At 45.0% G+C, this 72089-nt stretch overlaps 1 protein-coding gene and 1 pseudogene across 2 annotated transcripts in view; one reads left to right on the forward strand and one right to left on the reverse strand.

Annotated features, from left to right (window-relative positions):
• Positions 1-14768, forward strand: part of LOC311136374 (sphingolipid delta(4)-desaturase/C4-monooxygenase DES2-like) — a 25035-nt pseudogene extending 10267 nt beyond the window's left edge. The window contains exons 2-3 of the transcript in view: positions 12391-12480; positions 14688-14768. The product of the transcript in view is annotated as a sphingolipid delta(4)-desaturase/C4-monooxygenase DES2-like (transcript). The remainder of the gene's footprint in view (positions 1-12390; positions 12481-14687) is intronic.
• Positions 14769-20139: 5371 nt separating this feature from the next.
• Positions 20140-45872, reverse strand: LOC311136375 (transcription factor Ovo-like 2; the record flags this gene model as incomplete). Its single annotated transcript, XM_084170476.1, has 3 exons — positions 20140-20465; positions 33741-33930; positions 45810-45872. 3 exons carry the CDS (start codon positions 45870-45872, stop codon positions 20140-20142), a joined length of 579 nt encoding a protein of 192 aa, XP_084026602.1.
• Between the last annotated feature and the right edge of the window lie 26217 nt (positions 45873-72089).

Genomic DNA, 72089 nt, shown 5'->3' on the forward strand with positions numbered 1-72089 from the left:
GAGGCAGCTGTAGCTCGTTGTCTCTGATTGGGGACCATACTTAGGCAGCCTATTGGCACTAGTGGGTTGTGGGATCTTGTTCCGTGTAAGGTATGTTGTTTGTGTCTACCTTGGACTTCACGGTTCGTTTAGTTTGTTGTTTTGTCGTTGTGTTTATTCGTTATAATAAACATGTATGCATATCACGCTGCGCCTTGGTCCGACCTGTCCTTAAACGAGCGTGACACCATGTTATTTTCTACTCCCTATATATAGCCATGTTATTTTCTACTCCCTATATATAGCCATGTTATTTTCTACTCCCTGCATATAGCCATGTTATTTTCTACTCCCTATATATAGCCATGTTATTTTCTACTCCCTGTATATAGCCATGTTATTTTCTACTCCCTGTATATAGCCATGTTATTTTCTACTCCCTGTATATAGCCATGTTATTTTCTACTCCCTGTATATAGCCATGTTATTTTCTACTCCCTGTATATAGCCACTTTTTTGGTTACTTCATGATTCCATATGTGTATTTCATAGTATTGATGTCTTCACTATTATTCTACAATGTAAAAAATAAAGAAAAACCCTGGAATGAGTAGGTGTGTCCAAACTTTTGACTAGTACTGTATCTATTTTAACTTTGCATTGTTGGAAAATAACCCGTAAGTAAGCATTTCACTGTTAGTCAACAGTGGCTTGCGAAAGTATTCACCCCCCTTGGACATTTTCCTATTTTGTTGCCTAACAACCTGGAATTAAAATTAATTTTTTGGGGGGTTGTATCATTAGATTTACACAACATGCCTACCACTTTGAAGATGCAAAATATATTTTTTTGTGAAACAAACAAGAAATAAGACAAAAAAACAGAACTTCTCTTTGGGTATGTCTCTATAAGCTTGGCACATCTAGCCACTGGGATTTTTGCCCATTCTTCAAGGCAAAACTACTCCAGCTCCTTCAAGTTGGATGGGTTCCGCTGGTGTACAGCAATCTTTAAGTCATACCACAGATTCTTAATTGGATTGAAGTCTGGGCTTTGACTAGGCCATTCCAAGACATTTAAATGTTTCCCCTTAAACCGCTCGAGTGTTGCTTTAGCAGTATGCTTAGGGTCATTGTCCTGCTGGAAGGTGAACCTCCGTCCCAGTCTCAAATCTCTGGAAGATTGAAACAGGTTTCCCTCAAGAATTTCCCTGTATTTAGCGCCATCCATCATTACTTCAATTCTGACCAGTTTCCCTGCCGATGAAAAACATTGTGTTCTCTGGGTGATGAGAGGTGTTGGGTTTGCGCCAGATATAGCGTTTTCCTTGATGGCCAGAGTACCTTCTTCCATATGTTTGGGGAGTCTCCCACATGACTTTTGGGGAACACCAAACGTGTTTGCTTATTTGTTTCTTTAAGCAATGGCTTTTTTCTGGCCACTCTTCTGTAAAGCCCAGCTCTGTGGAGTGTACGGCTTAAAGTGGTCCTATGGACAGATACTCCAATCTCCGCTGTGGAGCTTTGCAGCTCCTTCAGGGTTATCTTTGGTCTCTTTGTTGCCTCTCTGATTAATGTCCTCCTTGCCTGGTCCGTGAGTTTTGGTGGGCGGCCCTCTCTTGGCAGGTTTGTTGTGGTGCCATATTCTTTCCATTCTTTTATAATTTACATTTTAGTTATTTAGCAGACGCTCTTATCCAGAGCGACTTACAGTTAGTGAGTATAATAATAATAATGGATTTAATGGTGCTCCGTGGGATGTTCAAAGTTGTGGATATTTTTTTATAACCCAACCCTGATCTGTACTTCTCCACAACTTTGTCCCTGAACTGTTTGGTGAGCTCCTTGGTCTTCATGGTGCCAGTTGCTTGGTTGTGCCCCTGCTTAGTGGTGTTGGAGACTCTGGGGGCTTTCAGAACAGGTGTATATATACTGAGATCATGTGACAAATCATGTGACACTTAGATTGCACACAGGTGGACTTCATTTAACTAATTATGTGACTTCTGAAGGTAATTGGTTGCACCAGATCTTATTTAGGGGCTTCATAGCAAATGGGGTGAATACATATGCACGCACCACTTTTCCGTTATTTATTTTTTGGAATTTTTTGAAACAAGTTATTTTTTTCATTTCACTAATTTGTGTATGTCTATTACATGAAAAACGCAAGGGGGTTCAATACTTTTGCAAGGCACTGTACACCTGTTGTCTACAAACCATGTGACAAATACAATTTGATTTGACAGGGTATAAGGAGGAATAAAGGGTGTATGGTTGCTCCAACCAACAGTGTTGTGACTCTTGCCTTGTCATAAAACCAGCTCACCCAGTAAGCATCAAAGGGGCAGTTCAGCCAAATTACAAAATGTGATATTTGTGTCCTTACGTTGAAAGCAGTCTATGGGGGGGAGAGACTGCAATCCCTGCTTAAGACTTGTTTACCTAGCCACTGCCAGCAACCACTAATACTGTAAAAAATATATATACAGTGCTATGAAAAAGTATTTGCCCCCTTTCTAATTTTTCTACTTTTGCATATTTGTGATACTGAATGTTATCAGATCTTCAACCAAAACCTAATATTAGATAAAGGGAACATAAGTGAACAAATAACACAACAATTACATATTTATTTCAATTCCCCTGTGTGAAAAAGTAATTGCCCCCTTACACTCAGTAACTGGTTGTGCCACTTTTAGCTGCAATGACTCCAACCAAATGCTTCCTGTAGTTGTTGATCAGTCTCTCACGTCGCTGTGGAGGAATTTTGGCCCACTCTTCCATACAGAACTGCTTTAACTCAGTGACGTGTGGGTTTTCAAGCATGAACTGCTTGTTTCAAGTCCTGCCACAACATCTCAATTGGGATTAGGTCTGGACTTTGACTAGGCCATTCCAAAACTTCAAATTTGTTGCTTTTTAGCAATTTTCATGTAGACTTGATTGTGTGTTTTGGATCATTGTCTTGGACGACATGGTTCCAGTAATGTCTGGCGAAAACCAAACTCTGCATTCCACAGTAAGAACATCATACCAAAGGTCAAGCATGGTGGTGGTGGTGTGATGGTTTGGGGATGCTTTGCTGCCTCAGGACCTGGACGACTTGCCTTAATAGAAGGAACCATGAATTCTGCTCTGTATCAGAGAATTCTACAGGAGAATGTCAGACCATCCGTCTGTGAGCTGAAGCGCAGCTCAGAGTTGGGGAACAATGTCAGAGCAAAAAAAGTTTCCTTCCAGGACAACCTTGTACGTGGCTTGATTCATGCATCCTTCACAAAGACACATCTGCCCGATTCCAGCCTTGCTGAAGCACCCCAGATCATCACCGATCCTCCACCAAATTTCACAGTGGGTGCGAGACACTGTGGCTTGTAGGCCTCTCCAGGTCTCCGTCTAACCATTAGACGACCAGGTTTTGGGCAAAGCTGAAAATTGGACTCATCAGAGAAGATTACCTTACTCCAGTCCTCTACGGTCCAATCCTTATGGTCTTTTGCAAACCTCAGCCTGGCTCTTCTTTGCTTCTCATTGATGAAGGGCTTTTTTCTAGCTTTGCACGACTTCAGCCCTGCCCCTAGGAGCCTGTTTCGAACCGTCCTCGCTGTGCACTTCACCCCAGCTGCCGTTTGCCATTCTTTTTGTAGGTCACCTGATGTCATCCTATGATTGTTGAGTGACATTTGAATGAGTTGGCGGTCATCCTGGTCAGTAGAGAGTCGTTTTCGCCCTCTGCCGGTCTGTGGCTTTGTTGTCCCCAATGTCTGCTGCTTGACCTTGTTCTTATGAAACACCGTATTTGAAATTTTAAGTATGGAAGCAACCTGACGCTCACTGTATCCCTCTGCCAGTAAAGCCAGAATTGAACCCTTCTTTTCCTCACTCAAAACTTTCCTTTTCAACTCTTTTGGCATGTTCAATAGTTATGTTTTGATTCATATTACTTTTGAGGTACTATTAGCAGTGGCGGCTCCTGAAAAAATTCTCAGGAGGGGCAATTTTTCTGATGATTTAGGTGACCTACACACATTTTAAAAAAGATATGTCCAGCAACAACATGAAGACAGGGGCAGCATATAAGTCAATACCAGAAGCATTTATTGACTGATCTGGGGAGATGGATTCCAGTTTCTGTGACAGATTATAAATAATCTCTGATGCCTTTGTTATATTAGCTTTTGGTTGAATGTACTGTCGTAGTAAATATATAATGTTATAGCTTGGTCTGACTAAAATCTTGTGCATGACCCATTTTGTGTTGGGCCTTTGTATTCAATACAATGAACAAGAGTCCTATCTTGTCAGCAGGTGGCTAAGGATAACACCCACGCCATAGGTCTCTCAGTTCTTCCAACTCACAAGTTCTTGCCCTGAGGACACACACACACACACCCACACACACACACACATCATCACTGATAAACACACACACACACACACACACACATCATCACTGATAAACACACACACACACACACACACATCATCACTGATAACAAACACACACACACACACACACACACACACACACACACTGATAACAAACACACACACACACACACAAATCCTCTTCTCTTAGGCTGAACATCTGAAGACAGAGAACCCGACTCAGAGCCAATGCAACAGTGACACTAGCCTGGAGGTGACCTCGCCCAACTCATCAGGACCAATCAGAAGATCAGAACTACTAGATTCAACCTACTTCATTTTATTGTATAAAATGTCAGCACACAATGTTTAGGGGCTCTTCTGATAAACTCCCTACGAGTTTGACGAACGGGTCCGTGCACGCGATTCCAGATATCTTTACCTCTGAATAAACTGCCTTATATTATACAATTATCCACCTTGTCCAAAAGTCTCTACTTGGTCTCCGTTCTCCAGTAAACTTGTTTTATCAACAATAGTAAGGTTCAATGACACAGAAAGCAGTTCAATGTCGGGGTACAGAGTCGCTCTCTTACCAGGATCGCGGTCCGCTCTGACCAGGGTGAAGCCGGCCGGCTCCACCTCTCTGTCCGGGACTCTGTCATCCAGCCAAGTCTCCCAGCTGTATTGGGATTCCGCTGCCAGCAGCGTTTTCATTATTTAGTCCGTTCGTAGCGGGTATGTACACGATCAACAAGATCAGTCCAAAACCGAAGATCAGTCCAAAGCAGAATGTTTGCAGAATGTTTGTAAACTAAGTCTACAAATTAAAAACATAAAATAACGCCACACTGCAGGTCGCAACATAGACGCTGCTAGCCGCCATTGTCTTAGTTACGTTCAACGTTACGTCACGTATGACGAAAGCGCGTAAGTGCATGCCCACAGACACCCATAGAGAATGTATTGAAAGCTTTGAAATGTGAAAAAAATAGATTTTACATGACAGGCTATGAGAGACTTCTGGGCGATTTTCAACCTGACTGAAATCGCCCAAAAAACGGGCGGGGCCATTTGAAGCACGACTTTAGCCTGATTTGACATTTAGTGGCTGGCAGATCAGACGTGAACACTGATAACTGCTGTTGCTGTGATATAATTGATTAGAAAAAAAATCCCTTCCTTTTCCCGTTTGGCAGTGCGTCGCCCATATCGCCCTATTGAACAAGCCGTCCCTGACTATTAGCACTGTTTTTGCCATCAAGCTGGTCCTATTGCAAGAGGATAGTGATGACCACAGCAGTGGTTTTTATACTTTTCCTCGTTAAATAAGATTTGGTTCATGTGATCACCTAATCAGTACCTAATTCAGTAGAATGAGGTGTGCCTGTGTTGGAATTCAACAGACACTGGAATGGAATGGCTGTCATACATGTAGAGATGCTGATTTAAGAAAAATGTGCAGTGGTCTCCTAATTTTTTCCACAGCTGTACAGTGGGGAGAACAAGTATTTGATACACTGCCGATTTTGCAGGTTTTCCTACTTACAAAGCATGTAGAGGTCTGTAATTTTTTATCATAGGTACACTTCAACTGTGAGAGACGGAATCTAAAACAAAAATCCAAAAAATCACATTGTATGATTTTTAAGTAATTAATTTGCATTTTATTGCATGACATAAGTATTTGATCACCTACCAAACAGTAAGAATTCCGTCTCTCACAGACCTGTTAGTTTTTCTTTAAAAAGCCCTCCTGTTCTCCACTCATTACCTGTATTAACTGCACACACTCAATCAAACAGACTCCAACCTCTCCACAATGGCCAAGACCAGAGAGCTGTGTAAGGACATCAGGGATAAAATTGTAGACCTGCAAAAGGCTAGGATGGGCTACAGGACAATAGGCAAGCAGCTTGGTGAGAAGGCAACAACTGTTGGCGCAATTATTAGAAAATGGAAGAAGTTCAAGATGACGGTCAATCACCCTTGGTCTGGGGCTCCATGCAAGATCTCACCTCGTGGGGCATCAATGATCATGAGGAAGGTGAGGGATCAGCCCAGAACTACACGGCAGGACCTGGTCAATGACCTGAAGAGAGCTTGGACCCCAGTCTCAAAGAAAACCATTAGTAACACACTACGCCGTCATTGATTAAAATCCTGCAGCGCACGCAAGGTCCCCCTGCTCAAGCCAGCGCATGTCCAGGCCCGTCTGAAGTTTGCCAATGACCATCTGGATGATCCAGAGGAGGAATGGGAGAAGGTCATGTGGTCTGATGAGACAAAAATAGAGCTTTTTGGTCTAAACTCTACTCGCCGTGTTTGGAGGAAGAAGAAGGATGAGTACAACCCCAAGAACACCATCCCAACCGTGAAGCATGGAGGTGGAAACATCATTCTTTGGGGATGCTTTTCTGCAAAGGGGACAGGACGACTGCACCGTATTGAGGGGAGGATGGATGGGGCCATGTATCGCGAGATCTTGGCCAACAACCTCCTTCCCTCAGTAAGAGCATTGAAGATGGGTCGTGGCTGGGTCTTCCTGCATGACAACGATCCGAAACACACAGCCAGGGCAACTAAGGAGTGGCTCCGTAAGAAGCATCTCAAGGTCCTGGAGTGGCCTAGCCAGTCTCCAGACCTGAACCCAATAGAAAATCTTTGGAGGGTGCTGAATTGCTCAGCGACAGCCACGAAACCTGAAGGATCTGGAGAAGGTCTGTATGGAGGAGTGGGCCAAAATCCCTGCTGCAGTGTGTGCAAACCTGGTCAAGACCTACAGGAAACGTATGATCTCTGTAATTGCAAACAAAGGTTTCTGTACCAAATATTAAGTTCTGCTTTTCTGATGTATCAAATACTTATGTCATGCAATAAAATGCAAATTAATTACTTAAAAATCATACAATGTGATTTTCTGGATTTTTTTAGATTCCGTCTCTCACAGTTGAAGTGTACCTATGATAAAAATTACAGACCTCTACATGCTTTGTAAGTAGGAAAACCTGCAAAATCGGCAGTGTATCAAATACTTGTTCTCCCCACTGTATATATATATATATATATATACAGTGAGGGACAAAAGTATTTGATCCACTGCTGATTTTGTATGTTTGCCCACTGACAAAGAAAATGATCAGTCTATAATTTTAATGGTAGGTTTATTTGAACAGTGAGAGACAGAATAACAACAAAAAAATCCAGAAAAACGCATGTCAAAAATGTTATAAATTGATTTGCATTTTAATGAGGGAAATAAGTATTTGACCCCTCTGCAAAACATGACTTAGTACTTGGTGGCAAAACCCTTGTTGGCAATCACAGAGGTAAGACGTTTCTTGTAGTTGGCAACCAGGTTTGCACACATCTCAGGAGGAATTTTGTCCCACTCCTCTTCGCAGATCTTCTCCAAGTCATTAAGGTTTCGAGGCTGACGTTTGGCAACTCGAACTTTCAGCTCCCTCCACAGATTTTCTATGTGATTAAGGTATGGAGACTGGCTAGGCCACTTCAGGACCCTAATGTGCTTCTTCTTGAGCCACTCCTTTGTTGCCTTGGCCGTGTGTTTTCGGTCATTGTCATGCTGGAATACCCATCCACGACCCATTTTCAATGCCCTGGCTGAGGGAAGGAGGTTCTCACCCAAGATTTGACGGTACATGGCCCTGTCCATCGTCCCTTTGATGCGGTGAAGTTGTCCTGTCCCCTTAGTAGATAAACACCCCTAAAGCATAATGTTTACACCTCCATGTTTGACGGTGGGGAAGGTGTTCTTGGGGTCATAGGCAGCATTCCTCCTCCTCCAAACACAGCGAGTTGAGTTGATGCCAAAGAGCTCAATTTTGGTCTCATCTGACCACAACACTTTCACCCAGTACTCCTCTGAATCATTCAGATGTTCATTGGCAAACTTCAGATGGGCATGTACAGTGGGGGAAAAAAGTATTTAGTCAGCCACCAATTGTGCAAGTTCTCCCACTTAAAAAGATGAGATAGGCCTGTAATTTTCATCATAGGTACACGTCAACTATGACAGACAAATTGAGATTTTGTTTCTCCAGAAAATCACATTGTAGGATTTTTTATGAATTTATTTGCAAATTATGGTGGAAAATAAGTATTTGGTCACCTACAAACAAGCAAGATTTCTGGCTCTCACAGACCTGTAACTTCTTCTTTAAGAGGCTCCTCTGTCCTCCACTCGTTACCTGTATTAATGGCACCTGTTTGAACTTGTTATCAGTATAAAAGACACCTGTCCACAACCTCAAACAGTCACACTCCAAACTCCACTATGGCCAAGACCAAAGAGCTGTCAAAGGACACCAGAAACAAAATTGAAGACCTGCACCAGGCTGGGAAGACTGAATCTGCAATAGGTAAGCAGCTTGGTTTGAAGAAATCAACTGTGGGAGCAATTATTAGGAAATTGAAGACATAATTGATAATATCCCTCGATTTGGGGCTCCACGCAAGATCTCACCCCGTGGGGTCAAAATTATCACAAGAACGGTGAGCAAAAATCCCAGAACCACACAGGGGGACCTAGTGAATGACCTGTAGAGAGCTGGGACCTCAGCTGGTAGAGCACGGCGCTTGTAACGCCAAGGTAGTGGGTTCGATCCCCGGGACCACCCATACACAAAAATGTATGCACGCACGACTGTAAGTTGCTTTGGATAAAAGTGTCTGCTAAATGGCATATTATTATTATTATTATTATAAAGTAACAAAGCCTACCATCAGTAACACACTACGCCGCCAGGGACTCAAATCCTGCAGTGCCAGACGTGTCCCCCTGCTTAAGCAAGTACAAGTCCAGGCCCGTCTGAAGTTTGCTAGAGTGCATTTGGATGATCCAGAAGAGGATTGGGAGAATGTCATATGGTCAGATGAAACCGAAATAGAACTTTTTGGTAAAAACTCAACTCGTCGTGTTTGGAGGACAAAGAATGCTGAGTTGCATCCAAAGAACACCATACATACTGTGAAGCATGGGGGTGGAAACATCATGCTTTGTGGCTGTTTTTCTGCAAAGGGACCAGGACGACTGATCTGTGTAAAGGAAAGAATGAATGGGGCCATGTATCGTGAGATTTTGAGTGAAAACCTCCTTCCATCAGCAAGGGCATTGAAGATGAAACGTGGCTGGGTCTTTCAGCATGACAATGATCCCAAACACACCGCCCGGGCAACGAAGGAGTGGCTTCGTAAGAAGCATTTCAAGGTCCTGGAGTGGCCTAGCCAGTCTCCAGATCTCAACCCCATAGAAAATCTTTGGAGGGAGTTGAAAGTCTGTGTTGCCCAGCGACAGCCCCAAAACATCACTGCTCTAGAGGAGATCTGCATGGAGGAATGGGCCAAAATACCAGCAACAGTGTGTGAAAACCTTGTGAAGACTTACAGAAAATGTTTGACCTGTGTCATTGCCAACAAAGGGTATATAACAAAGTATTGAGAAACTTTTGTTATTGACCAAATACTTATTTTCCACCATAATTTGCAAATAAATTCATTAAAAATCCTACAATGTGATTTTCTGGATTTTTTTTCCTCATTTTGTCTGTCATAGTTGACGTTTACCTATGATGAAAATTACAGGCCTCTCTCATCTTTTTAAGTGGGAGAACTTGCACAATTGGTGGCTGACTAAATACTTTTTTTTCCCACTGTATATGTGCTTTCTTGAGCAGGGGGACCTTGCGGGCACTGCAGGATTTCAGTCCTTCACCGCGTAGTGTGTTACCAATTGTTTTCTTGATGACTATGGTCCCAGCTGCCTTGAGATCATTGACAAGATCCTCCCGTGTAGTTCTGGGCTGATTCCTCACTGTTCTCATGATCATTGCAACTCCACGAGGTGAGATCTTGCATGGAGCCCCAGGCCAAGGGAGATTGACAGTTTTTTTGTGTTTCTTCCATTTGCGAATAATCGCACCAACTGTTGTCACCTTCTCACCAAGCTGCTTGGCGATGGTCTTGTAGCCCATTCCAGCCTTGTGTAGGTCTACAATCTTGTCCCTGACATCCTTGGAGAGCTCTTTGGTCTTGGCCATGGTGGAGAGTTTGGAATCTGATTGATTGATTGCTTCTGTGGACAGGTGTATTTTATACAGGTAACAAGCTGAGATTAGGAGCACTCCCTTTAAGAGTGTGCTCCTAATCTCAGCTCGTTACCTGTATAAAAGACACCTGGGAGCCAGAAATCTTTCTGATTAAGAGGGGGTCAAATACTTATTTCCCTCATTAAAATGCAAATCAATTTATAACATTTTTGACATGCATTTTTCTGGATTTTTTGGATTGGATTGTTGTTATTCTGTCTCTCACTGTTCAAATAAACCTACCATTAAAGTTATAGACTGATCATTTCTTTGTCAATGGGCAAACGTACAAAATCAGCAGGGGATCAAATACTTTTTTCCCTCACTGTATATATATATATATATATATATATATATATATATATATATATATATATTTAGTTAGTTAGGGGATTGTATCTCTTCAAGCACAATAAAATGTTACAAAACCATAGTGGTTACAGAACAAGACCAATCCAATGATCCCTCACTGCTAGCCTCTAGATATGAGTTTCAGTCCCTGATTAGAGGGGAGCAATTTTTAAAAATGCAGTGGGAATGGCTTCGAGGTCCAGAGTTGAGTTTGAGGGATTTAGAGTAATGCTGCAGGAATCCCTTGTTTTAGGCTTGTTCAACTCCACCGTATTGCCCATTCTTGTTAGGAGTGTTTTTTGGTTACAGGCATGTCTCTCATGCTTATAGCAAACAGACAGAAAACATATGAACACCGTAGTGTGTAATGTGTTTGTATATGGATATATACTTTAATTTTTTTGTGTGATTTTTTTGCACCAAAGAAAACAAGTGATAGACAACAATACTGATAAAAACAGTGTGCATGTGTGGTTGGAAATACAATGTACTTATGTTTTATGTTGGACCCCAGATGAGCTTGACTTTAGTTACTATGGATGCTGCGATATTAAACATTCTATTTGACAAGTTTTATGTTTCAGACACTCCTCACCTTTCCTCAAACTCTACTGGTATCTAGAACTGTACCTGTCTCTTCCACTGGTCAAGCAACTAATCAGTTAAGTTGTATACTAGTGATTTATACAGATAGCCTTACAAAACATGTACCCCACCCTCTAAAAGCAGGCAACTAGATTTAGCCATGGACCAATTTGTTGTCGGAGTGGATGGTTGGGTGTCCATAACATAATTATAATAATTTGCACACTGCAAACTGACCACAACTAAGCCCAAAAAGAGGTTGTATTTGAAAATAACAATCAGTTCATACCTTGATTACATTGATAAATTTTTGTGGGAATACTTGGGAACCGATTTTTCTAAATTACACTCATTTTTAGCTGAATTCCCAGTGATTTTCTTTTTATAAAACAACTTTGGTTTTGGCCTGCGGTCCGCCTGTTGCCGACCCCTCCTCTAAAGAGTAATCTTAGGTAATCCCTTTTACGTGAGGTCATGAAATAGTGGTCCTCTGTAGCTCAGCTGGTAGAGCACGGCGCTTGTAACGCCTAGGTAGTGGGTTCGATCCCCGGGACCACCCATACACAAAAATGTATGCACGCATGACTGTAAGTCGCTTTGGATAAAAGCGTCTGCTAAATGGCATATTATTATTATTATTATTATTAAATAAAGATAAAAACCTTCTTAAGTGACCGGCTGAAGCTATAGATCAGGGCCTGTATTCATAAAGCATCACAGAGTAGGAGTGCTGATCTCGGATCAGGTCCCCCCTGTCCATGTAATTTTATTCATTATAATTTAAATGGCTAAACTGATAAGTTCTCTTACTGAGATGCTTTGTGAATACAGACCTCGCTGTATATTGTATACTGTGTCTTTATCCTACTAATGGATCCATCAATTATCATCCTCTGTGTGAGTCCTCACTGCTATGCTATTCACTCTCACCCGTTCACATTTAATTAATATTCACTCTCTCTTTTTCTCTCTCTCCTTCCATCCCTCTTTTGTCCAGGTGAAAAAGATGGCTCCAGAGTTCTATGATAATTTACTCCAGCATGACTCATGGTACTCTGGGACCTTAATTGGGGAGGATGGGCTCGTGGTAATGGCTGAAGCGGAATTAGTAGAATGGTATCAAATACATCAAACACATGGTTTCCAGGTGTCTGATGCCATTCCATTCGCGCCGTTCCAGCCATTGTTATGAGCCGTCCTCCCCTCCTCCTGTGTTTTGAATGTAATGTTACCTTAGATGTACCATAAACCAGCTCTCCAGATTTATTTTATAAACTGCGTACAATAAAAGGTACTAGATGACTGTATGATTTATTTAAAAAATAATTATGACAAATATTTTGTCTTTGATAATAAATCTAAAATGTTTTGTTGTGACAGTGTTAGATTGTTTTTTTCTCCAAAGCCCCCAGAAAAGGTATCTATTCCTTTCCTGGGTCATGTTCATTATGCACCAAACGGAAAAAACTGACTGAAATAGGGAGGAACTTCCTGAACTTGTCCAATAAGGGTTTTCTGTTGCAAAACGGTTTTAGAATGTTTCCCTTGTGTGCCCTAATGAACATGACCCATTTATCAAATCCCTTTTTGGATTAATAACTCACTCACTGAAGACTTCTCATTCTTATAGACTCACAATATTGAACTAACTTCTTACAGTAGTAGTAATTCCTATGGATTGTTGGATCGTTCTTATAGAGTACAGATGTTACAAGTAGATGGCAGCAGTTTTAATTCTACATTTTCCCTGATCCTGAGTTACAATAAGTAAATATGTGCCTAAGCTACAATCCAATGTATCTGGTTGTGCCTCAAAGAAATATAGTTGTTGACATACAAAGATAAGCAAATAGTCAACATTTTGAAAGTTTCACCTCACTGAACACTGAGCCCAGGTAACGTTACAGAACATTCAAATAGAAATGTAATGTATAAACCTGACGTGATTCACGATTCTACCTGACAATCATATCTGTTCTACACTGTTCTGTAACGTTGCACCCTTCTGAACAGAGCCCAGGTAACATATTATAGCACACGTCATCCCATCGGAATTATAATTATACTGAACAAAAATATAAACGCAAAATGGAACAATTTCACAGATTTTCCTGAGTTACAATTCATATGAGGAAATCAGTCAATTGAAATAAAATCTTTAGGCTGTAATATATGGATTTCACATGACTGGGAATACAGATATGCATCTGTTGGTCACCGATACCTTTAAAAAAAAATGGGCCTCATAATGGGCCTCAGGATCTTGCCACGGTATTTCTGTGCATTCAAATTGCCATCGATAAAATGCAATTGTGTTCGTTATCTGTAGCTTATGCCTGCCCATATCATAACCCCACTGCCACCATGGGGCACTCTGTTCACAACGTTAACATCAGCAATCCGCTCGCCCACACAACGTGTGGTCTGTGGTTGTGAGGCTGGTTGGATCATGCTGTTTAATCAGCTTCTTGATATGCCACACCTGTCAGGTGGAATGATTATCTTGGCAAATGAGAAATGCTCACTAACATGGATGTAAACAAATTTGTGCACAAAATTTGAGAGATATAAGCTTTTTGTGGGTATGGAAAATTTCTGGGATCTTTTATTTCAGCTCATGAAACAAGGGACCAAAACTTTACATGTTGCGTTTATATTTTTGTTCAGTGTAGAAGTCCTTTATTATCCTAAGCTTGGGAAATTCTTATGGCATTTTAAGCTTCACAACATCTCTTAAAACACAAAATATCATCATGAAACGTCAAACATGCAGTATAAATAAACATCATGCAAATAAATATGAAGCAAGTCAATATAACATGGGGGGATTGTAGCTATGTACAGGTGGGAGGATGGAGGGCAAGGACAGGAGGAAAAAGCCTATGTGCCAGGGATATAGTTCATTTTAAAGCATACATTGATAAAGCATCACTCCACAAAAACATACCTTTAACTCTTTCCACTCACAGCCTCTTTCCTCCCGTGTACGGGTTGAGCATGTCAGATTTTGTCATTGATGAGCCTAAATTGGAACGCAGGTGAACTCATACAAGTACCTGGGGGTCCACATTGACAGTGGGCTGTGCTGGCGCACCCCATGTGGAGAGTGTGTGCTCAGGCATTCCAACAGCACTTACACTTCCTGCGTCGACTCAGGGTCACTATTGAGTCAATCCTACGCTACGGCGTGTTACATGGTTTGGTAACCTGACAGTGCAGCTCAAAGCCCAAATCTTGAGACTGACCAAGACAGCAGGGAAGATTATAGGCATGACACTTCCCTTCTCTCTCCAGGACATTTTTGAGGAGACCATCATCATACAGGCCAGAAAGGTCATATCGGACCCCACACATGCATTGAACACAGAGTTCTAGCTGATGCCATCGAGGAGGCGTTATAGGGTGCATATACAGGCTGAACTGCTTAGCAGCAGGGGAGACATTAAGGCAGACGAGGGAGACGGCAATGACGGACTGGAGCCTGGCCTGTAGGCCTTCATCATGTGGAACTGCAACCTAGTCACAGCCTTACATGACATGAACTTATGAACTATTTGTGTGTGTGGGAAGTGTGTGATGGGGTGTTATTCTCAGTTGATTCTATGTATTTATGTATTTATGTGGAAGCAGCAGCACTCTCTATTGTCAAAGTCAAATTTCCCCTTGGGGACAATAAAGTATATCATATCATCATATCATATGCTCTACATGACGTCAGAGCTCAGGTTCTCCACTTCACAGTCCTGTACGGGTTTTGACTGACAGCCCTTATAAACTAGAGCACTGCACGTGACAAGAAGATGCCCCCATCCCTCCCACTAATTGAGCTACTTTTGGACATTTCTTGTTGTCTGATTGAGGGAAAGGCTGTAAATCGAGAGGAGTCGGTGTGTTCTGAAAGATGAGACGTTGAGGATTTTAATGAATACCAATTTGATGTCATACAAGCAAACCACACACGCATGTGCACTTCAATGTGCACTTCAAATTTCCATATTTGAAAACTCATGTAATTTACAGTATCAATGTTTATGATCGCCAAGTTTGATCCAGAGTTACAAGGGTGGCATGCGCCTATGTCGTATTGTGAAGAACATTAGCCGCAGAACACGCACTTGAATGCACTTATGACGAATCAAAATTACAATCTGTTTTTCTGAAGTGCCTTTTGAAACCCCTAACCCTAACACTGTAAGATCCTATTTTATAACTTTTTTTAAAGCTTTCAAATTATGCTCACCTGACCCAGATTGCGATTGATAATGGAATGTTTTTGGATTGCGTAAACAACAACCGTATTTGTGTGATGTTGGGGACGAAGGGCTGTGTTACAAACAAAAAAACTACAAGTGTGCTTGCTTTAGTTCTTCAAATGCATGCTAGGAGGGCTCAAAAAAGCACCATAGTTGAGCTCCCCAGCTAGCATATTTGGTTCCTTGGAAGTTGTGGAAATGTACATTTTTTAGTTTCCCATTGGTTCTGGGATTGAAGCCATAAGTTTCCTGACTGTTAAAACTGAGTTTTTTTAATGTTCTGAGAACACAAGTGAAAATTCACTTGTTCTGGGAAGGTTTATTTTTAGGTTGCAGGGAGGTTCTGAGAACATTTTACTCTGGTTCTCAACTCTGGCGTACTTAATACACAAGTACAGAAACAGACTCAATGCTGAGCATGACCTCAGGGTTGCACTGTCAAAAACGGATTCCCAGAATAGACCTGCTTGTTTAAAACTTCAACCAGCCACACACCTCTCATTAGGATTGTGTGTGTGTGTGTGTGTGTGTGTGTGTGTGTGTGTGTGTGTGTGTGTGTGTGTGTGTGTGTGTGTGACACTCTGGCTCCGGGACGTTTGTATTTGAGCCAGGGTGTATTTTGTTTTGTTGGGTTTTGGGTGTATTTCTATGTTTGCATTTCTGTCACGTTCATTTCTAGGTTTGGTCAATGACTCCCAATCGGAGGTAACGAGTGGCAGCTGTCGGCTCGTTATCTCTGATTGGGAGCCATATTTAATCTGAATGTTTTCCTGTGGGTATTGTGGGTTTTTGTTCCAGGTTCAGTATTTTGTCACTGTTGGACTTCACTATCGTCTTTTGTTTTGTAGTTACGTGCTTTCTTTATTAAAGTCATCATGTTCACTCAACGCGCTGCGTATTGGTCTGCTCCCTTTATAGACGATCGTGACAGAAAAACCCACCATAAGAGGACCAAGCAGCGTGTCAAGCGGCAACAGGACCCAGCTCCAAAGGATTCATGGACATGGGAGGAGATACGGGCTGGAAAGGGTCCTTGGGCACAACCGGGAGAATATCGCCGCCCTCGTGAAGAGCTGGAGGCAGCTAAAGCCGAGAGGAGGTGGTATGAGGAGGCAGCACGGAGTCGAGGCTGGAAGCCCGTGGGTACTACCCAAAAATTTCTTGGGGGGGGGCTTAAAGGGAGTGTGGCGAAGTCAGGTAGGAGACCTGCGCCTACTCCCTGGACTTACCGTGGAGAGCGAGAGTACGGGCAGACACCGTGTTACGCAGTAGAGCGCATGGTGTCTCCTGTACGCAGGCATAGCCCGGTTCGGTACATTCCAGCTCCACGTATCGGCCGGGCTAGATTGAGCGTTGAGCCGGATGTCATGAAGCCGGCCCAACGCATCAGGCCACCAGTGCGTCTCCTCGGGCCAGCTTACATGGCACCAGCCTTACGCATGGTGTCCCCGGTTCGCCTACATAGCCCGGTGCGGGTTATTCCTCCTTCCCGTACTGGTCGGGCGACGGGGAGTATACAACCAGGTAAGGTTGGGCAGGCTCAGTGCTCAAGGGAGCCAGTACGCCTGCACGGTCCGGTATTTCCGGCGCCACCTCCCCGCTCCAGCCCAGTACCACCAGTGCCTACACCACGCACCAAGCCTCCTGTGTGTCCCCAGAGTCCTGTGCGTCCTGTTGCTGCTCCCCGCACTAGCCCTGAGATGCGTGTCCTCAGCCCGGGACCACCAGTTCCGGCACCACGCACTAGGCCTTATGTGCGTCCCCAGGGTCCAGCATGCCCTGTTGCTGCTCCCCGCACTAGCCCTGAGATGCGTGTCCTCAGCCCGGGACCACCAGTTCCGGCACCACGCACCAGGCCTATAGTGCGTCTCGGCCGGCCAGAGTCTGCCGTCTGCCCAACGGCGCCTGAACTGCCCGTCTGCCCAACGGCGCCTGAACTGCCCGTCTGCCCAACGGCGCTTGAACTGCCCGTCTGCCCAACGGCGCCTGAACTGCCTGTCTGCCCAACGCCGTCTGAACTGTCCGTCTGCCAAGCGCTGCATAAGCCGCCCGTCTGCCATGAGCCTTCAGAGCCGTCCGCCAGACCGGAGCCGCTAAAGCCTTCCGCCAGACAGGATCAGCCAGAGCCTTCCGCCAGACAGGATCAGCCAGAGCCTTCCGCCAGACAGGATCAGCCAGAGCCTTCCGCCAGACAGGATCAGCCAGAGCCTTCCGCCAGACAGGATCAGCCAGAGCCTTCCGCCAGACAGGATCAGCCAGAGCCTTCCGCCAGACCGGATCAGCCAGAGCCTTCCGCCAGACAGGATCAGCCAGAGCCTTCGGCCAGACAGGATCAGCCAGATCCGTCAGCCTGCCATGAGCAGCCAGATCCGTCGGCCAGCCATGAGCAGCCAGATCCGTCGGCCAGCCATGAGCAGCCAGATCCGTCGGCCAGCCATGAGCAGCCAGATCCGTCAGCCAGCCATGAGCAGCCAGATCCGTCAGCCAGCCATGAGCAGCCAGATCCGTCGGCCAGCCATGAGCAGCCAGATCCGTCGGCCAGCCATGAGCAGCCAGATCCGTCGGCCAGCCATGAGCAGCCAGATCCGTCAGCCAGCCATGAGCAGCCAGATCCGTCAGCCAGCCATGAGCAGCCAGATCCTTCAGCCAGCCATGAGCCGTCCAGCCAGGATCCGCCAGAGCCGTCCAGCCAGGATCCGCCAGAGCCAGCCAGCCAGGATCCGCCATTGAGTCCGGTGCTGTCCCTTAGCCCGGTGCTGCCCCTTAGTCCGGTACTGCCCCTTAGTCCGGTGCTGCCCCTTAGTCCGGTGCTGCCCTTTAGTCCGGTGCCGCCCCTTAATCCTGTGGGGTTTAGTTGGGGGGTGGTCATGTGGAGGAGGCTACGGAAGCGGATAGTGACTAAGGTGGGGTGGGGACCACGACCAGGGCCAGAACCGCCACCGTGGACAGACGCCCACCCAGACCCTCCCCTAGACTGTATGCTGGTGCGACCGGAGTTCGCACCTTTAGGGGGGGGTACTGTGACACTCTGGCTCCGGGACGTTTGTATTTGAGCCAGGGTGTATTTTGTTTTGTTGGGTTTTGGGTGTATTTCTATGTTTGCATTTCTGTCACGTTCATTTCTAGGTTAGGTCAATGACTCCCAATCGGAGGTAACGAGTGGCAGCTGTCGGCTCGTTATCTCTGATTGGGAGCCATATTTAATCTGAATGTTTTCCTGTGGGTATTGTGGGTTTTTGTTCCAGGTTCAGTATTTTGTCACTGTTGGACTTCACTATCGTCTTTTGTTTTGTAGTTACGTGCTTTCTTTATTAAAGTCATCATGTTCACTCAACGCGCTGCGTATTGGTCTGCTCCCTTTATAGACGATCGTGACAGTGTGTGTGTGTGTGTGTGTGTGTGTGTGTGTGTGTGTGTGTGTTTGCTGGTCTACATCTGTGTGATGTGATCAGATTATTCCAGTTCATGATAAAAATTATGTATTGTATTTTAACAGTCACAGTTCCAACCTATACATTTTTTCACCAATCATTTCTACAGTAAGATGTACAGTAGGCCTGACCATTTTTCATCTGTACTGTTACTTAGGGTTGCACTATCAAAAACCGAGCCTGTGTGTGTGTGTTCTGTTAGACATTTGTGTGATGTGATCAATCAGTTTATTCCTGTTCAGAATGAAAATGATTTATTGTATTTTAACAGCAACAGTTCGAACCTAGACAGATATGTAAGAGTGTTTTTAATGGGGAACAATAAACATGAATAGCTATTTATATGGGTATTTCATTTCATTGTTATTTGTTTTTGTCTATATTGCATTTGTTTTAGCCATAAGGGCAATGCAATGTACCCATATTTACATGTTTTCATAAGCTTGGGTCCCAGGAAAACACAGAATTTCTAATTTGGGTCCCAGGCTGAAAAAGTTTAAGAACCCCTGAGATAGAGGATAGGGAGAGTTTTGTTGATGCTGAGAATGGAATGTATATGTTTTTAAATAACAGACTAGTACACTTGAGGCAGAAACAGATTAGCACACTTGAATGTTGAATGCTTCTTGATTGAATGTTATTAGCTAAAGATAGAATACTTTCTGAGTGCATAACATTTTCAGAGCATGCTCAACACTAATGTCTAGCAGTTCTCATACAGTACATCATTCATTCAGTTCCAATGAAGCCACAAGGAAGATTGACAACTATTCTGCCTCACATACCTATCACACTATTGTACCAACCCAAAGTGTACCATGCTGACTCTGATATTTTCTTTTCACATTGTCCTTTCCAGCACAGTTCCAGCAACTATGGTGGATGCCAAACCAGGCCAGTGCAGTACACCTTGGCTCAGCAAAGTAGTGTAAATCAAAGAGTAAAGTTGCCTGTAAACGCTAATCTCTGTTTTGCATTTCCCCCACCAATAGTTAAGGTTATGGGGAATGGGACGCTGATCCTATATCTGTACCTAGGGGAAACTTCACTCCGGAGTGTTAATCAACTCATATAGTAACCAGCCATAGTATACATAAAAAAGGGGCTGGGTTTGTGTTCAGCGGGCATGTTGTTGGCGCTCTCAGTTGCCCGGCGGCGGTAGTAGCGGCGCAGGGCTTGGCTGCCCGGGTGGCACTGGCGCATGTGGAGGAAGTACTCGTCGGGCCGGTTGGATGTATAGCCGCAATCCTCGCACACGAAGATCTTGGAGCGGCGCTGGCGGTAGGCATACTGCTGGCACACGCCATGGATCTTCCTCAGGTGGGACTCGAGGGAGCAGCGCTGGGTGAAGGCCTTGTCGCACAGCTCGCAGCGGTACGGACGGATACCTGGCGGGAGGGGAGAGAGGGTGAGGACGGTGTGTGGGGGGGGGGGAGGTGGAACATGAAATAGTGTGTGTCAGGGCCGTGCACAGACCTTTCAGGGGGTAGGTGCTCAAAATGAATGTTTTATTTCATAATGCATATCTCGAAATTCATAACATACCAAATGCCTCTGTAGCGGAACATATCATTTTATTCCTGTTATGCGGTGCCTTTTCTGTCCACAGGAAATAACATATCTTATTTAGTCTAAAATGTTTTGTTCCAAAGGGCTTAAAATATAAAGTTAGGTGTCCTTTACCATAAAAACACAAAGATATGGTTCTCAAAGGGAATTTTATGCATTTTGACCATTTTGTTTTCAGTGGATGTAGGTGTTTCTGCCATGTCCCCGGGTGCTATTCATCAACTTCTACGAGAAATATAAGCCATTAAATAATAAAATATTCAATATTTATTCATTATTTTATAGTCCTACTTAAAATATCAGTCATCAATACTTTTTTTTCATGATTAATGTATTTATTGTTACTGTATTTAAGATTTTCTGTGTCCTTGATTTCACTTTCCACCCTGTTAGTTTGTAGTAATACCCCTTAAAAAAACAGCCCCTTCCCACAATGACATCATGTTCAGGAAGCGTCAATAAGTGGTCCTCTGTAGCTCAGCTGGTAGAGCACGGCGCTTGTAACGCCAAGGTAGTGGGTTCGATCCCCGGGACCACCCATACACAAAAATGTATGCACGCATGACTGTAAGTTGCTTTGGATAAAAGCGTCTGCTAAATGGCATATTATTTATTATTATAATAATGTTTTGAGCGGGAAAACAACAGTGCAAAGCTAAGTAAGTATCAACACTCGGTTTTATTTATATTTTAATGTTTCATGATTTTCCAAAGATGATGCAATCTCTATTGCACTCCACACTGCCATTTCCCACCTGGACAAGAGGAACACCTACGTGAGAATGCTATTCATTGACTACAGCTCAGCGTTCAACACCATAGCTCATCACTAAGCTAAGGACCCTGGGACTAAACACCCCCCTACGCAACTGGATCCTGGACTTCCTGACGGGCGGCCCCCAGGTGGTAAGGGTAGGTAACAACACATCTGCCACGCTGATCTTCAACACGGGGGCCCCTCAGGGGTGAGTGCTCACTCCCCTCCTGTACTCCCTGTTCACCCATGACTGCATGGCCAGGCACGACTCCAACACCATCATTAAGTTTTCCGACGACACAACAGTGGTAGGCCTGATCACCGACAATGATGAGACAGCCTATAGGGAGGTCAGAGACCTGGCCGTGTGGTGCCAGGATAACAACCTCTCCCTCAACGTGATCAAGACAAAGGAGATGATTGTGGACTACAGGGGAAAAAAGATGACTGAGCACACCCCCATTCTCATCGACGGGGCTGTAGTGGAACAGGTTGAGAGCTTCAAGTTCCTTGGTGTCCACATCTCCAACAAACTATCATGGTCCAAACACACCAAGACAGTCGTGAAGAGGGCACAACAAAGCCTATTCCCCCTTAGGAGACTGAAAAGATTTGGCATGGGTCCTCAGATCCTCAAAAAGTTATACAGCTGCACCATCGAGAGCATCCTGACTGGTTGCATCACCGCCTGGTATGGCAACTGCTCGGCCTCCAACCGCAAGGCACTACAGAGGGTAGTGCGTACGGCCCAGTACATCACTGGGGCCAAGCTTCCTGCCATCCAGGACCTCTATACCAGGCGGTGTCAGAGGAAGGCCCCAAAAATTATCAAAGACTCCAGCCACCCTAGTCATAGACTGTTCTCTCTGCTACCGCACGGCAAGTGGTACCGGAGTGCCAAGTCTAGGTCCAAAAGGCTTCTTAACAGCTTCTACCCCCATGTGTTGGGCCATTGTCCTGTTGAAAAACAAATGATAGTCCCACTAAGCCCAAACCAGATAGGATGGCGTTTCGCTGCAGAATGCTGTGGTAGCCAGGCTGGTTAAGTGTGCTTCACGGTGGGAACCACACATGCGGAGATCATCTGTTCACCTACTCTGCGTCTCACAAAGACACAGCGGTGGGAACCCAAAATCTCAAATTTGGACTCATCAGACCAAAGGACAGATTTCCACCGGTCTAATGTCCATTGCTCGTGTTTCTTGGCCCAAGCAAGTCTCTTATTCTTATTGGTGTCCTTTAGTAGTGGTTTCTTTGCAGCAATTCGACCATGAAGGCCTGATTCACGCAGTCTCCTCTGAACAGTTGATGTTGAGATGTGTCTGTTACTTGAACTCTGTGAAGCATTTATTTGGGCTGCAATCTGAGGTGCAGCTAACTCTAATGAACTTATCCTCTGCAGCAGAGGTAACTCTGGTTCTTCCTTTCCTGTGGCGGTCCTCATGAGAGCCAGTTTCATCATAGCGCTTGATGGTTTTTGCGACTGCACTTGAAGAAACGTTCAAAGTTCTTGAAATGTCCCGTATTGACTGACCTTCATGTCTTAAAGTAATGATGGACTGTTGTTTCTGTTTGCTTATTTGAACTGTTCTTGCAATAATATGGACTTGGTCTTTTACCAAATAGGGCTATCTTCTGTATATACCCCCTACCTTGTCACAACACAACTGATTGGCTCAAACGTATTAAGAAGGAAAGAAATTCCACAAATTAACTTTTAACAAGGCACACCTGTTAATTGAAATGCATTCCAGGTGACTACCTCATGAAGCTGGTTGAGAGAATGCCAAGAGTGTGCAAAGCTGTCATCAAGGCAAAGGGTGGCTGCTTTGAAGAATCTGAAATATAACATATATTGTGTGTATATATATATAAAACAAATATATTAAAACGGTTACATGCATTTGTTAGGGAATGGCACCATCACTCAGTGCTCCTGAAATGCAGCGGCGTTACTGAGCACGCCGTGATGCAGACCCAGAGAGAAGACAAAAGTACCTTGAGAAGGAGAGACAGAGATGGCAGAGAGACAGGGAGACAGAGAAAATAAGAGGATAGTGGATGACAGAGAGAGAGAGAAGCGTGTTCTAAGAAGAAAAGTCCAGAGCAACAGCCAGGGCATCTTTTACCCCTCCCCCCACACCTCCCCCACTTCCTGAACATGACCCAATGCCAGGGCCCTCAAGGTTAGAGCAAGCTTGAAGCTGGCCACTTTGATGATTTATTAGTCAGGATCTATTTGAGTTGTGTTCACAACAGTTCACAATATTTGTGCTCTATTCTATATTACTAAACATACCCATGCCATTACTATGTTTTTTGTTTGATTGATTGGTTTATTGATTGATTCATTGGATAACTGATTGATAAACTGATTGGTCGATTGATTTAATGATTAGTTTACTAATTACAATACTAATAGTGCTTACTGTGTTTTAGGCAAAGACGTCAAGGTCAAAGCAAGACCAATGAACTGAGATCAAGAAACTTCAAGCCACCTTGGAAAAAGAGAAAAGGAAAAATACAAGAAGAGATTCCAACGCATTAAGGGAAACTCCTAATCTCCTCGCTCAAAAGTGAATGCCATGCTGAGACATCATCCTGTCCATCCAACCATTAGAAGAACCCTTCTGTTGCACTCATCATTGGTCGAAGACCAATGATGAGTGAGGCAGATGATTGCAAGAGTAAGTATTGGGAACTTAGTGATGAAGTACCGTCTGAAAACGCTCGCCCAGACTACTCTAGGTTTTTTTAAAGAAGAGAACTGGATTGAATGGAGATCTTTGTACCTTTGTGTGGACGAAGAGAAACTGGGCAACTGTTGAATCCAAGAAGAGAGTGAAATCCTTATTTTTGAGGGATAATGTGTCGCATCACTACAGGGAGGAAACAAACTGTCACGCGAAACAAAAAGAAAATGCAAAAAAAGGTTGCTGACAGACACAATGAAGAATCTATACAGAAAGTTCCTGTCAGATAGTGAAGACTCAATCTCCTACTCTTTCTTCTACACCTTTAGGCCATTTTGGGTTGTGGAACCCACAGAAGCTGACCGTGAGATGTGCCAATGTAAAACCCACGAGAATCTCCAATTCATGACCTTTACAGCCGTGGGCTTTTATTGTCCAAAAATCTTGACGAGATGGCAGATGCCACTGTGTGCAACACCAAGTCTAAAACCTGTGCGTATGGTGAGTGTAAGGAGTGCCACCATACCACTCACACCCATGTGAAACCTCCATCAAACAAAGAAATTGCCCTGACCCAATGGTCAGTTGAGATCTCCAAAGATGAAGAACAGAGGACCAACGTTACAGTGAAGAAGGAGGTGATAACGACTGAGGACGAACTTGTCAGTCAGTTCCAGGACAGGCTCTTCAGGTTCAGGCACCACCTTTTAAACATCAGATGGCAGTATGCAGCGTACAGAGAGCTGAGGGAGAGATCAACGACTGTTTGATCCATGTGGACTTCAGCAAGAATTACTCCTGCAAATACCAGTCGGTTCATTTTGGAGGATCGCATCAGCAGGCGACCCTCCACACTGGAGTATTATATGCAGGAGCACAGCCTTCACCTGCTGCCTTCTGCTCCATCTCCCCATCAAGAAGGCATGACCCGTCAGAAATCTGGGCACACCTTGATCCAGTTCTGGAGATGGTTAAGGAGAGATACCAAGAAGTTTACCAGCTGCACTTCTTCAGCGACTGGCCAGCAAGCCAGTATAAACAGAAGGGAAACGTCTTCCTCTTTTCGACTGAACCATTCAAGCGAGGCTTCCACTACATAAACTGGAATTTCTTCGAGGCTAGATGGTGTTGGCAGGACCCGGAAGAGATCAGCCAACATGCTAGTGCGCCTAGGAGAAGACATTCCAGATGCTGAGGCACTGCTCATCAAGAGTCTGGAATCATCAGTAGAGCTGTTCTTTGTCAGCGAGAACAGTGTCGACACAAAGGTGCAGGAAATGATTGAGGTAGGTGTGTGCGCATACACACACAGAACTTATTTTTTGCATGTCAATTTTTTAACTGCGAGAAGCAGATCTTGTCTAGTGGCTGTGTGAGTAGGGGAATGTTTTCAAAGTTGTTCTAATCTCAGTATATTGTCTCATCTCTTCTCAGGTAACCCATCTAACTGCAGTGAAAGGCACAATGAAGATGCATCAAGTGATAAGTGTGTTGCCAGGTCACATCAAGTACAGAGACATAACCTGTCTCTGCCAAAGAGATGAGGGGGTCATGGACTGTCCCTGCTTTGAGTTAAAAGAAGCAACTCTAGAAGCTCCTGAGGCTCCAAGATCAACTAGAAGCTGCTGAGATGCCAAGATCTGTGTGCACCATTGAAACCCAGTGGCGACCAGGCCATTCACTCTCAGCATATTGGTCAGTGTTGTGTGGTGTCCTACGACAATGAGCCATACTCAGGAATCATAACAGATGTGGAGGAGGATAACATCCAGGTCAAGGACATGCACCGTAATGGAATAAACCAATTATTCTGGCCAAGCCCATTGTCACGCACTGACTTATGGGACTCTTTTATGTTGAGTCAGGGTGTGGATATCTATGTTTGTATTTCTATGTTTGGCCGGGTGTGATTCCCAATCAGAGGAAGCTGTCGCTCGTTGTCTCTGATTGGGGATCATACTTAAGTAGCTTGTTGGCACTCATTAGTTGTGGGATCTTGTTCCGTGTTAGAGGCTTGTATTTGTGTTTAGCCTGAGGACTTCATGTTACGTTGTTTTGTTGTTTTTGTTTCGTGTGTTTATTCGTTGTAATAAACATGTATGCATTTCACGCTGCGCCTTGGTCTGACCTGTCCTTCAACAAGCGTGACAGAAGATCCCACCAAAAATTGACCAAGCAGCATGCCCAGGAGCAGACATCCTGGACATGGGAGGAGATCCTGGACATGGGAGGAGATTCAGGCTAGGATGGATTGCCGTCCTTGGGAGGAGACAGTGGAGGCCCGGTTTAGAGAGGCGCAACGGCAACGCAGAAGGCGCCGGCCGAGGAGGAAGCCCGAGAGACAGCCCCAAGACATTTTTCGGGGGGGGGGCTAAAAGGGTGTTCGGGGATCGATGGAGAAGAACCCCGACCACTGCACCCGTGGGGGCTCAGGGAGGAGTCCTCACGGGAGGAGGACTGGGCGCAGAGAGTGAAAGACTGGTACAGTCGGAGATCTCTAACGTCAGTTCCCAGTCCGGTACGGCCCATGCCTGCTCCCCGCACCAAGCCAGTGGTGCGTGTTCCCAGTCCGGCCCGGCCCGTTCCTGCTCCCCGCACCAAGCCAGTGGTGCGTGTTCCCAGTCCGGCCCGGCCTGTTCCTGTTCCTCGCACCAGGCCAGTGGTGCGTGTTGCCAGTCCGGCCCGGCCCGTGCCTGCTCCCCGCACCAAGCCAGTGGTGCGTGTCGCCAGTCCGGCCCGGCCCGTTCCTGCTCCTCACACCAAGCCAGTGGTGCGTGTTTCTAGTCCGGTCCTGCCCGTGCATGCTCCTCGCACCAAGCCAGTGGTGCGTGTGTCCAGTCCGGCACGGCCCGTTCCACCGGTGCCTGGTCCGGCACCGGTCAGCTGCTCCACTCCGGAGCCAGAGCAGTCCACTCCACCGGGGTCCATTCCAGCTCCGGTCAGCTGCTCCACTCCGGAGCCAGAGCAGTCCGCTCCACCGATGCCCAGTCCAGCTCCGGTCAGCGGATCCACTCCGGAACCAGAGCAGTCCGCTCCACCGGGTTTAGTCCAGCTCCGGTCAGCGGCTCCAGTCCGGAGCCAGAGCAGTCCGCTCCACCGGGGTCCATTCCAGCTCCGGTCAGCTGCTCCACTCCGGAGCCAGAGCAGTCCGCTCCACCAATGCCCAGTCCAGCTCCGGTCAGCGGATCCACTCCGGAACCAGAGCAGTCCGCTCCACCGGGGTATAGTCCAGCTCCGGTTAGCGGCTCCAGTCCGGAGCCAGAGCAGTCCGCTCCACCGGTGCCCAGTTCAGCTCCGGTCAGCGGCTCCAGTCCAGACCCAGACGTCAGCCCCCCTCCAGGTTCGGGGTCTCACACACCAGGGTCCAGACAAGGCTTGGTATATCGTGGGAGGAAGGAGAGGGGAAGCAGCGCGCCGAGGTCCAGACCGGACCAGGGGCGCAACGGGGAGGCTGAGAGAATGTGGTCGTCACGCCCGGAGCCGGATCCGCCTCCGAGGCGGAATGCCCACCCGGACCCTACTCTGTTATGTAAGGTTTGTGCGGTCGGAGCCCGCACCTTTGGGGGGGGGGGGTACTGTCACGCCCTGACTTATGGGACTCTTGTATGTTGAGTCAGGGTGTGGATATCTATGTTAGTATTTCTATGTTTGCATTCTATGTTGTGTGTTTCTATGTTTGGCCGGGTGTGATTCCCAATCAGAGGCAGCTGTCACTCGTTGTCTCTGATTGGGGATCATACTTAAGTAGCCTGTTGGCACTCATTAGTTGTGGGATCTTGTTCCGTGTTAGAGGCTTGAATTTGTGTTTAGCCTGAGGACTTCACGTTACGTTGTTTTCGTTTCGTGTGTTTATTCGTTGTAATAAACATGTATGCATTTCACGCTGCGCCTTGGTCTGACCTGTCCTTCAACGAGCGTGACACCCATGCGACAACATCAGCTGGTACGCTGACAACCAGGTAGTATGCCTGATCCCAGAGCAACAGGCACTTAATAAAAGGTCTGTACATAAAAGACCACTTTGGAAACCATAGAGCTACAACTGGAGCAAAGGGACTTGCAATACGTGGAGGAGGGGATGGAGTGGAGTGAAGAAAAGGTAAGAGAGGGGTGGAGTGGGAAGGGTTTTGGAAGGTAGTGAAGTGGAGGAGAGGCGAGGAGGAGAGAGGTAAGAAGGGGGGGGGCACTTTTTAAAAGTTAATGTATCCTTATATGTATGACATATTTTATAAATGCTGTTTAACACTTTTTGAATAACCATCTTATTAAGCTTGAACCGTGAGCCCAGAATTGTTAGGAGCCAAATGAGTAGGGCTGTTTATAATAAAATGCCTGATTAGTGTTATTAAACTTGAACTAATAGTGATTTTCAAATACAATCCAATTGTTTTACATCTAGCTATGTTGTTCTAATGCAATACTCATGTTCTAATTATCTATTTTTGTGTTGTTTTACCAACTTAGGTTGACAATGTGTTTAAAAAGACAAAGTAAATTGAAGATGAAATACATAGAAAGTGGTTCTAATTATAAATGTAGTGTTTTTCTTTAACCAGTTCACAGATTTCTAAGATAATAAAACATCTTTCATTGTTTAAATATTTTGTTCATTATTGGTGTTAGTTCCACACTGCTATGCTTCATTCCACCCTGTTAGGTCTGTGTTTTAAAATCATAATTGAACAATACCATCAAATCTTATGTATATATTTGTGGTAACTTGTAGAGATAGAAGGGGTCAACTACATATGCAAAAATGTTGAACAAATTATGTTGTTATGCACTCTTATTAGGAAAAATGTGGTGCAAATAAAGTGCTGGTTCCCGATTAAATAAGACGTTTTGCTTAAAAATCATTGATTTATAATTATTTGAAGAAAATAAATACATTTAATAGAGTAAGGGACATTTGATATCTTAGAAAATCTACATCTAGATACATTGCATTCGGAAAGTGACTTACTCATAAATCTACACACAATACCCCATAATGACAAAGTGAAAACAGGTTTTTAGAAATTGTTGCAAATGTATAAAACAAAACAAAAACAGATACCTCATTTACATAAGTATTCAGACCCTTTGCAATGAGACTATAAATTGAGCTCAGGTGCATCCTGTATCCATTGATCATCCTTGAGATTTTTCTACAACTTGATTGGAGTCCACCTGTGGTAAAATCAATTGATTGGACATGATTTGGAAAGGCACACACCTGTTTATATATGGTCCCCACAGTTGATATTGCATGTCAGAGCAAAACCCAAGCCATGAGGTCGAAGGAATTGTCCGTAGAGCTCCGAGACAGGATTGTGTCGAGACACAGGTCTGGGGAAGGGTACCAAAAAGTTTAGAACCACCAAGACTCTTCTTAGAGCTGGCCGCCCGGCCAAACTGAGCCATCGGGGGAGAAGGGCCTTGGTCAGGGAGGTGACCAAGAACCCGATGGTCACTCTGGCCAAGCTCCTCTGTGGAGATGGGAGAACCTTCCAGAAGGACAATCATCTCTGCAGCACTCCACCAATCAGGCCTTTATGGTAGAGTGGCCAGACGGAAGCCACTCCTCAGTAAAAGGCACATGGAGTTTGCCAACAGGCACCTAAAGGACTCTCAGACCATGAGAAACAAGATTCTCTGGTCTGATGAAGCCAAGATGGAACTCTTTGGCCTGAATGCCAAGCGTCACATCTGGAGGAAACCAGGCACCATCCCTACGGTGAAGCATGGTGGTGGCAGCATCATGCTGTGGGGATGTTTTTCAGCGACAGGGACTGGGAGACTAGTCAGGATCGAGGGAAAGATGAACGGAGCAAAGTATAGAGAGATCCTTGATGAAAACCTGCTCCAGAGCGCTCAGGACCTTAGACTGGGGCGAAGGTTCACCTTCCAACATTATTGCTTTGTCATTATGGTGTATTGTGTGGGGGGAAAAAACTATTTAATCAATTTTAGAATAAGGCTGTAAAGTAATAAAATATGGAAAAAGTAAAGGGATCTGAATACTTTCCGAATGCACTGTATATACACGCATTGTTAACACTTTCAGATAGTTATGTGTATATCCCTGACAGGGTGGAAATATCCCTTGGTCCATGTGTGAACAATCTGCCTATATTTATTAGGATTTAAGTGCCTGAGCTTGATCAATATGTTTTTCTGAAAGTCAAACATGTCCTTTTTCTGATAGAATACAAAACAAATGAAAAATATATACGTTTTTTCACAAAAGTTATGTGGTCCAAAAGGCACCGCTTAGTAGTAATCACCAGCCTATTTATTTCTGCAACAACACACTCAATCATCATTACAAATTGTAAGCAAGTTAGTTACAGTGACTCCTAAAGACATGATTGACATCGGGAAAAGAGGGTGGGCTATCAGCAGATCATTGATGACGATGATTGATGTAAATCTGCTAGTTAGCTAGCTCCATTTCTTCACTGATTGTGATTTACCTGTCTTTCTGCCTCTCTCTGCTGCATGTATCAGCCAACCAGACCCAATATTGATGATGCTGTAGGCTAAATCAAGCGTTATCAAGTGTTAATCAAATGTTATGCTGCTGGGGCAGTACTGTTGATATTTAAACTAGATAGCTAGCTACACACACTCGACCGGTGACCGCATCTCTCAAGCCATGTATGTTTGGATACCTGGGAAAAAAACTGGGGAAAGGCACAACCAGGCACATTCGAACTCCCTACAGGGCAGATTAACAGGCGCAACCAACGGACGGGGTGGGGGGTGGCGAACTTGACGACGACTTGAGGGCAGTGGGTTCCGAACAGGGGAGAACGACTGCCCCCTCGCATTGAAGATTTCAAGTTAAAGGTCGACCGCAGCACTGTTTCCAGAAAACAGGATCCCCCATTATGGTGAATGGGGAAATGGCGATCTTCGTGGTCAATATTCGTGGATATATAAATAAATAAATCTAACACAATCATGGTACCAATAATTGCTTCTATTTCACCAGATGTATGTCCTTAAGCCGATTACTTTACAAAACACACAAAGTTATAGGGATAATTTAGTTGCTAATGGCAGCCTGCTGTCACGATCGTTTATAGACGGAACGGACCAAGGCGCAGCGTGATATGCCAACATGTTTATTTAACGAATAATCACAAAACAAAACAACAAACGAAACGTGAAGTCCAAGGTAGCACACAAACAACATACCTTACACGGAACAAGATCCCACAACTAACTAGTGCAAAAAGGCTGCCTAAGTATGGTCCCCAATCAGAGACAACGCGCGACAGCTGCCTCTGATTGGGAACCACACCGGCCAACATAGAAATAGACATACTAGATACTACACCATAGAAATATACAACATAGAACATACACACCCTGACTCAACATATACGAGTCCCTTGAGTCAGGGCGTGACAGTACCCCCGCCCAAAGGTGCGGACTCCGACCGCGCCACATAAACATAACAGGGTAGGGGCCGGGTGGGCATTCCACCTCGGAGGCGGATCCGGCTCCGGGCGTGACCACCACCTATTCTCCGCCTCCCTGTTGCGCCCCTGGTCAGGTCTGGACCTCGGCGCGCTGCTTCCCCTCTCCTTCCTCCCACGAAGTACCAAGCCTTGTCTGGACCCTGGTGTGGGAGACCCCGAACCTGGAGAGGGGCTGACGTCTGGGTCTGGACTGGAACCGCTGACTGGAGCTGGACCCGACGACGGTGGAGCGAACTGCTCTGGCTCCGGAGTGGAGCAGCTGACCGGTGCCGGACCAGGCACCGGTGGAACAGGCACGGGCCGTGCCGGACTGGACACACGCACCACTGGCTTGGTGCGGGGAGCAGGAACGGGCCGGACCGGGCTGACGACGCGCACCACTGGCTTGGTGCGGGGAGCAGGAACGGGCCGTACCGGACTGGCGACGCGCACCACTGGCCTGGTGCGGGGAGCAGGAACAGGCCGGGCTGGGCTGGTGACGCGCACCACTGGTTTGGTGCGAGGGACAGGAACAGGCCGGGCCGGGCTGGTGACGCGCACCACTGGCTTGGTGCGAGGGACAGGAACAGGCCGGACCGGGCTGGCGACGCGCACCACTGGCTTGGTGCGAGGGACAGGAACAGGCCGGACCGGGCTGGCGACGCGCATCACTGGCTTGGTGCGAGGGGCAGGAACAGGCCGGACCGGGCTGGCTACGCGCACCACTGGCTTGATGCGAGGAGCAGGAACGGGCCGGACCGTACTGGGAACACGCACCACTGGCTTAGTGCGGGGAGCAGGAACGGGTCGGGCCGTACTGGGAACACGCACCACTTGTTTAGTGCAGGGAGCAGGAACGGGCCGGACCGGACTGGCGACACGCACCACTTGCTTGGTGCGAGGAGCGGGACTGGGTTCCTTTATAAACCCCCGCTCCTTCTGCTGCCTAACCAGCTCCTCTCGCCGTGCCTCTACACCTTCCTTCTCCCTTTTTGCCTCCTGTAGCTCCTCCCTCTGACCGAATAACTCCTGCTCCCTCTGAACCAATAGCCCCCGTAACATGGTGGCCTCCTCTCCTAACCTGCAGATCCGCCCTTTAACGGCCTCCTGCTGCCTCGTCGTCCACACCGTGTGCCCCCCGCAAATTTTTTTATTGGGGTTGCCTCTCGGGTCTCCGTCGTCGGCACGGTTGGCGCCGTTACTCCTCTCCTGCCTGGGCATTTACCTTCGCCCATGGCCCTTTCCCCGCGAATATCTCCTCCCATGACCACAATTTGCCCACCTGTGACATCGCTACTCGCTCCTCCTGGGCACGCTGCTTGGTCCTCGTTTGGTGGGATCTTCTGTCACGATCTTTGACGAACGACAAGGACCAAGCAGCAGCGTGATATGCGTACATGTTTATTAAATATTAAACACAACGAAACGTGAAGTCCAAGGTAGCACACAAACAACATACCTTACACGGAACAAGATCCCACAACTAACTAGTGCCAAAAGGCTGCCTAAGTATGGTCCCAAATCAGAGACAACGAGCGACAGCTGCCTCTGATTGGGAACCACACCGGCCAACATAGAAATAGACATACTAGATACTACACCATAGAAATATACAACATAGAACATACACACCCTGACTCAACATATACGAGTCCCTTGAGTCAGGGCGTGACACCTGCAGTACCTCGGTCGGCCTTCAACTTGAGATACTCCATGAGAGGGGACAGCACTGAGCTAGCCTGCAATGTCACTTCCTGGAGTAGCTCAAGCTGCGCATGCAATGTTTCCAAAAACGCCACCATGTAGCAAGATGGCGACACGCTGAAATGACACTTCCTGATCTTCAAATGTGCCACTAAGCATTCTCATAGGAAACAATGGGGTGACATCATCGATGGCTTCATCCATATTTATTACAGTCCATGGTTCCAAACAACAACAAAAATAATATATTTTGGGGGGAAAATCACCACCCAAAAGGTCCCTTTGGAGACTTGAAGGGCAAAGGGGCATGTGCTCTGCACAGGTAGAGAGAGCCCTATCGGTGCACAGGCCTGGTGTGTGTGATTTGTTTCCACGAGTTTCACCTCTGTGTGTATCTGTGTGTTTGCATGCCCCTAACCTGTGTGTGATTGTGTGTGTGTGTGTGTGTGTGTGTGTGTGTGTGTGTGTGTGTGAGTATTGCATGCCTCTCACCTGTGTGAGTGCGCATGTGCCTCTTGAGGTCGAAGGTGTCGTTGAAGCCCTTGCCACAGTAGTGGCAGGGGTGTCTCTTCACCATGCTGTGGCACTTGAGGTGGCGCGTCAACATGCGCTGCAGGGGGAATACCTTGTCACATTCCGAACACAGGAAGTCACCCGAGCTGGGGGGGACACGTGGGCGGGGCTGAGGGAGAGAAGAAAGGGACACGGAGGTTATGACACAGACACTGCCTCAATGTACTGTAGGTGTACCTTGGACACATTCAATCAAACCTTATAACTCTAAAACTCTTCACATAAGTTGTAAGTTGTGAACTCTCCTTTTACAGTATATCACATAGAAAAAAACGTGGCAAAGTTTTTTAGAACCCAATTCATTCACAGTTCAATTTTTACCACATTCTTGCTGGGATAAGCCTTTTATATATCCTGTGCACATGCCTGCAAGTTTAGGAGTGGGAGTAGACATGGGCCGATGTGGATGGACCTCTATTTTAATAAATCCATTGAATATACACCATCACAAAGAAATCCATTATTCATTCATTTCATGCAGGTCCTAAGAAACATTATAAAACTAATCAAATGTGTTTTCAAAAGAATAGAATGGCATATTTTGAATGTAATTATGTTACTTGTCTGTGCAGCCTGTAGGCTACATGGCTGCGCCATGCATATGACATCAATAGTTATTTTGTTCATTAAACGGTCAAGACTTGGGGGGCTAAAAGGGTGGTCGGGGAGCGACAGAGAGGAGCCCCGACCACTGCACTCGTGGGGGCTATAGGAGGAGTCCTCACTGGAGGAGGACGGGGCGCGGAGTGTAAAGGACGGAGACAGTCATGCACCTCCAGCACCGGTTCCCAGTCCGGTACGCCCCTTACCTGCTCCCCGCACCAAGCCAGTGGTGCGTGTTCCCAGTCCGTCCTGGCCTGTTCCTGCTCCTCGCACCAAGCCAGTGGTGCGTGTTCCCAGTCCGGCCCAGCCTGTTCCTGCTCCTCGCACCAAGCCAGTGGTGCGTGTTCCCAGTCCGGTCCGGACTGTTCCTGCTCCTCGCACCAAGCCAGTGGTGCGTGTTCCCAGTCCGGCCCGGACTGTTCCTGCTCCTCGCACCAAGTCAGTGGTGCGTGTTCCCAGTCCGGTCCGGACTGTTCCTGCTCCTCGCACCAAGCCTGTGGTGCGCGTCGCCAGTCCGGCTCGGCCTGTTCCTGCTCCTCGCACCAAGCCAGTGGCGTGTGTCGCCAGTCCGGCACGGCCCGTGCCCGTTCAACCGGTGCCTGGTTCAGCTCCGGTCAGCGGCTCCAGTCCAGACCATGACGTCAGCCCCTCTCCAGGTTCGGGGTCTCCCACACCAGGGTCCAGACGGGTCCTGGCGTATCATGGGATGAAGGAGAGGGGAAGCAGCGCGCCGAGGTCCAGACCAGACCAGGGGCGCAACAGGGAGGCGGAGAGTAAGAGGTCGTCACGCCCGGAGCCGGATCCGCCTCCGAGGCGGAATGCCCACCCGGCCCCTACCCTGTTATGTTTATGTTGTGCGGTCGGAGTCCGCACCTTTGGGGTGGGGCACTGTCACGCCCTGACTCAGGGGACGCTTATATGTTGAGTCAGGGTGTGTATATTCCTTGTTGTGCTTTTTCTATGTGTGGTATTCTATGTTTGTATTTCTATGTTTGGCCCAATCAGAGGCAGCTGTTGCTCGTTGAAACTTAGGCAGCCAGTTTTCCTGCCTGTGTTGTGGGATCTTGTTTGTGTTCGGTGAGTTTGGGCTTGTTGGTGATTAGCCTTCCGACGTCACGTTTCGTTGCCTTTTGTTGTTTTGTATGTTTATTCAGTACAATAAACATGGATGCATGGAACTGCTGTCATATAAAAAAAAGTGATTACCATTACACTGCAGTGGCGGTCGGTGCCGTTTGCAGTGGTGGTCGGTGCCGTTTGCAGTGGCAGTCGGTGCCGTTTGCAGTGGCGGTCGGTGCCGTTTAAGATGAGGGAGGACGATATTGTTTTTTATGAGCATGGTCTTATTTCTATTACAGCATATTGGATGACTGTCATTCATATTCCATTCACCCAGTTCAATGTAACATCAATAGGTTTAGGCTACTACATGATACTCAAATTTTCCCTATATCCATCATGAGGTTCCTACAACCTAGCGTATTAATGAAAGTTTACAACGTAGGTGCACACAGGTCAAGATTAAATGTTGAGGTGACAGACAGTGACACATGGACAGACAGTGACACATTCAATACTGCCATGCACACCCTTGCCTGCATCTAACTGATCTAGTGTGTAATCATTACTCCAACAGTTGCAAACAAGCGGACAAACTATTGGACAAATGCAGGTATGTTTTTCCCTGTTTCTTTCCGTTTGCTTTAGTTTAAGAAACATTTTTCAACAGAATCAGCGGAATGAATACACCCCGATCATACGTAAACACAGTTCACTTTCATAGCAGCCACATTGTATTCCTTCTCGCATCTACGGTTTCTCTTCCTCTCACCTTTTCCCTTCGCTTGTGGACTTCAATGCACATCACATCAGCTGTCTGTGACCAGGCAAAAAAAAACTTTACAAGACAAACCATATCATAACTGCTAACCGCTACACACAGCCTACATTGTTGTTACCATATTAGCTAAAGTAATATCATAGTCAACATAGCTAATAGAACTAACACGTTAGTAAACCCGCTACAATCATGCAGTACAGTGTACAGTCAGTAAGCAGTTTAGCAGTTATACCGGTGAGCCCCCGGTGGCAATAATTTAGTAAAATCAAAAGCTTACCTTGTTTTGAAAGAGTTCCAGTGTTGGATAGTCATAGCCAGCTAGCTAACATAGCATCCCTCTGTTTGAGCCAGGGTGTTTGAGTAGGCTAAACAAGCTAGCTGCATTTGCTAGCTAACTAAGTGGGAAGAAAAGACAAAATATCTCTCTCACTTCTCCTTCTTTTTTGAATACATTTATTTGTTCAAAACTGTTCAACTATTGTCTTTCTTTGAGTCAACTACTCAGCACATTTTATGCACTGCAGTGCTAGCTAGCTGTAGATTATGCTTTCAGTACTAGATTAATTATCTGATCCTTTGATTGGGTGGACAACATGTCAGCTGCAAGAGCTGTGACGTCCTGTGAAAGTGGTCATAATTACTGTGTAAGTCTATGGAAGGGGGTGAGGACCATGAGCCTCCTAGGTTTGGTATTGAAGTCAATGTAACCAGAGGAGGACAGAAGCTAGCTGTCCTCCGGCTACACCAGGGTGCTATCCTACAGAGTGCAGTTGAGGCTGCTGTAGATGTTCATTGCAAAACAGTGTGTTTTAATAAATTATTTGGTGACGTGAATATATTTTGTATAGTTTTATCTAAAAAATAATAACTTTTTTTATGTTTCACTATTGTTATTTTTATGGAATTCACTGAGGAGGATGGTCCTCCCCTTCCTCCTCTGAGGAGCCTCCACTGTTACACAGGTGCACCTTGTGCTGGGGACAATAAAAGGCCACTCTAAAATGTGCCGTTTTGTCTCACAGCACAATGCCACAGATGTCTCAAGTTTTGAAGGAGCATGCAATTGGCAAGCTGACTGCAGGAATACCCACCAGAGCTGTTGCCAGATAATTGAATGTTCATTGCTCTACCATACGTCGCCTCCAACGTCGTTTTAGCGACTTTGGCAGTACATCCAACCGGTCTCACAACTGTAGACCACGTGTTACCACGCGAGCCCAGGACCTCCACATCCGGCTTCTTCACCTGTGGGATGGTCTGCAATGAGCCACCCGGACAGCTGATGAAACTGGGTTTGCACAACCTAAGAATTTCTGCACAAACTGTCAGAAACCATCTCAGGGAAGCTCATCTGCGTGCTTGTCATCCTCACCAGGGTCTTGACCTGACTGCAGCAAATGCTCACCTTCGATGGCCACTGGACAAGTGTGCTCTTCATGGATTAATCCCAGATTCAACTGTACCGGGTAAATGGCAGACAGTGTGTATAGCATCGTGTGGGCGAGCGGTTTGCTGATGTCAATGTTGTGAACAGAGTGCCCCATGGTGTCGGTGGGGTTATGGTATGGGCAGGCATAAGCTACGGACAACGAACACAATTGCATTTTACCGATGGCAATTTGAACGCACAGAGATACCGCGATGAGATCCTGAGGCCCATTCTCGTGCCATTCATCTGCTGCCATCACCTCATGTTTCAGCATGATAATGCATGGCCCCATGTCGCAAGTATTTGTACACAATTCCTGGAAGCTGAACATGTCCCAGTTCTTTCATGGCCTGCAAACTCACCAGACATGTCACCCCTTAAGCATGTTTGGGATGCTCTGGATCGACTTGTACGACAGCGTGTTCCAGTTCCCGCCAATATCCAGCAACTTCGCACAGCCATTGAAGAGGAGTGGGACAACATTCCACAGGCCACAATCAACAGCCTGATCAACTCTATGCGAATGAGATGTGTCTCGCTGCATGAGGCAAATGGTGGTCACACCAGATACTGACTGGTTTTCTGATACACGCCCCTACCTTTTTTTAAAAAAGGTATTGGTGACCAACAGATGCATATCTGTATTCCCAGTCATGTGAAATCCATAGATTAGGGCCTAATGCATTTATTTCAATTGACTGATTTCCTTCATGAACTATAACTAAGCCTAAAACATCTGGTTCTCGATGAACATAATTTTTTTCATGAAAGTTACTCTTTATGGTCTTGATGGTTGCTAGGCAGCGCCAGTTACTACTATCAAGCAGTTCTCAACGCTGCTAGGCATGCCACTTGAATCACCCAGCTCTTTGCATAGCCCAGCCACAACATGCATTTTTGTTAACCACAACTGGATGGATCCATAAAGAATTACATAAATATCACTGAATGTTATTGGAATAAAGTAGGCTAATGCAATTGAACGACTAAAACTATTGCTTATTGAAACTCCCAAAGCCATCCAATTGTTATAATACATTTGAATCAATAGCCTACACGCGTATGGTCAACTATTTCATTACCATTTCGCACTGCTTTGAGACAAGTGTGGGGTCTTGTCACGACTTCCGCCGAGGCTGCCTCCCCTCCTTGTTCGGGCAGGCTTCGGCGTTCGTCGTCACCGGCTTACTAACCACTGCCGCCCCAATTATCATCATCACATTTGTCTTGTCTTGTCAATCACGCACACCTGGTTCTAATCCCCTCATTAGTCTGTGTATAAGTGTTCCCTCTGCCCCCTTGTCCTTGTGGGTAATTGTTTGAATGTGAGAGTAGTGTAGCTCGGTGGAGCTACTCGCACCATTTTGTTGCCAGGGTAGATATTTCCCCTGTGCCTATGTATTGTATGGAGATACCGTTACAGTGTATTGCCAGGGTAGATCGTTTCCCCTTTGCCTGTTTCGTTTGTCGCTATTCCAGCGTATTTTGTGTAACGAAGGAATAAACTCTGTATTCGGTGATTACCCTCCTGTGCCTGACTCCTTCCATCACACTCATCACAGGTCTCTTGATAAATCAATCAATGTCAGATTTTTCTTTTCACTGAATCTCCATTTTGATATTGGTTAGGCTACAATTAGGCTGTGGAAATGTTATCTAAATTATGGTGAGTACTGCTCATGATCATCTTGTTTAGTTGGCTCATTTATTAGCACTGATCAGAACATTTTGCCAGCATGTTAGGCTATGTAGCTTAACAAGTTCTTCACTAAGCCTACTCCCGACCAAAAGACCAAAAGCCTGTGACTTGTCTTAATCAATCAATGTGATTTTGTTTCACTGAATCTACATCTGTAGCTATATTTGGTTAATTCTCTGGCTGGGTATATAAGTGGAGGTGGTATAGCTTATATATTCATTTGCTCATCGATCACTGATCAGAAACATTTAACATGCAAAAATGTAGCCTATTATTTTGCTCAGTCTTTTGCTCGATCGTGTATAGGCAACTCCAAAAGCCTGCAGAGGTTGTGAAATATGAACATGAGATTAAAATATAGATTGCTGTTATTTTCTATCAGTATCATGATGAAGATACTCTCAATGTACTCTGAACAAAAATATAAACGCAACATGAAACAATTTAAAAGATTTTACTGAGTTACAGTTCATAAAAGGAAATCAGTCAATTTAAATAAATAATCTATGGATTTCACATGACTGGGAATACAGATATGGAAAAAATTAAGAGACCACTGCAGATTTTTCTTAAATCAGCATCTCTACATGTATGACAGCCATTCCATTCCAGTGTCTGTTGAATTCCAACACAGGCACACCTCATTCTACTGAATTAGGTACTGATTAGGTGATCACATGAACTAAATCTTATTTAACGAGGAAAAGTATAAAAACCACTGCTGTGGTCATCACTATCCTCTTGCAATAGGACCAGCTGGATGGCAAAAACAGTGCTAATAGTACCTCAAAAGTAATATTAATCAAAAAATAACAATTGACCATGCCAAAAGAGTTGAAAAGGAACGTTTTGAGTGAGGAAAAGAAGGGTTCAATTCTGGCTTTACTGGCAGAGGGATACAGTGAGTGTCAGGTTGCTTCCATCCTTAAAATGTCAAAGACGGCAGTTCATAAGAACAAGGTCAAGCAGCAGACATTGGGGACAACAAAGCTACAGACCGGCAGAGGGCGAAAACGACTCTACTGACCGGGATGACCGCCAACTCATTCGAATGTCACTCAACAACCGTAGGATGATATCAAGTGACCTACAAAAAGAATGGGAAATGGCAGCTGGGGTGAAGTGCAAGGCGAGGACGGTTCGAAACAGGCTCCTAGGGGCAGGGCTGATGTCGTGCAAAGCTAGAAAAATGAGAAGCAAAGAAGAGACAGGCTGAGGTTTGCAAACGACCATTATGGAGTGGGCCGTAGAGGACTGGAGTAAGGTCATCTTCTCTGATGAGTCCAATTTTCAGCTTTGCCCAACACCTGGTCGTCTAATGGTTGGACGGAGACCTGGAGAGGCCTACAAGCCACAGTGTCTCACACCCACTGTGAAATTTGGTGGAGGATCGTTGATGATCTGGGGTTGCTTCAGCAATGCTAGAATCGGGCAGATTTGTCTTTGTGAAGGACGCATGAATCAAGCCACGTACAAGGATGTCCTGGAAGAAAACATACTTCCTTTTGCTCTGACATTGTTCCCCAACTCTGAGGATTGTTTTTTCCAGCAGGACAATGCGCCATGCCACACAGCCAGGTCAATCAAGGTGTGGATGGAGGACCACCAGATCAAGACCATGTCATGGCCAGCCCAATCTCCAGACCTGAACCCCATTGAAAACTTCTGGAATGTGATCAAGAGGAAGATGGATGGTCACAAGCCATCAAACAAAGCAGAGCTGCTTGAATTCTTGCGCCAGGAGTGGCATAAAGTCACCCAACATCAATGTGAAAGACTGGTGGAGAGCATGCCAAGACGCATGAAAGCTGTGATTACAAATCTGGGTTATTCCACCAAATATTGATTTCTGAACTCTTCCTTAGTTAAAACATTAGGATTGTGTTGTTTAAAAATGAATATGAACTTATTTTCTTTGCATTATTCGAGGCCTGACAACACTGCATCTTTTTTGTTATTTAGACCAGTTGTCATTTTCTGCAAATAAATGCTCTAAATGACAATATTGTTATTTGGAATTTGGGAGAAATGTTGTCAGTAGTTTATAGAATAAAACAAAAATGTTAATTTCACCCAAACACATACCGTATTTTCCGCACTATAAAGCGTACCGGATTATAAAGCGCACCTTCAATGAATGGCCTATTTTAGAACTGTTTTCATATATAGGGCGCACCGGATTATAAAGCGCATAGAATAGAAGATACTGCAGTCAAACGTTTGACTGGGGTTGCGTTATGCATCCACTAGATGGAGCTGTGCTAAAGGGAATGTCAACAAAACAGTCAGATAAAGTCAAACTTTATTAAGCGTTCTGACAACTCCGTTCACTCCCATGGTAACGTTGTTCAAACGTTAATGTGCATATTAACAATATCTCCCAGCCTTGCTCACTCTTCTCCCAAACGTGGAGGGGAACTTTTCCCTGATTCAGTAAACACGTAGTAAAAGAAACAGTCTGATACCACTAAATCAAACGTTAGTGCATAACTCAACATTGTTCAGTTACGTATAACACGTAAAGCTCACTTTTTCAGTTCTTTCCCCGTCCACGAATCGCTCGAATTCTTCTTCTTCAGTGTCCGAATTGAACAGTTGGGCGACTATGGCATCCAACCTGCCCGGCTCCCTCTCGTCGTTATCCGAGTCAGTGTCGCTGCTGTTGCCTGGCAGTTCAGAGATTATTCCTGCCTTCGTGAAAGCTTTGACCACAGTTGAGACTGATATATCAGCCCAGGTATCCACGATCCATTGGCAGATAGTGGCGTAAGTCGCCCGGCGCTGTCTCCCCGTCTTGGTGAACGTGTGTTCGCCTTCTGTCATCCACTGCTCCCACGCAGCTCGCAGTCTAGCTTTGAACGCCCTGTTGACACCAATATCTAGCGGCTGGAGTTCTTTAGTTAATCCACCCGGAATGACGGCAAGCTCCAAATTAGTTTGCTTCATTTGTTTTTTGACAGCATCGGTGATATGGGCGCGCATTGAGTCGTAGATCAATAGGGACGGAGCTGTGTGGAAAAAGCCACCCGGTCTCTTGACGTAAATTTCTCTCAGCCACTCACTCATCTTTTCCTCATCCATCCATCCCTTCGGGCTAGCTTTGATGACGACACCGGCTAGAAAGTTTTCTTTTGGCAAGGTCTTCCGCTTGAAAATAACCATGGGTGGAAGTTTCTGGCCATTAGCCTGGCAGGCGAGAACTACAGTGAAGGATGACTTCTCATTCCCTGTGGTGCGTACAGACACCGTACTGGTCCCCGTTTTCTCCACAGTGCGGTTCACGGGAATATCAAAGGTGAGTGGAACCTCGTCCATGTTGGTGATGTGCTCTGGCCGGATCTTCTTTACAGTGATTTTCTTTTTGCAGTACGCGCGGAAAGTGACCAGCTTTTGGCAGTTGCTGCGAGACGGTAGTTCGTGTGCGGATGGAGAGATTACGTCTTTTCATAAAACGAAAGCACCAAGAAGGACCGCCTCGAAATTCATCGATGATCATGTCCCGTGCTAGCACTGTTGCCTTAATTCGAATAGTGACTGTAGAGACGCTTCTACTTGCTGCTCTCTGTTCAACAACCCACTGTTCGAGTTTGTCCTCTAACTGTGGCCATCTCGCTTTGTTCCCTCGGAAACTCTGTTTAGTCTTCTTTACTTGGCGCAGGTCATCTTCTTGCTTCCTCCACTTCCGTACCATTGATTCATTAATGTTGAATTCTCTCGCTGCTGCTCTATTCCCATATTCTACTGCGTGACTGACAGCCTTGAGCTTGAACTCTGCGTCGTAAGCGTGTCTCTTGAAAGGTGCCATTTTGGGGTCTTTATACACACACAAGTGGTGTGGGACTGTGAGTAAGCACAGTACCGGTGTTTACTGACTACGGTAGCCGTAATGATGCAAGCGGTGCGGCTTTGTAGTTTACCAGTCGTACTGAAACATTTCATTATTATTAAATTGTTTTTATTGGTTTTTATAATAATAATAATAATAATATGCCATTTAGCAGACGCTTTTATCCAAAGCGACTTACAGTCATGCGTGCATACATTTTTGTGTATGGGTGGTCCCGGGGATCGAACCCACTACCTTGGCGTTACAAGCGCCGTGCTCTACCAGCTGAGCTACAGAGGACCCCTCCAAAGATTTTTCATACTGAAACATTTTGACAGAGCGCCTTGAGCGCCGTGTACAACCAGTATGGATCAACCAATTAACCAATTGATCCATATATAAAGTGCTCCGGATTATAAGGCGCACTGTCGTTTTTTGAGAAAATTAAAGGCTTTTAAGTGCGCCTTATAGTGCGGAAAATACGGTACCTATAAATAGTAAAACCAGAGAAACTTATGTTTCAACTATGACAGACAAATGACACAGGTCAAACGTTTTCTGTAAGTCTTCACAAGGTTTTCACACACTGTTGCTGGTATTTTGGCCCATTCCTCCATGCAGATCTCCTCTAGAGCAGTGATGTTTTGGGGCTGTCGCTGGGCAACACGGACTTTCAACTCCCTCCAAAGATTTTCTATGGGGTTGAGATCTGGAGACTGGCTAGGCCACTCCAGGACCTTGAAATGCTTCTTACGAAGCCACTCCTTCGTTGCCCGGGCGGTGTGTTTGGGATCATTGTCATGCTGAAAGACCCAGCCACGTTTCATCTTCAATGCCCTTGCTGATGGAAGGAGGTTTTCACTCAAAATCTCACGATACATGGCCCCATTCATTTTTTCCTTTACACGGATCAGTCGTCCTGGTCCCTTTGCAGAAAAACAGCCCCAAAGCATGATGTTTCCACCCCCATGCTTCACAGTAGGTATGGTGTTCTTTGGATGCAACTCAGCATTCTTTGTCCTCCAAACACGACGAGTTGAGTTTTTACCAAAAAGTTTTCAACTGACCAAATGACATTCTCCCAAACCTCTTCTGGATCATCCAAATGCACTCTAGCAAACTTCAGACGGGCCTGGACATGTACTGGCTTAAGCAGGGGGACACGTCTGGCACTGCAGGATTTGAGTCCCTGGCGGCGTAGTGTGTTACTGATGGTAGGCTTTGTTACTTTGGTCCCAGCTCTCTGCAGGTCATTCACTAGGTCTCCCCGTGTGGTTCTGGGATTTTTGCTCACCGTTCTTGTGATCATTTTGACCCCACGGGGTGAGATCTTGCGTGGAGCCCCAGATCGAGGAAGATTATCAGTATCTTGTATGTCTTCCATTTCCTAATAATTGCTCCCACAGTTGATTTCTTCAAACCAAGCTGCTTACCTATTGCAGATGCAGTCTTCCCAGCCTGGTGCAGGTCTACAATTTTGTTTCTGGTGTCATTTGACAGCTCTTTGGTCTTGGCCATAGTGGAGTTTGGAGTGTGACTGTAATACAGGTAACGAGTGGAGGACAGAGGAGCCTCTTAAAGAAGAAGTTACAGGTCTGTGAGAGCCAGAAATCTTGCTTGTTTGTAGGTGACCAAATACTTATTTTCCACCATAATTTGCAAATAAATTCATAAAAAATCCTACAATGTGGTTTTCTGGAGAAATAAATTCTCAATTTGTCTGTCATAGTTGACGTGTACCTATGATGAAAATTACAGGCATCTCTCATCTTTTTAAGTGGGAGAACTTGCACAATTGGTGGCTGACTAAATACTTTTTTCCCCCACTGTATATATATATATATATATATATATATATATATATATATTATATATCTAATCAATATCTGTTGGTCAACGATACCTTTAAAAAAAGGTAGGGGCGTGGATCAGAAAACCAGTCAGTATCTGGTGTGACCACCATTTGCCTCATGCAGCGCGACACATTTTGTTCGCATAGAGTTGATCAGGCTGTTGATTGTGTCCTGTGGAATGTTGTCCCACTCCTCTTCAATGGGTCCTACATGGAACCCAAAAGGGTTTTGTCTCAAACCCCCCAAAATAATCCTATCAGGACAGCCGAGGAACCCTTTTTTTTAACCCTTTCTTTCAGTTGGCTTCCTATGAGTGATGAACGAAACCTGGAATGATGGCATTCCGAGACTATCTACCTATGTACTGTAGGCATACAACCGTAGTTTTACAGCAACCAACAGAGATTTATTTTCTTCTATTTATGTAAGATTTTATTTTTCAAACAATATAAATATACACAGAACATAAAGACGCACACAAACATCAACGACATAACACCTGCCCAGACCCACATGCTCCCACCGCCTCCATCTCCAGTGTCTGCAAGACTCTATGCCACATTACCTCAAACTGAGCCACTCTGCCATTCTCTGTTGCCAACACCCTTCAATATTAAAATATAATGCATTTGATTCTTCCACCAATGATGGAGGATCACTTGATTTCCAGCTTTCAAGTAAAAGTTTAACAGACATTTCATGGGCAGCATAGCTCATTGACACATAGTAAAAGTTTACCTTGGCTCGGGAGACCAGAGCCAGAGCAGCAGGGTGATAGAAATTATTCTGGCTCTGGCCCATGGTCCGGGACAGGAGATTAGACCAACCATGGCCCCTGTCTGGCCCTAACCCTGGTTCTTCCCCTGGTACTGGTACTGGTCCTTGTCTACTTATTGGCCCAGCCCCAAGTGCTGAAGTCGAGGAGGGGGTAGCTGGCTCTGGCAGAGCCACAGGTTTAGGGTGGTCAGGGCAGATGACTGTTGTAGACTGTACCTCAGCATTCTCACTCACTGAAAAGGTAGGGAGACAGACTGAGAACATGCATATACATATTATTCATAAGAAATAACCAGCATATGAGGCAACATCATTATCAAACTGCCTGTGGGGCTATTCTATAATATTATATCCTCTGATAAAACAAACCTGTAACTTTCCTAAAAATTACAACACTACAATCAGTAAATGCAAATATGGATCATCTTATTTTTAATTATTAATTGATCAAAGCAATATTGGGAGAAAAAATGTTTTAATAAATACAGTAAGAACTGACCTGATCGGTTGTCCTCTTTCCAGTCTGTCTGTTCTGGGTCTCTCCACCTCCAACCTCCACATGCCCCCTGTTTCTTCTTTTTCTTATACAGTAGGAATGACCGCGGCATCCTCTCGCTCTCTTTATTTATCTCTCGCTCTTGTCTCTGTATGAAAGTTCAACTTTCTGACCCTGAGGCAACTGTTAAATGCTCCTGCGTCCCACCACTTTTGGTTTTGTGTTCAGCTACAGGACCAGGTATCACCTTAATCCCCCCCCCCCCCCCCCATCCCCCCTCCCCCGGCCCTCCCATCACCACCCTTCCTATACCCTCCAACCAACGGCCATTGTCCAGGTAACTCAAGAAAATCACAAGGCTCATTTCCATAGCACTCATTGCGATGGTGGGGGCGGGGGGGTTTACTGGTGTGCACCTGCGTTGACTGTGTGTGTGCACCTCTTTTAACTGGTCCCCCACTTGTTTTGCATGCCAGGCTGTGAGAATCTGGCCTCCACATTCAAGCCATGCAAATGTGGGCCGGCAGTGCCTGGACAGAGGGCACGGTCGGAGTAACAGGAGCACGCACGGAAAAGCTACAGCCTGAACTGCTAGGAAAATCTACCTTTTCTATTCCACCCTGCTTGAATTGTCTGGTAGATTTAGGTCACTCAAAAAACACAGACAATGGTCATTCAAGTGCAATAGAAAGGGGTAATTCCTCTACTGTTTGCCCTCCGTTGACTGCTCGGTTTAGAGACACATTTGTTAGCGTTCCATCCCCACTCATGGCTGTTGATTTCTTGAATGGAAACAAAGAGTCATTGGAATGATGGAATTGAAAGGAAATTACTGGTATAAGAAATAAGGTTGGAAACTCCTACTAGTTTATGCCTCCAAAGCTTTTATACTTGTGGGAAGTAGTGACCCACTGGGCACAGAAGTCAATTCAACGTCTATTCCATATTGGATCAACGTCATTTCATTGAAATGACGTGGAAACAACGTTGATTCAACCAGTGTGTGCCCAGTGTGGAACCAGTATACACTTCAGGAAAAAGGAGATATTATTGGGATGCATCCAGTGTGAGCTCCCATGTGCCCCATGTCTATATCTATGTTATAAGATATCTGCATACCAAAAAAAAAACTACGAGCCAGTTCCTTGGACACAGAACACAGAGCAAAAAGCACTTTCGACTGCACACTTTGAGTTTAGGCTTAATCTAGATCCGAGAAACCAGCCCCATGTTCCTTGAAATCTATGTTTCATTTTTCAGAACTCCCCTAAACTCTTTTGGAATCATCTTTTGTAATGGTATAGTAGTCCTGTATTAGGGTAATAGTAGTATTACACAGTGGTGTAAAGTAACTAAGTAAAATACTTTGAAGTACTAATTAACTCGTTTTTTAGGGTATCTGTACTTTATTATTTATATATTTTTACAACTTTTACTTTTACTCCACTACATTCCTAAAGACAATATGTACTTTTTACTCCCATAACTTTTCCCTGACACCCAAAAGTACTCAGTACTCGTTACACTCATTACGCACCTATCAATATGAGAAGTTGTCTCTTAACTGGCGGACTCACTAAACACAAATACTGTGTTTGTAAATTATGTCTGCGTTTTGGAGTGTGCCCCTGTCTGTCTGTCATTTTTTAAATAAAAAATAATAAAAATGTGCCGTCTCGTTTGTTTAATATAAGAAATTTGATGTATAGCATTTATTTTTACTCAAGTATGACAATTGCGTACTTTTTGCACCCCTGTACTTAAGTACATTTAAAACCAGATACTGTTAGACTTTTATTCAAGTAGTATTTTACTGGGTGATTTTCACTTCTACAAGAGTCATTTTCTATTAAGGTATCTTTACTTTTACTTAAGTTTGACAATTAAGTACTTTTTCCACCACTGGTCCTACACTCTTAGAAAAAAAGGTTCCAAAAGGGTTCTTTGGCTGTCCTCATAGGATAAACCTTCTTGGTTCCAGTTAGAACCCTTTTTGGTTCCAGGTAGAACCCTTTTTGGTTCCAGGTAGAACCCTTTTCGGTTCCAGGTAGAACCCTTTTGGGATCCATGTAGAACCCTATGTGGAAAGGGTTCTACATGGACCCTTAAAGTGTTCTACTTGGAACCAAAAGGGTTCTACCTGGAACCAAAAAGGGTTCTTCAAAGGGTTCTCCTATGGGGAAAGCCGAAAAATATTCTTAGGTTCTAGATAGCACCTTTTTTTCTAAGAGTGTATAGTTGAAAGAGAGAGGAACGGAACTCATGGCTCATTTCACTGGATTCTGAATGGCAAATACAGCTGCAGCAGCCAGACATGAAACCCCAACATGCAAATGCCATAGAGGTCAACAGAAGAACATCCCAACACAACAGCAAGAGAGTCCTTTACATAGTTAAGAATGGTTTTCAATTGTCCTCAGGAAACTGTCAGCATGGATGGTGCTAAAGAAATCGTGTAAGCCTCAGAGGTTATTACTGTAAGGTAAAGCTGAAAAGGGTTGGGGAGGTCCTGGGCGAGGGGGTGGGATGGGGTTGTTGGTTTATTTAGCCCTTTCTCGTAATGTGCATACAATTTATGAATAATCAAAAAATTATCACACACAAAATACAAAAAAGTTTTCAATTAATTTCAATAGCTGAGTCTCCCTCCCTATTCTTTAGACTGACTAAATGGGAGAATCTATTGAAGGTATTGTAGTGAACGGTGGGGGAAGGGAAGTGAACCCGAGTCACTGGCGTGAAAAGGCAAACACCCTACACATCACACCAATAGGGTTAACCCACGTGGTGGGAATTGTAACGTGGCTCATATAGCTAGGATCGCTACAGTATGTTGTTTGAAACATTCCCATAATGGTCGTAGAGTAGTCATCACACCTGAGTTTATGTTTGTGTGTAAAGATGTAGTTCTATGTAGTTGAATATGATAACATTTCTACGGACTCCTGTAGACAGGTTTGACAGACTGGGCACAGACGTCAGTTCAAGGTCTAATTTTGATTTATATTTGATTCAGTTATCAACTAATGTGAATTCAAAGTGAAATAAACAAAAATGGAACCACGTCACTGGATTAAGGTCATATTTTTTGTGGATAAAAGAAAATCACGAAAAGTCTTTATGTTGATGACTTCTTTCAAGTCCAATCATTTTTCCATGTTGATTTAACATGATCAGAAGGATAAATATAGATTTATTTTTGATGATATGACGTGAAAACAACGTTGATTCAGCCAGTGTATGGGAATGGCTTCCTCATTCGGACAACCAGGAGACTGTTGACTGTACTGTGTCCTGATGTCCTCCGGAGCTGCGCTGTAACTGTATGCAAATGTATGCTGCAGCATGGAAATCAATGGGAGAGCCACACCACAAAGGGGGGGGGGGGGGGGAGAGAGAGAGAGAGAGAGAGAGAGAGAGAGAGAGAGAGAGAGAGAGAGAGAGAGAGAGAGAGAGAGAGAGAGAGAGAGAGAGAGAGAGATATCCCCTGAAATGTTTTGACCCAAGTGCTCTAAAATCCATTCTCTGATTTCAGAAACATTTGAAAATGTTGCCATATTTCCTAATTAAATTCAATTATCAATCATCCGACCACTCCCCTGAATAAGCTAACAGTTCAAACTGGGCATGAAAAGCTTCCCAATCCGCCTGGGAACCACCATGTTTGTTTACATCCTGAGCCCGAGCCTTCCCGTCATGCACCTTGGACGTTACACGTTCAGCCCGTCCAGAAGAAGCCGCTATTCGTCTCTGCGCCCCGATGCCCCCATAAACTCCTCAGCAAGATCCTCCGACTTCCAAGCACACGCACCTCCATCACTGTATTCATCCCCCGCCTCCTCCTTCACTCTCGGACTACAACCAATGTATTGACCTCGATAGATCATGAATAAAATAATGTCCATGACACTGGATCGCGTTCTTGAATCAAATGGTTTATTATGCAATTCGAACAGGCTACTACTGTATGACCGTAGTCTACTCCAAATTAATCATTATACACAAATCACAGACCACCAACTCTGAGAGCTATCTCACTGATCCAGGATGTAAGAGAGAGAACAATGCCAGCATGGCAATATAACAGAACCTGTGCACAGCCCACTACTTCATTATTCAAAATGTTGCCCTCTTGCTAGATTGATGAATACAGCCATAGCGAAACAGTGCAAATGTGCTGTAAACTGATTGATGACGTGAAAGACATTAAAAACTCAAAAACCACTGATAAACAGATACTACACTAGGTCTTATTTGCATAGTTACATTTGAGCTAACCAGACTGAACACAAAGGAGAGAGAGGGCATGTTTGATTGTTAAATATCTGTGTTTGTGGTGTGAGCCACGCGCTTCGCTAATTCTTTCAGTGAAAGGGAATAGAAACTGAAATAGATAGGTGACACCTGTACCTGTGTGTGTGTTTGTGTGTTTGTGTGTGGGTGTGTTTGGGTGAACACTGTTTGAAATGATATGCCAAAGAATGATCTTCCTATGTTGTCAACTTTGTGTCTGTAGAAGTGTCGAGGAAGGTGTTTTGTGTTATAGAAGTTCCCAATACTTCTTATATCTTGTTGTTCAGTTAATCATGATCAGTCATACAAATGATCACAAGATGAGTAGTCACAAGGACATGCCATTCAGTACAATGCTAACCATAGGGCAAGGAATGACTGCAAAATAAGTTATGCTAGACATATTGTTGCTATTTTGAGATCACTGCAAAACCTAAATTGAGATTTATATGTCAATCAACGACTGAAAAATATTAGGAAAACATTTATGAATGAGCTCTTACTGTATGTAGTGTAGTAGTGTAGTTTATACTCCTTGTCAGTAGATGGCGCTGCACTTTGTCCATTGTTAGGACTGCATAGGGCCCTTTTGTTTACCCGGAAGTAGTTGGGATTTTTCGGTTTCCACTAGATTGCACAGCCACAAAATTGCATTATTGTAAACATTCAAGAAAACAAACATTTGCTTTTTGTTCTTAATTCAAAGTTAGAGTTAGGCATAAGGTTAGCAGTGTGGTTAAGGTTAGGGTTAAGGTTAGGTTTAAAACCAAATTTTAAGAAGATAAATTGTTGAAATGAGTCTCCCGAGTGGCGCAGTGGTCTAAGGCACTGCATCGCAGTGCTAGCTGTGCCACTAGAGATCCTGGTTCGAATCCAGGCTCTGTTGTAGCCGGCCGCGACCGGGAGACCCATGGGGCAGTGCACAATTGGTCGAGGGTAGGGGAGGGAATGGCTGGCAGGGATGTAGAGCATGGTGTTTGCAACACCAGGGTTGTGGGTTCAATTTCCACGGGGGGCCAGTATGAAAAATTATGTATGCACTCACTAACAGTAAGTTGCTCTGGATAAGAGCGTCTGCTAAATGACTAAAATGAAATAGGTGGGGTGACCGCAGCCTGACCTACCTAGCTGGGAGGGGAGGAATATGGCAGAAGCGGATGTGCTGTTTGAATCAAATGGCGTGTTGAGAAGAATTGATTACAGTGGAGAATGCAAAAGGAAAGGAGAGAAGTAAAGTGGTAGTGGAATCTAGTCAATCAATTTTTTGGTCGGAGTAAGGGTTTTGCCAGCTACCTAGTAAGCGATGTTGTTACCTGGGAGATCCGATTTGAAGTCTCTATAAAAATTGAGAATGCGTTGGATGAGGTGGCGTCGATGAGAGTAATGAGAAGTGGTCTTATTTTGTTTTTTTGTGTATCTATGGAACAGAAGGAGCGTGCTCTGCACCTCAAGAAGATATCGGATTGGAATGTGTTGTGTGTGGATCTTCAAAGCAGGGCGCCTTTCAAGTGGGTTATCTCTGGTTATCTCTAGAAGTAAATGCAAAGGATATATGTGAAGAATTGGATGAACTGGTTGGTGCACACCTACTGACCCACATGGTGGATGGAGTGAGGAAGCCCACTCCATCCATTCTATTGTTTTTTGATGAAGAGTCTCTCCCTTTTTACGTGTATTTGGGTTTTATGACCTACCCTGTGAGAGCCTTTGTGCCCAAATCCATGCAGTGTGATGAATGCAAATGATTTGGTCATGTGTCAAGTGTCAAGTGTATGTAGACGGGAGGGGTATCGTATGCCAGCTGAGCCTAAATGCTGCAATTGTGGTCGTGAACATGCGTCCGAATTTCTGAAGTCTCCTGTTAGGGTGAAGTAGATGGAGGTGGTGAGAAGAGTGGAAGAAAGGAGTAGAGACACTGGATAATATTATCTGTCAACAGAGGGAACCTGACATGTTGCATGTTAAGAAGGTGGACTTTGTAACATTTATTGCATTGGTTATCAACTGCTCAGCGCAAACAGAGAGGAAATCTGAGAAAATAGACTTCATTGTGAGTGTGGCTGAGCGTTTTTTGGGACTTTACAGCAAAGGCATTACAAGGAATCCTGTCGATGAGTGCTCAGTCCTCACAGGCACCTGAGCCTGTTTAGGGATGGGATTGAACTGTGACTGAAGGAGTGGGATGTTTTTTAAAATAAATGTTTTGTATTTTGAATGATGTCGGGTCCCCTCCCCTTCCCACAATGGATTATTTTTTGTTTCAATACCCCGTACAGTAGGTGGCGGCAATATACCACAATAGGTGTAGTCTGCCATAAAACCCTAAAAAATAAGAAGAAGAAGAAATAGGCAGGGTTTATAACTTTGTGGCTGTGGTAACTAGTGACGACCAGATATTTAGCGCAACATTTCAGTCCTAAAGAGACATTTCTCGTCATTGATTCAGAACAATAATAACACCAATTTACAAACATGTAAGTTCATGAGTTCAGTTAACTATTAATTTATTTGATAAACTAAACGTGTTTGCTTTGCAATGTTTGCTGGAATTTGGTTGCAATGAGCTTGCCCAAAGTTAGCTCTGAATCATTCTGCTACTAGTTAGCTTCCTAGCTATGGCTAGCATGCTTGAATAGAGCCCCACAGTGGAGGTGTCATAATACCCATAAAACCTAGCGGTCAAACAGGGAAATGGTTCCAATCGTTTTTCCACCATTCATTTTTCCCATACGTGATTTTAGAAACACTTTTACAAAAGGCTGTGTTTCGTGTAGGCTTACACTGGTGTGACGTTTTGATAACCATGTAAATTTGTCTTGGGCAAGGTGACTTTTATCAATATATTCGTCTCTATTTACTCTCAGATTCGAAAATGCTAATTAGCATCAAAGTAGACATCATGCAAAACTACAAATCCCTGCAAGCTCCTGCCCGTCATCTCTAGCTGACACCTTTGCTAACAGGTATTGTGTCAATTTAAAACTTACACAAGACAGTTCACATAATTGTCCATTTAATGAAATGTAGCCCATTTTTTCATTACAACATTTATCTAACATTAGATAGTTAATCCAGAGATTCTTACCTTTGCCTCGATTCAGCAGTCTCGTCCAGATCATCATGGCATTTGCAGTTCTTTATGATAGCCACATTAGCAGCTAATTAGCATTTCATTTGGGGGGGGGGGGGGGGGGGGGGTAAATACAAGTGAATATATTGATAAAAGTCACCTTGTCCAGCAGAGATTCAAAACGTCACGCCAGGGTAAGCCTACATGAAACACTGCCCTTATTTTAAGTGTTTCTAAAATCCCCTATTGGAAAAACGATTGGAACCATTTCCCTGTTTGACCGCTAGGTTTTATGGGCATTATGACTCATACTGTGGTACTCTATATCTACGTTAGTTAAGGCTAGCTAGCAACTTAGAGCGCTAGCTTAGCTAACCATTGTTGATAAACAAAATGTTGAACTAAGGTTTATGTTATGTTCACTTTAGCTTTGTAGTTTATGTACATTTTTGCCAGCTACCTAATATCTATAGCTAGCTAGCTTGCTTGCTTTTTGAATATGCATTTTGTCACATGCTCTTTTGGTATTTCTAGGAGTTTGCTGAATAAGCCCAAGTCTGAGATGACTCCAGAGGAGTTGCAGAAATGAGAGGAGGAAGAATTCAACACTGGACCACTGTCTGTGGTCCAGTGTTGAGAACAATAACATGTCTACAACTTCATCTAGAAACGTTTGGGTCTGTTTTTCTTCTGTTTGGTTTCTACTGAATTAGCTGAGAGACTGCAAGAGCAGGGCCACGTTCATCAGGACACAATGTTGTGGAACATTCACGCTCCTTTTTAGAATGAGTAATCACATTAGCCGTGACATTTCTATCTAAAACATTCAACAAAATGTGTGTGGTACTGGACGTGGCCCTGGGGATGAGATGGTTAATAGTTACTCAGTCATTTGTCTTTTTGACATCCACACCAGGGCTGTGTTCAACAGGGCATAAAGTTGTGGAACATTTAGATAGAAATATATCATGTGGAAAAAACATGTCTCTCAGATGTCTAGAAGAAGAAATCACGTCAGCTCATGACATTTCTATCTCAAATGTTCCACAATGTTTGACTACTAAACGTGGCCCTGGGTCAAGTACTGTAGGTATGATATGGAAGAAAACATTTAGAGATGGTCTACTTCCCAAACACAAAAAAATAAAAATAAATTGTATCTGTTTTTGCCTACTGAACGTGACTCTGTTCCGGATTCATCATTGCACCTGGATCTTGTTTAAAAACGCTCAAGTTCTTAAATGTTTGAAATTACTCCAATTTTTTTTGTTGCTGCCAATCTGTTAGAGCTGGAGGTTAGTTTTAAAGGCTGACTGCACTTTCTGATTTGGCCTCATTTGGAAGATTGCTCATTAAGAAATACTAGCGGCCATGACTGAAGCCAAACAAGAGTTGTCTTGGGGGTGGTTTGATGTGAGTGTGTTATGTTCACATATCATACCCTGGCAGGTACTGTTTGTACCTCCTGAGTCACCGTAGCAACTGCAGCCACTACCTTAAAATAGTCACTTCCTTAAAATAAAATCTATAATTAAGAAGTTTTTGCTGAGGAGGTCATAGTCATGCAATTTTACATCCAGCTAAGGTGTTTGGTGCAGTATTTCTCAAGTAAAACAATTTGCATTAAAATCTAGTCAGGCTGTATGAAGTGCATCTAGTCGGGAAAGTCTGGCTGCACGCTCAGGACTGATTTCTGAGAACAATAACATGTCTACAAAAATCATAAAATAAAGCACAAGCTACATGCTGTTTCAGTGCCCAAAATCACTTTCTAGCTAAGTTCCAACTCTGTGTTTGTCAATGAAGCTAGCATGGAGTAGCTAGCAAGCACATTAAGCAGCCAGGCTATAATCGGCGAGTGGCAACTTGTGTGCTTCGATGTCATTTTGTTTATTATAACTTTCTCATTGTACTACCAGTCTGTGTCTGTCTGGCAGTGTTTCATAGGGAATCAAGTAACAAAACAGGTTGTGGGGGGACACAAGATGCTCGTGAATGGTTTTTGGAATATTGACAAGTTGCAGTTGGGATACAAGTGCGCTCTGATCATCTCAATTCTCATTTTGTCCAAAAAAGTTAGACTCCAGTGATTGACACTTGAGTGTCAATCACTCAGCCACTTGTTGATCAAACATCAGCAAGTTCCCACTAGGGTTGAATATTTTCCAGGTATTTTACAAATGTTCCATCCTGAGCTTGGCACACCTGTATTTGGGGAGTTTCTCCCATTCTTTACATTTTAGTCATTTAGCAGACGCTCTTATCCAGAGCGACTTACAGGTAGTGAGTGCATACATATATATATTTTTTTCTCCATACTGGCCCCCGTGGGAATCGAACCCACAACCCTGGCATTGCAAGTGCCATGCTCTACCGGCTGAGCTACACGGGGCATTCTTCTCTGCAGATTCTCTCAAGCTCTGTCAGGTTGGATTGGGAGCATCGCTGCACAGCTATTTTCAGGTCTCTCCAGAGATGTTCGATCGGGTTCAAGTCCGGGCACTGGCTGGGCCACTCAAGGACATTCAGAGACTTGTCCCAAAGCCACTCCTGCGTTGTCTTGGCTGTGTGCTTAGGGCCGTTGTCCTGTTGGAATGTGAACCTTCGCCCCGGTATGAGTTCCTGAGCGCTCTGGAGCAGGTTTTCATCAAGGATCTCTCTGTACTTTGCTCCGTTCATCTTTCATTCGATCCTGACTAGTCTCCCAGTCCCTGCTGCTGAAAAACATCCCCACAGCAAGATGCTGCCACCACCATGCTTCACCATAGGGATGGTGCCAGGTTTCCTCCAGACGTGACGCTTGACATTCAGGCCAAAGTGTTCAATCTTGGCTTCATCAGACCAGAGAATCTTGTTTCTCATGGTCTGAGAGTCCTTTAGGTGCCTTTTGGCAAACTCCAAGCGGGCTGTCATGTGCCTTTTACTGAGAAGTGGCTTCCGTCTGGCAACTCTGCCATAAATGTCTGATTGGTGGAGTGCTGCAGAGATGGTTGTCCTTCTGGAAGGTTCTCCCATCTCCACAGAGGAACTCTGGAGCTCTGTCAGAGTGACCATCGTGTTCTTGGTCACCTCCCTGACCAAGGCCCTTCTCCCCCGATTGCTCAGTTTGGCCGGGCAGCCAGCTCTAGGAAGAGTCTTGGTGGTTCCAAACTTCTTCTATTTAAGAATGATGAAGGCCACTGTGTGCTTGGGGACCTTCAATGCTGCAGAAATGTTTTGGTACCCTTCCCCAGATCTCTGCCTCGAAACAATCCTGTCTCGGAGCTCTACGGACAATTCCTTCGACCTCATGGCTTGGTTTTTGTTCTGACATGCACAGTCAACTGTGGGACCTTTATATAGACAGGTGTGTGCCTTTCCAAACTATGTCCAATCAATTGAATTTACCTCAGGTGGACTCCAATCATGTTGTAGAAACATCTCAAGAATGATCAATGGAAACAGGATGCACATGAGCTTAATTTCGAGTATCATAGCAAAGGTGAATACGTATGTAAATGTAAATTTTATTTGTAATAAATCTGCTAAAATGTCTAAAAATCTGTTTTCACTTTGTCATTATGGGGTATTGTGTGTAGATTGATGAGGAACAAAATTAATTTAATCTATTTAAGAATAAGGCTGTAATGTAAAAAAAAATAATGAAAAAAGTCAAGGGGTCTGAATAGTTTGAATGCACAGTATAAATATGTCTCAATTTGATTAGAGCTTTGATCATCATGAAAATTCTAACCTGATGCTACCTGAGCCTGATGAGACATATATTAAATACATTTTATGAGCCCTACATAAACAACATTTATTGATCTCAACCCCAAAAATGCCCAAATGATTTTGCCATTATACATTACATATGCCTATATAGGCTACTGCACATTATGCACGATATAAAAACATAAAAGCCCATAGATGTAGCTAGCTATATGCTCTCTTGTGTAAATAAATTAAACTAGCTCTAGTAGGCTAATCTTTTTTAATGTGAACTGTATTTCTGTACTGTATTATATGGACTGGAATTACACACATCGTTCAAACCATAATAAAGCAGAAGAGAACATGTGATTCTGATGCAGCACATGCGGCCTACAAAGCTACAAGTATAGGCTAGCGAATGTGATTTTAATTTTAATAAATATAATAGGGCCTATTTGTATAATTAGTAGGCTGACGCATATAAACCTTTCATGATATTTCCCCTAATGTTATTAGCCTACCTCCTCTCTCTCTCTATTGTTGCTTCATTCCTTCCTCGCTTTCAACAGTTAGGCTAAATGAAATAAGTTTCGTCCTTATCTTCATCATTCTAATGACATCCTTGAATAATATAGGACTAGAATTAGATGCAGAAGCCTTTCACTTCTCTTCACGAAGATCGATTGAATGGTTATGGGTCTGAATAAATAACTGCTATAGCCTACCGCCATCGCGCGTTCGCTCTTCTTTCAAACTACCCGTGAGTTCTATTGGCTGCTGTATTTAACATTCAGCAAAAAAGAGCTTGTGTCCCTCTTCGAATAGTCTATTGGTATAAGAATGCAAAAAAAAGAGGATATTCTAGTCTAGCTTTTCCTGCATGAGATTCCAAGAGCTAAGGACCGTTTTGTTGAATATTTAACATTTATTGACAATTTTGATACCTTCTGGAAACAAAGCTTGTATTATAAGTAGGATGGGATCCACCTAAATCATTTGGGTTCCTGGATCCTTTCACAGCATTATAAGGCTGCAATGACACAATAACTTATCAATGACCCAAGTCCAGCTAATTTAATCCCTACCATTGTGTCGCTGAGTTGTCATAATGCTTCAGCAAATGTACATTATCTTAGGGGCGTTGGAAGACACAATGTAAGTAACCAAATTTCTGTCCCTCTTACTGCCCTGAATGCCTCTGCTGATCCTACAGCTATTGTATGCAGTAATCATATGCCTATGAACCAGAGTAATACTGTTAGCACTGAGGTGGTGTGCCCTAGTAGGAAGTCCACTGTGTGCAGCTCACCTTGCACTAATAAAAAATAACCTGAGCATGTCTACCTCTGATAAGCTTCCCAGTAAAGCAAGAAAAACAATCAAACATCCCAGAAATGTGTTAAAAATAGCCCACATTAACATATGTAGCTTAAGAAACAAGGTTCATGAAATCAATGCTAGTAACAGATGACATTCATATTCTGACAATCTCTGAAACTCACTTAGATAATACCTTAGATGATACAGTGGTAGCAATACATGGTTATAAGATCTACAGAAAATACAGAAATGCCAAAGGTGGAGGTGTGGCTGTTTATATTCAGAACCACATTCATGTAAAGCTTAGAGAGGATCTCATATTAAATACTGTTGAAGTAATATGGCTACAGGTTCATCTGCCTCACCTAAAGCCCATTCTGGTGAGAAGCTGCTATAGACTACCAAGTGCTAACAGTCAGTATCTGGATAAGGTGTGAAATGCTTGATGATGTATGTGATATCAATAGAGAGGTATCTTTTCTGGGTGATGTAAATATTGACTGGCTTTCATCAGGCTGCCCACTCAAGAAAAAGCTTCAAACTGTAACTAGTGCCTGCAACCTGGTTCAGGTTATCAATGAACCTACCAGCGTAGTTACAAACAGCACAGGAATTAAATCATCAACATGTATTGATCATATCTTTACTAATGCTGCAGAAATGTGTTTGAAAGCAGTATCCAAATCCATCGGATGTAGTGAACCAATATAGTAGCAATATCTACGAAAACCAAAGTTCCAAAGGCTGGGCCTAATATAGTGTATAAGAGGTCATACAATAAGTTTTGTAGTGATTCCTATGTTGTTGATGTAAAGAGTATTTGTTGGTCCGTGGTGTGTAATGATGAGCAACCAGACGCTGCACTTGACACATTTATGAAATTGCTTATCCCAGTTACTAATAAGCATGCACTCATTAAGAAAATGACTGTACAAACTGTTAAATCCCCAGGGATTGATGAGGAATTGAAAAATTGTATGGTTGAGAGGGATGAGGCAAAAGAGATGGAAAATAGGTCTGGCGGTACAACCGATTGGCAAATTAAGAAATCATGTGACTAAACTGAATAAAAATAAGAACAAACTACACTATGAAAGAAAATTACATAAATAATGATAGTAAAAAGCTTTTGAGCACCTTAAATGACATTTTGGGCGAAAAAGCAAACTCCGCTCCATCATTCATTGAATCAGATGGCTCATTCATCCCAAAACCCACTGATATTGCCAACTACTTTAATGATTTTTTCATTGGCAAGATTAGCAAATTTAGGCATGACATGCCAGCAACAAACGCTGACACTATACATCCAAGTATACAGAGGGGGAAAAAAGTATTTAGTCAGCTACCAATTGTGCAAGTTCTCCCACTTAAAAAGATGAGAGAGGCCTGTAATTTTCATCATAGGTACACGTCAACTATGACAGACAAAATGAGGAAAAAAAATCCAGAAAATCACATTGTAGGATTTTTAATGAATTTATTTGCAAATTATGGTGGAAAATAAGTATTTGGTCAATAACAAAAGTTGATCAATACTTTGTTATATACCCTTTGTTGGCAATGACACAGGTCAAACGTTTTCTGTAAGTCTTCACAAGGTTTTCACACACTGTTGCTGGTATTTTGGCCCATTCCTCCATGCAGATCTCCTCTAGAGCAGTGATGTTTTGGGGCTGTCGATGGGCAACAAGGACTTTCAACTCCCTCCAAAGATTTTCTATGGGGTTGAGATCTGGAGACTGGCTAGGCCACTCCAGGACCTTGAAATGCTTCTGCACTCCTTCGTTGCCCGGGCGGTGTGTTTGGGATCATTGTCATGCTGAAAGACCCAGCCACGTTTCATCTTCAATGCCCTTGCTGATGGAAGGAGGTTTTCACTCAAAATCTCACGATACATGGCCCCATTCATTCTTTCCTTTACACGGATCAGTCGTCCTGGTCCCTTTGCAGAAAAACAGCCCCAAAGCATGATGTGTCCACCCCCATGCTTCACAGTAGGTATGGTGTTCTTTGGATGCAACTCAGCATTCTTTGTCCTCTAAACACGACAAGTTTATTTTTTACCAAAAAGTTATATTTTGGTTTCATCTGACCATATGACATTCTCCCAATCCTCTTCTGGATCATCCAAATGCACTCTAGCAAACTTCAGACGGGCCTGGACATGTACTGGCTTAAGCAGGGGGACACGTCTGGCACTGCAGGATGAGTCCCTGGCGGCGTAGTGTGTTACTGATGGTAGGCTTTGTTACTTTGGTCCCAGCTCTCTGCAGGTCATTCACTAGGTCCCCCCGTGTGGTTCTGGGATTTTTGCTCACCGTTCTTGTGATCATTTTGACCCCACGGAGTGAGATCTTGTGTGGAGCCCCAGATCGAGGGAGATTATCAGTGGTCTTGTATGTCTTCCATTTCCTAATAATTGCTCCCACAGTTGATTTCTTCAAACCAAGCTGCTTACCTATTGCAGATTCAGTCTTCCCAGTCTGGTGCAGGTCTACAATTTTGTTTCTGGTGTCCTTTGACAGCTCTTTGGTCTTGGCCATAGTGGAGTTTGGAGTGTGACTGTTTGAGGTTGTGGACAGGTGTCTTTTATACTGATAACAAGTTCAAACAGGTGCCATTAATACAGGTAACGAGTGGAGGACAGAGGAGCCTCTTAAAGAAGAAGTTACAGGTCTGTGAGAGCCAGAAATCTTGCTTGTTTGTAGGTGACCAAGTACTTATTTTCCACCATAATTTGCAAATAAATTCATAAAAAATCCTACAATGTGATTTTCTGGATTTTTTTTTCTCATTTTGTCTGTCATAGTTGACGTGTACCTATGATGAAAATTACAGGCCTCTCTCATCTTTTTAAGTGGGAGAACTTGCACAATTGGTGGCTGACTAAATACTTTTTTTCCCCACTGTATCTGACCAAATTATGAAAGACAAGCATTGTAATTTCGAATGCCGTAAAGTAAGTGTGGAAGATTTTCTATCAACAATGACAAGCCATCGGGATCTGACAACTTGGATGGAAAATTACTGAGGATAATAGCGGACGATATTGCCACATCTTCAATTTAAGCCTACTAGAAAGTGTGTGCCCTCAGGCCTGGAGGGAAGCAAAAGTTATTCCCCAACCTAGTTTTGGAAACAATAGTGTTTGACCAGATACAATGCTATTTTACAGTAAACAAATTGGCAACAGACTTTCAGCACGCCTATAGGGAAGGACATTCAACAAGCACAGCACTTACACAAATGACTGAGAGAGATTGATGATAAAAAGATTGTGGGGGCTTTTGACATTATCGATCATAGTCTGTTGCAACTACATGAACAGCCAACAATATTAATGTGTATTCATTATGTGTGTACATTTGTGTGTTGCTTTCCACCCCCTGCTATATTGTGGATAAAGAGTTACCTGTCTAACAGAACGCAGAGGGTGTTCTTTAATGGAAGCTTCGTCAACAAAATCCAAGGTAGAATCAGGAACTCCCCAAGGCAGCTGTCTGGGCCCCTTACTTTTTTCAATCTTTACTAACGACATGCCACTGGCTTTGAGTAAAGCCAGTGTGTCTATGTATGCGGATGACTCAACACTATACATGTCAGCTACCACAGCGACTGAAATGACAGCAACACTTAACAAAGAACTGCAGTTAGTTTCAGAATGGGTGGCAAGGAATAAGTTAGTCCTAAATATTTCAAAAACTAAAATAATTGTATTTGGGACAAATCATTTACTAAACCCTAAACCTCAACTAAGAAAAATTAAACATAAACTAAGCCGTTGACCAAAAGGCTGTGGCCCAAAAAGGTAAAGCAAAACAACAAACGGCTACTCCTGTCTTTAGACTATTGTCTACACATAATAGTTACAGGAGGAACGCTCTCTATCTATAGTCTGCCTTGGTTAACAGAGAGCCAAGGTGCCCCAGACGAAGAAGCTTTCTCTGAGGTAGGACAATAAGATGTCCTCCCAGGTCCCCGTCTGTACTGCCAATCTCCCTCAGCTCCTCTCCTGGCACACCTATATAGAGGAAGACACCAAGCAATTAGTGGGCCCAGCTGTATGCTAATTGGCTTTTCACTGAGTACCTATCCCTTGAGGAGGGTGCTGTCGTGTCGTCTTCCTCCGGCTGGTCACTGAACTCTCACAATTAATAATATGCATGTCAATCTCTCCTGGCTCAAAGTGGAGGAGAGATTGACTTCATCACTACTTGTATTTGTGAGAGGTATTGACATGTTGAATGCACCAAGCTGTCTGTTTGAACTACTGGCACATAGCTCGGACACCCATGCATACCCCACAAGACATGCCACCATAGGTCTCTTCACAGTCCCCAAGTCCAGAACAGACTATGGGAGGTGCACAGAACTACATAGAGACATGACTACATGGAACTCTATTTCACATGAAGTAGCTCATGCAAGCAGTAAAATTAGATATAAAAAACAGATAAAAATACACCTTATGGACCAGTGGGGACTGTGAAGCAACACAAACATCGACACATGAATACAAACACACGATAACTTACTCACTATGCACACACGTACAAATGTATTTTGTTTCATAGATATGTGGTAGTAGAGTAGGGCCTGAGGGCACACAGTTAATATGTTGTGTAATCTGTTATGAATGTATTGTAATGTTTTTAAAATGTACAACTGCCTTAACTTTGCCGGACCCCAGGAAGAGTAGCTGCTGCCTTGGCAGCATAATAAATACAAATTTTAATAAGAAAATGTTTTTGCTCTATATCTATGAAAGCCTGCCATTTAATGTAGCTGATGAAAACCTGCAAAACTGTAGCCCTCTTGGGTGGAAGTCACTTGATGGCCATGCTAGAAAGGACAAAATGTGTAAATATATAGTCTTAAGTTTAGACTCTACACTGTTGAGAACATACATTAAAAAGGAATGTTTAAGGTTATTGGGTAAAAGTGGCATTCACTTGGGTTCTTCCTTGCATAGCCAGACAGTGATGAGCATCTCAGACCTGCGCCACAGTAGGCTACAACCCTTTTCGGTTACTGTACCACTAACTGAATTTTGATCTGCCCGGTGTACCCCTGAAGTACCCCCTCGAGCAGTAGGCCTATCAAATCAAATGTTATTGGTCACATACACATATTTACCAGATGTTATAGCGGGTGTAGCGAAATACTTGTGTTCCTAGCTCCAACAGTCCAGTAGTATCTAACAATTCACAACAATACACACAAATCTAAAAGTAAAAGAATGGAATAATGAAATATATAAATATTAGGACGAGCAATGTCGGAGTGGCATTGACTAAAATACAGTAGAATAGAATACAGTATATACATATTGTCAGCTTCCTGCCTCCTGTTTGTCTCCGGGCCTCTAGAGGTCATCTGTGTTCCCCTCTGCCTTAGTTCTTCCTCGTGTGTCCTTATTAGCTTGATCCAGGTCACCTGTGCCTTGTTTCCCCTAGAGTATTTTAGCTGTGTGTTTTCCCCTTGTTTCTCACTTGGTTTTTGAGTCCTGGCTATGTGTCTCCTGCTTTGTCCCACCGTGTCTTTCCAAGTAAGCTTTTCTAAGTTATCTTTAGTTTGTTTTTCTCCCCTCGTGGAGTTATTTTGTTTTGCCTCCTGTTTTGTTACTCTACCTCTGTTAATATACCTCTTTCTGAGAAGAACTTTTGTTGGACTATTTTTGAAGTGCGAAGAACCTTTGTTTTTACATTAAATCTACTTGCCTGGAGTATTGCCTTGGGTGTTTCATTTGGGTCCAACTATACCTCCTCTGTGGCTAAGGGGTAGAACCCCCCAGCTATCCACATCTGAGACCGGAGTTCTAGCCCAGCTTGTGACAGAAAAACCAAGTCAATCATGGACCCAGAAACACTCAGTTCCCAGGACCTGTTGTCGGTGATCACTCGACATGAGGCTTCTTTCCAGCGCCATGAAGCCGTTCTCAGCCGACAAGAAGAGCTGATGGCTAGTCATTCTCAACTCCTGGCCGAAATGATGAGTTCCCTCCGCCAGCTCTTTGAACGCCTCCCTGGTCCTCTCCCTTCCCCCAGGTCACCCCCCAGTGACGACAGGCCTTCTCTAGTGGCGGAGCCCCGACTACCACCTCCCAAGCCCTTTTCTGGGGATCCCAGCTCTTGCCAGGGTTTCCTCACCCAATGCTCCCTCACCTTCGAGCTCCAACCCTCAAGTTTTCCCACAGACCGTTCCAAGATTGCCTACATCATTACCCTTCTTTCAGACAAGGCGCTCGCCTGGGCCTCTGCGGTGTGGCAGTCCCAGGAGGCCTGTTGTGACTCCCACGCTGCATTTGTAGAAGAGTTCAAGCGGGTGTTCGATCATCCTGTCAGTGGGCGGGAGGCTTCCAAGCGCCTACTGTCTCTCCGTCAGGGCCCCCGAAGCACGGCAGATTTTGCCATTGATTTCCGGACCATAGCAGCAAGGAGCGGATGGAATGATGAAGCGCTGAGGGTCTGTTTTCAGGGAGGGTTATCTGAGCCCCTTCAAGATGAGTTAGCCACCCGAGAACCAGCTGGAGATCTCGAGTCCCTCATAGCCTTGGCCATCCGCCTGGACAATGGTCTAAGAGAGCGGAGAACGGCTCGCCGCCAGGTGTCTCAGTCCCAAGTTCCTCTGAGCTGCTCTGTTTCTCCTGTTTGGACTCCGTCATTCAGAGCTTCCCCGGCTCCTGAACTGCTCCAGGATTCCCCGGAGAGCATGCAGTTAGGCCGTTCCAGGCTTTCTCCCAACGAAAGGGAACGTCGCATGAGGGAGCGTCGGTGCCTCTACTGCAGGGTTGCCGGCCACTTCCGCTCCACTTGCCCCGAGCTTTCGGGAAACGCCTGTCCCCGCCCAGCTACAGGAGGGCTGTGATGGGGAGAATTAGAGCTCCTCCTACTAACGCTGTCCTGGCTATTCCAGCCATTCTGTCCTGGGAGGGCCACCAGCATCGGGTCCAGGCTATGATCGATTCCGGTGCCGCAGGTGATTTCCTGGATGTAACCTTGGCTAAGGAACTTAAGATCCCTACCCAACTACTTCCTCAACCCCAGGCAGTTACAGCCTTAGATGGCAGACCTCTGGAACCAGGAAAGGTTACAGAGGCGACTCAGTCCCTGCGACTTACCATCTCTCAACACCAGCAGGAGGAGACCTTCTATCTCATTGACTCTCCCGAGTATCCTATTATCCTGGGTCACCCTTGGCTATGCAGACATAATCCCCAGATCGACTGGCCTACTGGCACCATTCTAAGCTGGGGTCCCACTTGCCAACTCACCTGCATGCTTCAGAGTCCCTCAGCCCCTAGTACCCAGTTTCAAGAGTCTGTTGACGTCTCCCGAGTCCCCAGTGTTTACCATCGGTTCAAGGCAGTGTTCAGCAAGGCCCGGGCTACTTCCTTACCACCTCATCGCACGTATGACTGTGCCATTGATCTACTCCCTGGGTGCTGCCCTCCTAGAGGTCGGATCTTTTCCTTGTCCTCCCCCGAGCACGCAGCTATGGACACCTACATCAAGGAGTCCTTGGCAGCCGGCCTCATCTATGCCTCTACTTCCCCGGCTGGGGCGGGCTTTTTTTTTTTGTTGAAAAGAAAGACGGGGGTCTTAGGCCTTGTATTGATTACCGGGGACTCAACAAGATCACGGTTCGGAATCGATACCCCCTTCCTCTCATGGCCACTGCTTTTGAGCTGCTTCAAGGGGCTTCCATTTTTACTAAACTGGATCTCCGCAATGCTTACCATCTCGTGCGGATCCGGCAAGGAGACGAATGGAAGACGGCGTTCAACACGCCCACGGGGCACTATGAATATCGGGTGATGCCGTTCGGGCTCACCAATGCCCCCGCAGTATTCCAAGCCCTGATTAATGATGTTCTCCGGGATATGCTTAATCTGTTCGTCTTCGTGTACCTGGACGATATCCTCATCTTCTCGAGGTCACTGAAGGAGCATGAGGGGCATGTTAGCAGGGTTCTCCAGAGGCTCCTTGACAATCACCTCTACGTTAAACCTGAGAAGTGTGAATTTCATGTTTCTCAGACTCAGTTTCTCGGGTTTATTGTCACTCCCGGGCACCTAGAGATGGATCCCAAGAAGGTCAAAGCGGTCCACTGCTGGCCCACACCTGCCACGGTCAAGGAGGTTCAACGGTTCATTGGCTTTTCTAACTTCTATCGGAAGTTCATCAAGAATTTCAGCTCGGTGGTAGCCCCCTTGACGACGCTTACCAAGGGAGGAGGGACCAAGATTCACTGGGGTCCGGAAGCAGCAGGGGCCTTCGAGGATCTCAAGCGCCGCTTCACTTCTGCTCCGATTCTGGTGATCCCTGACCCAGAAAGACCTTTCGTGGTGGAGGTGGACGCCTCAGAGGTGGGGGTGGGAGCCGTCCTGTCACAGAGGGGTGAGGATGGGAGATTACACCCTTGTGCCTTCATGTCTCGCCGCCTGTCTGAGGCCGAGCGCAACTACCACGTGGGGGATCGAGAGTTGCTTGCGGTAAAACTGGCCTTGGAAGAGTGGCGCCATTGGCTTGAGGGGGCTCAGCACCCTTTCCAGGTTCTCACAGACCACAAGAACCTGGAATATCTCCAACAGGCTAAGCGGATGAACCCTCGGCAAGCACGATGGTCCCTTTTCTTTAATCGATTCCAGTTCCTCCTGTCTTACCGACCTGGCACCAAGAACGTCAAGCCGGATGCCCTGTCTCGAGCCTATTCTCCCGAGGTACAAGAGAAGCCCTTGGCATCGATTATTCCGAGGTCTAGGATCGTCGCACCTCTTCAGTGGGAACTAGAAAGAGGGGTACGAGAAGCCCTTGTCCATGAGCCCGATCCAGGCGGTGGTCCTGCCGGTCGCCTGTACGTTCCTCTCTCTGTTCGGGCCCGCGTCTTGCAGTGGGGTCATGAGTCGCCCTTGACATGCCATCCAGGCAGTGCTCGCACACTGGAATTCCTCCGACGGCGGTTTTGGTGGCCGTCCATCAAGAAGGACGTGCAGGTCTATGTTGAGGCCTGCCCTGTGTGCAACCAGGGAAAGTCGACACGCCAGCGACCCCAGGGACTGCTCCATCCCTTACCTGTTCCTCGAAGGCCATGGTCACACCTTTCTCTGGACTTTGTTACGGGACTTCCTCCATCCCAGGGCAACACCGTCATCCTAGTGGTGGTAGACCGGTTCTCTAAGGCTGCCCGGTTTATTCCCCTGCCCAAGCTGCCCTCGGCTAAGGAGACTGCTGAGCTCCTCATGAACCATGTCTTCCGGATATTTGGTATTCCCCTGGACGTGGTCTCCGACCGAGGTCCCCAATTCTCGTCCCGGTTTTGGGGGGCCTTCTGCAGGCTTATTGGGGCCACAGCCAGCCTATCGTCGGGGTTCCATCCAGAGTCTAATGGCCAAACGGAACGGATTAATCAGGATCTGGAGACCACCCTGCGGTGTATGGCGGCCAGTAATCCCACGTCTTGGGCCACCTATATCATTTGGGCTGAATATGCCCACAACACCCTCCAGTCCTCAGCCACCGGATTGTCCCCCTTCGAATGCCAGTTCGGTTACAACCCTCCATTATTTCCAGAGGAAGAGGCGCAAGTTGGTGTTCCCTCAGCCCAGCGCTTTGTCCAACGCTGTAGGCGGACCTGGAAGAAGGCCAGGCGTACCCTCCTTCGGACCTCCCAGAGATACCAAAGTCAGGCTAATCGCCACCGCCGGACGGCCCCTAGTTTCCGAGCTGGTCAGAGAGTTTGGTTGGCCACTAAGAACCTGCCCCTCCGGGTCGAATCCAAGAAGCTTTCCCAGAGATACATCGGCCCTTTCCGCATAGCTAGAAAAGTTAACCCTGTTTCTTATCGTTTGGTTCTCCCTCGCTCCCTTAGAATTAACCCCACTTTCCATGTTTCACTACTTAAACCTGTCTTGTCTTCTCCCTTTGCCCCCCCACGCAGACCCCCGCCACCTCCCAGGATCATTGACGGCCAGCCAGCCTACACAGTCCGCCGGATACTGGACTCCCGGAGGGTCCAGAACTCTCTGCAGTATCTGGTGGACTGGGAGGGCTACGGGCCAGAGGAGCGCTCCTGGGTTCCAGCCAGGGACATCCTGGACCCAGGTTTGATCCGAGATTTTCGCACCCTGAGGCCAGGGTGTTCTGGAAGGAACGTCAGGAGTCGTTCCTAGAGGAGGGGGTCCTGTCAGCTTCCTGCCTCCTGTTTGTCTCCGGGCCTCTAGAGGTCATCTGTGTTCCCCTCTGCCTTAGTTCTTCCTCGTGTGTCCTTATTAGCTTGATCCAGGTCACCTGTGCCTTGTTTCCCCTAGAGTATTTTAGCTGTGTGTTTTCCCCTTGTTTCTCACTTGGTTTTTGAGTCCTGGCTATGTGTCTCCTGCTTTGTCCCACCGTGTCTTTCCAAGTAAGCTTTTCTAAGTTATCTTTAGTTTGTTTTTCTCCCCTCGTGGAGTTATTTTGTTTTGCCTCCTGTTTTGTTACTCTACCTCTGTTAATATACCTCTTTCTGAGAATAACTTTTGTTGGACTATTTTTGAAGTGCGAAGAACCTTTGTTTTTACATTAAATCTACTTGCCTGGAGTATTGCCTTGGGTGTTTCATTTGGGTCCAACTATACCTCCTCTGTGGCTAAGGGGTAGAACCCCCCAGCTATCTACATCTGAGACCGGAGTTCTAGCCCAGCTTGTGACACATATGAAATGAGTAAAGCAGTATGTAAACATTATTAAAGTGACTAGTGTTCCATTATTAAAGTGACCAGTGTTTCCATGTCTATGTATATGGGGCAGCAGCCTCTAAGGTGCAGGGTTGAGTAACAGGGTGGTAGCCGGCTAGTGATGGCTATTTAACAGTCTGGTGGCCTTGAGATAGAATCTGTTTTTCAGTCTCTCGGTCCCAGCTTTGATGCACATGTACTGACCTCACCTTCTGGATGGTAGCGGGGTGAACAGGCCGTGGCTCGGGTGGTTGATGTCCTTGATGATCTTTCTGGCCTTCCTGTGACATCGGGTGATGTAAGTGTCCTGGAGGGCAGGCAGTGTGCCCACCGTGATGCGTTGGGTTGACCGCACCACCCTCTGGAGAGACCTGCGGTTGCGAGCGGTGCAGTTGTCGTACCAGGCGGTGATACAGTCCGACAGTGCATCTGTAGAAGTTTGTGAGGGTCTTAGGGGCCAAGCCGGATTTCTTCAGCCTCCTGAGGTTGAAGAGGTGCTGTTGCGCCGCCTTCACCACACTGTCTGTGTGGGTGGACCATTTCAGATTGTCAGTGATGTGTACGCCAAGGAACTTGAAGCTTTCCACCTTCTCCACTGCGGTCCCGTCGACGTGGATAGAGGTGTGCTCCCTCTGCTGCTTCCTGAAGTCCACAATTAGCTCCTCCGTTTTGTTGACGTTGAGGGAGAGGTTATTTTCCTGGCACCACTCCGCCAGGGCCCTCTCACCTCCTCCCTGTAGGCTGTCTCGCCATTGTTGGTAATCAGGCCTACTACTGTTGTGTAGTCTGCAAACTTGACGATTGAGTTGAAGGCTTGTGTTGCCATGCAGTCATGGGTGAACAGGGAGTACAGGAGGGGGCTGAGCACGCACCCTTGTGGGGCCCCAGTGTTGAGGATCAGCGAAGTGGAAGTGTTGTTTTCTACCTACACCACCTGGGGGCTGCCCGTCAGGAAGTCCAGGACCCAGTTGCACAGGGCGGGGTTCAGACCCAGGGCCCCCGAGCTTAATGTCGAGCTTGGAGGGTACTATGGCGAGCACTACAGTCAATGTGTTGATAGAACTTCGGTAGCGGTTTCCTCAAATATGTGGTTTCCAGTTTGCACAAAGTGTAGTTCCTTGAGGGCCGTCGTGGTATCAGCTTGAGGGGGAATATACACAGCTGTGACTATAACCGAAGATAATTCTCTTCGGAGGTAATACGGTCAGCATTTGATTGAGGTATTCTAGGTCGGGTGAACAAAAGGACTTGAGTTTCTGTATGTTATCACAATCACATCATGAGTAGTTAATCATGAAACATACACCACCGCCTTTCTTCTTCCCGGAGAGTTCTTTATTCCTGTCTGCGCGTTGTACTGAGAACCCAGCTGGCTGTATGGACGGGGACAGTATATCCGGAGAGAGCCATGATGTTCTCACCAGTAGGCCTATGGTCTCATGAGTTTTCTCAAGTACCCCCTGTGGATAGGCCAAGTACTCCCATGGGTCCTAGTACCTCTGGTTGGGAACCACTGGGCTACAGCACTCCTACTGTATGTACAGAATGATATTTCACTGCCCCTAGTGGTAGGCTACTCTGCATGATTTCACTGAGGATATTTGGTTTCCTACTATTATTAGGCTTGGTGAACAGTGCAGCAAAATGTTGTTTAGAAAATGTATCATATCCATCTATCACTCGTAGCTACATGTTAAGTGATTTTAGTCAAACTAAAGTCACTTGACTGTCAACTTCAAGGTCACTGACTCCATTAGGCATGTAATGTAATATTACATTTGTACCACAGACCTTTTACACTGTCAATATATAGCCTACTCATTGGGCAAATGTAATTTCAGTAAGTATTTCCCAATTTTGAAGTACCCATGCATACATTACAATTTGTCAGTAAACAGGAAGTAGAACAATGATGTGAATGTGTCTGGGGAAGGATATTAAAGCCTCAAATGTCAAAACTGAAACCATTGTTGGTGCAATATATTTGACACTGTTGCAGAGCATAGTCATAGACAGTTGTCTGCACTAGAACAATCTCATTCATGGCTACACAGTCTCCCATCTCTTTTTCCCATATGTGACTCCAGGCTTGGAAATGGTACTTTGATTTTGGGCCATTAAGTGTGAAATGACAGTGACAACTAAAATTGTAACCTCCTAATGGGAAATTGATTTCCATGTTTAGTATAATTTCAAACATGAGCAACCTATTTTGATATTTTCATGTTGACTAGTAATTCTGTAGGCCTATCACTAACCCTGATGCTGGAGAGTGAGCATGCATGTGTTGTTCTAGTTCTTACCTGATTCAACAAGACCCTGAATATTTTAATCAGGTGTTTTTTTAGTGCTGTGCTGTAACAAAACCCTGCACACCCTGAGGCTCTCTAAAATCAGTGTTGGTGAACAACTGCACCACCACTGCCCCTTTAAATTAGGCAAAGTATATCTCTACCTCAACAATTGTTTTCATTCCAAGAAACAAGAACCTGCTCAATCTTCTCTGTCGAGGAGAGGGGTGACTTTTTTTTTTTTTTTTTACAGTTCATATTTCAATTTCATACATTGCCGATATATCCCTTTCCCTATTGCCCCTGCCCTCACACAAATTCTTATGTATTTATTTTCATTTAGAGGGCTCTTTTTACATAT

Source organism: Coregonus lavaretus, assembly GCF_964263955.1.
Source record: "Coregonus lavaretus genome assembly, chromosome: 10".
Classification (NCBI taxonomy): Eukaryota; Metazoa; Chordata; class Actinopteri; order Salmoniformes; family Salmonidae; genus Coregonus; species Coregonus lavaretus.